The sequence below is a fragment of the Populus alba genome, chromosome 12 (genome assembly GCF_005239225.2).
Source record: "Populus alba chromosome 12, ASM523922v2, whole genome shotgun sequence".
Taxonomy (NCBI): Eukaryota; Viridiplantae; Streptophyta; class Magnoliopsida; order Malpighiales; family Salicaceae; genus Populus; species Populus alba.
Genome location: NC_133295.1, coordinates 12,670,636 through 12,741,202, shown reverse-complemented (window position 1 = coordinate 12,741,202; position 70,567 = coordinate 12,670,636). Strand labels below are relative to the sequence as shown.

General features: G+C 33.1%; 10 protein-coding genes, 1 long non-coding RNA gene and 2 other non-coding genes across 15 annotated transcripts; 5 read left to right on the top strand and 8 right to left on the bottom strand.

Moving 5' to 3' along the window:
- The first annotated feature begins 3,924 nt into the window (after positions 1-3,924).
- TRNAG-CCC (transfer RNA glycine (anticodon CCC)) lies at positions 3,925-3,995 on the top strand. Its single transcript has one exon. It is a non-coding gene; the product is annotated as a tRNA-Gly (tRNA).
- Positions 3,996-4,151: 156 nt separating this feature from the next.
- On the bottom strand, positions 4,152-5,048 carry LOC118044867 (uncharacterized). Its single transcript, XM_035053344.2, has 2 exons — positions 4,890-5,048; positions 4,152-4,791 (listed from the first exon to the last, which is right to left on the bottom strand). The coding sequence occupies exons 1-2, from the start codon at positions 4,905-4,907 to the stop codon at positions 4,306-4,308; spliced, it is 504 nt and encodes a 167-aa protein (XP_034909235.1). The 5' UTR covers positions 4,908-5,048; the 3' UTR covers positions 4,152-4,305.
- A 621-nt stretch (positions 5,049-5,669) lies between these two features.
- On the bottom strand, positions 5,670-9,299 carry LOC118044866 (pentatricopeptide repeat-containing protein At5g61800). The gene is given in 3 exon segments (XM_073403636.1): positions 5,670-6,732; positions 7,006-8,777; positions 8,780-9,299. Coding segments are annotated over 2 exon segments (1,617 nt in total). The 5' UTR covers positions 9,204-9,299; the 3' UTR covers positions 5,670-6,732; positions 7,006-7,584.
- Positions 9,300-9,346: 47 nt separating this feature from the next.
- On the bottom strand, positions 9,347-9,428 carry TRNAS-AGA (transfer RNA serine (anticodon AGA)). The gene has a single exon. It is a non-coding gene; the product is annotated as a tRNA-Ser (tRNA).
- A 262-nt stretch (positions 9,429-9,690) lies between these two features.
- On the top strand, positions 9,691-11,034 carry LOC118044868 (uncharacterized). The gene is made up of 2 exons (XR_004686863.2): positions 9,691-10,234; positions 10,567-11,034. It is a non-coding gene; the product is annotated as an uncharacterized lncRNA (long non-coding RNA).
- Positions 11,035-12,753: 1,719 nt separating this feature from the next.
- On the bottom strand, positions 12,754-16,533 carry LOC118044869 (calcium-dependent mitochondrial ATP-magnesium/phosphate carrier protein 2). Its single transcript, XM_035053345.2, has 4 exons — positions 15,815-16,533; positions 13,653-14,438; positions 13,467-13,557; positions 12,754-13,328 (listed from the first exon to the last, which is right to left on the bottom strand). The coding sequence occupies exons 1-4, from the start codon at positions 16,287-16,289 to the stop codon at positions 13,136-13,138; spliced, it is 1,545 nt and encodes a 514-aa protein (XP_034909236.1). The 5' UTR covers positions 16,290-16,533; the 3' UTR covers positions 12,754-13,135.
- A 22,787-nt stretch (positions 16,534-39,320) lies between these two features.
- On the bottom strand, positions 39,321-42,452 carry LOC118044870 (uncharacterized). Its single transcript, XM_035053346.2, has 5 exons — positions 42,187-42,452; positions 40,558-41,416; positions 40,110-40,268; positions 39,674-39,928; positions 39,321-39,600 (listed from the first exon to the last, which is right to left on the bottom strand). Exons 2-5 carry the CDS (start codon positions 41,410-41,412, stop codon positions 39,466-39,468), a joined length of 1,404 nt encoding a protein of 467 aa, XP_034909237.1. The 5' UTR covers positions 41,413-41,416; positions 42,187-42,452; the 3' UTR covers positions 39,321-39,465.
- Positions 42,453-47,400: 4,948 nt separating this feature from the next.
- On the top strand, positions 47,401-51,046 carry LOC118044871 (uncharacterized). Its single transcript, XM_035053348.2, has 4 exons — positions 47,401-47,751; positions 48,866-49,124; positions 49,256-49,450; positions 50,094-51,046. The coding sequence occupies exons 1-4, from the start codon at positions 47,660-47,662 to the stop codon at positions 50,487-50,489; spliced, it is 942 nt and encodes a 313-aa protein (XP_034909239.1). The 5' UTR covers positions 47,401-47,659; the 3' UTR covers positions 50,490-51,046.
- A 466-nt stretch (positions 51,047-51,512) lies between these two features.
- On the bottom strand, positions 51,513-53,299 carry LOC118044872 (floral homeotic protein FBP1). The gene is made up of 2 exons (XM_035053350.1): positions 52,962-53,299; positions 51,513-52,882 (listed from the first exon to the last, which is right to left on the bottom strand). Exon 2 carries the CDS (start codon positions 52,733-52,735, stop codon positions 51,737-51,739), a length of 999 nt encoding a protein of 332 aa, XP_034909241.1. The 5' UTR covers positions 52,736-52,882; positions 52,962-53,299; the 3' UTR covers positions 51,513-51,736.
- A 42-nt stretch (positions 53,300-53,341) lies between these two features.
- Positions 53,342-54,917, top strand: LOC118044873 (uncharacterized). The gene has a single exon (XM_035053351.2). The coding sequence runs from the start codon at positions 53,530-53,532 to the stop codon at positions 54,742-54,744; it is 1,215 nt and encodes a 404-aa protein (XP_034909242.1). The 5' UTR covers positions 53,342-53,529; the 3' UTR covers positions 54,745-54,917.
- Positions 54,918-56,275: 1,358 nt separating this feature from the next.
- LOC118044874 (chromophore lyase CRL, chloroplastic) lies at positions 56,276-59,975 on the top strand. The gene is made up of 9 exons (XM_035053352.2): positions 56,276-56,717; positions 56,804-56,853; positions 57,061-57,121; positions 57,201-57,236; positions 57,595-57,645; positions 58,566-58,658; positions 59,207-59,311; positions 59,476-59,568; positions 59,688-59,975. The coding sequence occupies exons 1-9, from the start codon at positions 56,526-56,528 to the stop codon at positions 59,826-59,828; spliced, it is 822 nt and encodes a 273-aa protein (XP_034909243.1). The 5' UTR covers positions 56,276-56,525; the 3' UTR covers positions 59,829-59,975.
- A 149-nt stretch (positions 59,976-60,124) lies between these two features.
- Positions 60,125-61,274, bottom strand: LOC118044875 (uncharacterized; the record flags this gene model as incomplete). Its single annotated transcript, XM_035053353.2, has 4 exons — positions 60,125-60,342; positions 60,452-60,569; positions 60,937-60,995; positions 61,114-61,274. Coding segments are annotated over 4 exons (477 nt in total), but the record flags the coding sequence as incomplete, so codon positions are not given.
- A 935-nt stretch (positions 61,275-62,209) lies between these two features.
- Positions 62,210-66,537, bottom strand: LOC118044876 (probable beta-1,4-xylosyltransferase IRX10L). 3 transcript variants are annotated; one of them, XM_035053355.2, is made up of 5 exons: positions 66,418-66,537; positions 66,047-66,270; positions 63,865-64,253; positions 63,369-63,610; positions 62,210-63,053 (listed from the first exon to the last, which is right to left on the bottom strand). In XM_035053355.2, exons 2-5 carry the CDS (start codon positions 66,153-66,155, stop codon positions 62,540-62,542), a joined length of 1,254 nt encoding a protein of 417 aa, XP_034909246.1. In that variant the 5' UTR covers positions 66,156-66,270; positions 66,418-66,537; the 3' UTR covers positions 62,210-62,539. The 3 variants fall into 3 exon arrangements, with proteins under 3 accessions (XP_034909246.1, XP_073259765.1, XP_034909245.1); XM_073403664.1 differs by having other exon boundaries at positions 66,369-66,500; XM_035053354.2 differs by having other exon boundaries at positions 66,047-66,494.
- Positions 66,538-70,567: the final 4,030 nt, after the last annotated feature.

Below are 70,567 nucleotides of genomic sequence, written 5' to 3'. Positions count from 1 at the left end.
ATCTTATCCATTGTAGAGCATAGGCAAATTGAGAGGTCTTCAGAAAATCTGCATGTAAATTCCCAATGAAGGTAGAATGGGGGAAGAAAAGAGTTTGTTTAGATAGACGGGTTTTTTTAGATCTCCTTCCCGTGATACGGAAGAGAAATATTAGTTCAGGTGCTGTACTCTTAATTTAGCGCGATCAAGAAAGGACAATCACGCAAATTTCAATGTGGTAACGGCACACGAACCTTGGCTTCTGACATGTTGGCCTCGTAACGTTTGTTTCAAAAATTCATTAATCAAGTGAGTTTTCGAGAAATAACCATCCAAGAAACGTATCACACAGCATCAGCGCGCTCAAGTGGTAAAGAACAGTTTGACCACCAATAAATGGCTTACAAGAACAGTATCCGGTAGGTACTAGATTAGGGAAAAACAATTGCTGGCTCAAGAAAACAAATATAGGCTGAAACTTCTTCGAGTTTGAAACGGCGAGAGCTAAAGTCTAAGCTACTGACGGATCCCATTCAAAGTTGATGCGATGATTAGCGTGAGTGATGAGAATTTCTGGTTTTGTTAATGGATCATAAGGAGGTTAGGGACAATCTCACGAATGTAATTGTGAAAAAAGTTAAAAGGGGTACCTGGCGCAGGGATTATTAATATCCACAGCAATGTCTGTGATTTTGTTCATACTAGATTTGCACTTTTCTAGATTGTGCTGACAAAAGTGATAGCTTAAACAAATTTCTTTAACATGGTTAAATTTCATGGGATTTCTGAATTATTAGCAGCACCGCGAGTGACCCTTTCGTTTTCGTTGGGACAAGTCATTTCTACTTGCATTTACCTAAAGATGGTTCATCGAATTCTTTATATCAGCGCCGGTGTTGACCGGCCAGAGCCTTGCAGTTGTAAAAAGCAATTCATAAGACACTAGTATGAATTGGTGAAATATAAATGTTCCCTTAAAAAATGTCAAAAAGGAATTATATATAATGGGATGAGGAATAGGTAAGAACATTCGATTAGCATAATGATTACCTAGGATTACTTGAGTAGTTGCATGGCAAAATGACCCTTTGGGAGAGCTGTAAGCATTGCGCACAATAACTAAACTGAGCACAAGATGAGATATCAGTCAGCCGCCGTGTGGTAGATGTAGGTGTCATGAGCTCTGTGGCGAAGACGCTATATAAGAAGAGACCGCGCACAGTATATACCCCATCTAATTAGTAGTATTGGAAATTAAGTTTGAGTTGATCTCTAACGCTTAAAAACGTTTGTTGTAGACCAATTTGTAGTGAGGTGACGGATAGTTAGACCAATCAATAAAAACTAAATTTACTTTATGGAATTTTCATAAATTCCTCCCGAGAGCTAAGAGATTCGGCTGTCCCGAGAGGAATTTTGCCCTAAGGAAGACTTTATGTTTTGAGAAGTGCAGGCTCTTTATATCTCTGCTCTTTCCCTTTATGGCTCTGAAGTCTGCAGAATTTCTTATGGAGACAAGTTGAAATAATTTCGAGTATAGCATACAGTTAAATTTATTTGAATGATGACATGCATTGGCTCACTGGGACTAAGCTTTCTTATCTCTCCTTGAAAGCTTCTCCAAACATTTGATTGAATTCCATTTGAAATTCATCCTTCTTCATTGGCTATACTAAAATTATGAACCTTCAAGGAGTCCTACTATAGACTGGTTTGCCTGCACTTGCTTGTGTAAAATTCTGTTTCGGATCTTGTATAAACCAATACATATACACGTCTCAAGTCATAATCAAATCTTAGTTAGTACCAGAAGCAAACAGAGATATGCATTTTACTGTCCCATGATTTTGTACGGCTTGGGTTTTTCTTTCGAAAACTGCTGCAATAGAACAATCATGTGATGCCAACTTTTTTGGAGATAATATATGGATATTGGATATTAAATATGGACTCAATCCATACTTTAAAGGTCAAGTGAAAGTGAAGGATTAATGGGGATTGATTCTACCTTGATGGATACTAAACTTCATTCTTTAATAAGACAGTATTTGCTGTGAAATCTGGAAACAACAAAGGGCCACTAGAAACCTAACCCTATGGATTTCTAGACTTGGAATCCACAGTTGAAAGATAAATGGAATCTAGCCCTGAAATGCGCATTATCATGATTTGGAGAACATCATGGAAATCCATTCTGGTTTTAAATTGACTTGCTCAAGCATCTGATCTTCCCATAGCCTAATGGAATCTGTCCAGCAGTCCCCGAACCAAACTATGAATGGAGCATAAACATTGATAGGAATGGGGCAAACAAATGTGATGATGCCTACAAATTCTTCCTTGCTTACATAATCTAGGTGCTGAAATATAAAGTAATATATATATCGCACCAGCCTAGCTGTGCTAAAAGATAATAAGAACACTCACATTTTGAAATCTTAAATCCCATCTCCTTTATCCTTCAAAAATGGAAGAGCTACTATGTGTGACTAGCAAAGCACTGAAACAAACCTTTTCTTTTAAAACTTAGAAGATTTATATTCCAGGCTAAAGGTAATAAAGAACTTGAGTCTTGAATCTCACGTCAATTTATATTCCAGGCTTTTGTTCTTCGTTCTCTCTTTCGTCGACCTGTGAAAATGGACGCCTGATACCAGTCTCATAGAGTCAATTGCCTTGTCCCGGGGATAAGCCGTTTCATGCCACCGATGGTATGCTCTCAAAACTGATGCTCAGATCATTAATCATCACTGCATAAAACGGGTTATTACAATATCCATTCAGTGAAATATCGATGTCTGCGAACTAGGCATATATATGATCTCTAATTGCATTTAATTAGATAAAAAAAGGGATTGTTTTTTTTATTTTAATTTTTATTATATTAACATAAGTATTCGAATTAACTTACATGTATCTTAACTATTTTACGAACCCTTTAAAATTAATAATCATATAAATTTTTAATAACCTTAAGATTTATGAAATTTAATAGAGTTAGAAAACAAATCTAAAATCTGATCAATTAATTTAAACCTGTTCATTTCTTCTTTTAAGGATTAATTTGAAATTAGACAATGTGCGCCTTTGCCTTAGCTATACTCACTAATCATTGGCTTATCCTCCAAGAACAATAGTATGTGGGTTATCAGCAATTGGATGCAAGAGGTTAAATTGTTATAAATATGCTTCACATTTATTTGATGGGTTACGAAAGACATCTTCCTTTTAATTTAATATCTCCATTTATAAATTGTTTGGAATAATTTGATTTTGAATATGTTGAACTTCCTAACTTCATATTAAAAAATATCCACAACTCAAGTTTTTATCATATTCATACTCAAAAAATGAAATAGCTTATTTTAGGTATTTCATGTGAGACTGTTATCAAATAATATTCAACATATATATATATATTATATATATAATATAGTGTATTATGTTAATATTTATATAAATTATATTGTATTTCAAAAATATAAATATTCTATATATAAATTTATCAGATTTAATATATTCATATCTTATTCATTGTTAATGAAATACATACCAAATGCCAAATCCTTAGAAGGGAGGACAAAGATTTTCATCAATTTTCATTTTAGTCCCTAAAATCTTAAATATTTTATTTAGTTTTATTTTGTAGAAGGATATGGGTAATAAATTGTTTTGAAATTAATGTTCCTGTATAAATCAAATCAGTTATGTGTTAAGCAAATCACTCAATTTTGTAAATCGCATTCAGGCAATTCACTCCAGGAAAATTAACATTGGACTAATTAATGAAAGAAAATTATTTGGCCAAGTATTATGTGGAAAAAAAAAATAGAAGAATGCTCAATTATAATCCCTCACCAGGTCTTCCGATAAAGAGAGAAGAAATAAAAACTTCCTGATATTTTAATTGTAGAAAAATAAAGTATCCTACAAACAGATCAAGAAGCGCATCTAGTGTAGTGGTATCATAGTACCCTCCCACGGTACTGACCGGGGTTCGATTCCCCGGATGCGCATTTTCCTTTACATTTCTCTCTTCTTTTTCGCACTCGTCTACATTCGTTATTTTGTGTAGCTACCCAACCCTATATAGCTTTCTTTATCCATAAGTCTATAGTCCCTTATCTCGTCATATACAGGCTTGGAACCCACTGGCAGTTGACACAGACTGATAAGACATGAGAATTGACATTACATTATTTCAATAACTTCTATTTACAATCACACTTGCTGATTAAGCAAGGAGGTCCTAGAGCCTCCCTCCTAAGCTAAAAAGGGGTTAATCCCAACTTTCCATAGAAGAAGAGATGCGTACTCCATAGCAGCTCAAAGCTGTAGTTTAGGATCGACCCCTACATCTTTAAGTGTCTCAGCACGAGGCTTGTGTGCGAAAACATCTTTACGAACAGGATCGGGCAAATACTCAAGTCCATTATGATCAAACTCTTGAACATGTGCTACTTTCCTGAAAAATGATTTCTTTATGAACTTATCAGCTTCCTCCACCACTTTATCTGGATCAACCACTTCAGGTATGGTCTCTCTAGTCTTCTTCCTTACGCGAACATTAGGTGCATACAGTACTTGTTGCTTGGCAGTGTAGAGACCAAGTGATATTGATACAGCTATCATCCCTATTGCCACATAAACTGGCACAAAGTCACCTCTCACCTTCTTGCCATGCTTGCTTTCTTGATGATAGTGATGTCCAAACTGATCAGCTGTTGGCAAGTATGATTTCAGTTTTGGCGGGGTTGAGGTTGCATATGTTGCTGTTCCACTTAAGCGACTAGCTATTGATTTCCAATAACCCTGCAAACCACAGGAACAAATTTAGTCAGGGACTAAGCACACATGTAAAGTACACGTAAACGAGATAAAGATTGCGATAAAAATGATAATTCACCCACCATTGATCTAAAAGCCATGTTATTGTTGGGTGGGATTCTTGAAGAGGGAAACACAAAGATCAGGTAAATATTTCAAGATTCTTGGCTTTGCTTTTGTTTGCTTGCTTGCTTGCTGAGGTAAAGGTTTCGGGTTCTTGAGGGTATAAAAAGGAGAGGGTGATTAGACGGAGAGAGTTCTAGAGCCACGTAGCAGAGTGTGGAACCTGCAGGGACAGTTGTTGAAGTGTTAGAGTAGACAGCATTAACTAGAAGGCTCAGGAAGTGGCACGTCATGTCCTGCTACAGTACCAGGTAAATTTAAAGGCAGGCTTGTGGTAATAACATGACATTTTCTTGTTCAAGGAAAGGAAAACTGGGCTGGCCTTTTTAGCGGGGACCAAAGCTCAACTCTACTATTGTTTCCTGATAAACATTAATCGTCATAACTCTTAAAAGAAGTTTTTGTGATCAGATTGCAAAGGATATGGATATGCTCTACAATATCCAGATCCAGCAATTTAATGAATAAATTTTCTCACTGGGACCAAATACATGCAAACCGTTCATAGGATGCTAATGCAAGCCATCCACTCCAACAAATGCATTTTCTTTTTTTCGAAAGAATTGGAATTGCAGGAGATTGGAGTTGGAAACCTCTAGAAACGAAACGACTCCTTCCTTCAGCTGACAAAAGTAACCTAATAGACTAACGCACCAAAATCAGACCAGAAACAAGGCAAGGAGCATAGCAACATTCTGAAACTAGCCCAATAGAATTAGAAACCTAAGAACAAACTAATATTTCACAATGAAATTAATATTAGCTATCTCATTAAGTAACCTCATCTACATACCATTGCATTCATCACTAACTAGGGTGAAATTTACAACGAGTACAAAACTTTCGCCTCGAGCTTTGGTAAGATAAAGAGGAAAAAAAAGTTTGTAAAAAAGATTGAAAACAAGTGCCTAAATCTACAGAAAGGTAAAGGAAAATGCATCTAAGCTGCTGAGGCGCTATTCCCACAGATTTTAGTGTCTCTGCTTTGCAAATGGGATTAGGCATGTACTGAATACCAATCTTAAACTCCTGAATGTGAGCTGCCTTACTTAGAAGGATTTCTCAATGAATTTCTTGCCCTCGTCAACCACTTTATCTGGAACCACTACTTCAGGAATTGTTTCCCTTAACTTCTTATTGAAACGAACATTTGGTGCATACAGCAGCTGCTGTATTGTGGAGGCTAACCCAGTGAGATTTGTAAAATTATTAACCCCGGTGCTCCATACACCAGCGTGAAATCAGCCTTCACCAACATCTTCCTCCCCTCTTCAACTAGATCAAGATAGCCAAAATCAACTGCTGGTCCTGCATACACCTGCCTTTCTGGCGAGGTTGATGTTGCATGTGCATTTCCTCTTAACCACTTGGCATCCATTTCCAGTAACCCTGCAGAATGTAGCAATCAAGTCAGGAAATAACTTTAAGAAATGAACAGATAACTAGCAATCACTTACAGTTGATCTAAAAGCCATGATTAGCTTGTAAGGAGAGCTAGATGTGTTGTGAAGAGTTCTACTTATTTCATAGAACCTAGACAGGGTTCTTGGCCATGCTTGGTAGTTGTTCTAAGATTCCTGTTGGCATATATAGACAGGAGGCTAGAAGAGTTTCTGGAACCATGTTACACTACGTAGAAGCTGAACCGATAGTTATCCTAATTGCATAGTGCCTTACAAAGTGGCAGCTCATGTTCCCGCTTGGAGCTGAGGTGTATGGTTTCAGCTTTCAATTTCAAGCCTTGGTGAGGTATGTCGATTCTTCAGGTTCCAGTACAAGTTTCCAAACAGTCAAGTTGTTTTCCTGAAGATACGCACAGTATTGGTTAGCTGCTCCTACTACTAGCACATTTATAGACCTTATCAGCACATCAAGTGAGGAGCATACAGCCAATGACCAAGGGTTTTTATAATTCATTTCAGAGTCATGTCAATCGGTTTATATCGCCACGAGGACAAAGTCCATTTCTCAATACCCAATCAGGAAAAAGCTTCAAAAATTTACATTAGAGCTTTTGAATCATTCTACTTTTGTATTCTAGGTACTAGCAGGGCGTAATCAGTCATAACAGGGTACCTGAAGATGAGCAACGCGCTATGGCAACTTGGCAAGTTTCCGGAGGGAATCTGAAGCTCTTTATTTTCTTTAGTAATTGAACATATCAAGTAAACACGAAATCATATTCATACTGCAGATTGCCTTCTGAACAATCAATGTACAGATCTCTGCTATGCCGCACAATATACACCCATTCTTGCCACAAGATTGGTTGCCTTTTATGATGTGTGGTCAGTTGGCATTGAGATAAGTGGTTGCTTGGACAGTAGCTAATGTCTTGAAAAAATTGGCTTTCCACTGTTGATGGAAGAAGTTTGAAAGTTCGCAACTTGCATTTTCACTACAGCTGTCTTTCTTTTACAAGGTGACTGTACCGAGTAACGCCGCCGATAATTGCATATGTATGTTTTGATTAGAAAAGTCATCCAATTGTAAGAGCACCCACATATTTGTTCCCATTCAAGAATTTCTAACTTAACAGCCAGCTGTCTCCGTGTATCACAAGCTGATGGTCATTTTTGCAGATATAAAATTCCCTTCCAATATAGCTAATGCAGATGTTGCAAATACGTGTTCGAATTCTGAAAGTTCAGGCATCTAGCTCAGTTCACTTTGATGTTCTCTTATTCCATTTAAAACCAAATATATCTTATCACTTTCAGAATGCAAGCTATCCCCTGCGATAAACTCATGTGCAACCCCATCCAATTGAATCAAGCTAAAACCAGCAATCTTCGTTACCACCCTATTACTGCTCAATGATCTCCTGATATTCATTACATCTTCCCATCGTTCTGCATTAGCATAAACATTAGCCAAAATTGAATAAACCCCACCATCATCGGGTTTCAACTCCATCAAGTGCTTTGCTGCTTTCTCTGCAATCTCAACATCCCCATGAATTCGACATCCTCCCAGCAAACCACTCCACACAGACATATCACCTCCTCTGGGCATATCCTTTATCATTTCCATCACTTTTTTAATCAACCCAGCCCGCCCAAGCAAATCAGCCATACACCCGTAATGCTTTGGCTCTCGAGGGACTCCATAAACAGATTCCATCTCATCAAAAAGCTTCCTTGCTTCATCTACTAGACCACTATGACTGCACCCTACCAAAACTCCTAAAATGCTAATCCCATCTGGTTTTACCCCAGCCTCTATCATTCGCGAGAAGTACTCCAACAATAACTCACCATACCCATGCATTGCAAGGCCAACAAGCATTGCATTCCAAGTGAACAGATTTTTGTCTGAACTCGATTCAAATATCTTTAGAGCAATGTCAACGCACCCGCATTTTGCATAGAAATCAACCAACCCAGTTGACAAAAAGGAATCCACTTTCATCGCATTCCTTTCAATATAATCATGAATTTTCTTACCCTTTTCAAGTTCTCCTAGCTGTGCACAAGCAGAAAGCGTTGAGACCAATGCAACATTATCAGGCCTCATCTCTAAATCCACCATAAAATCAAACAATTCAATAGCCTCCTCACAATAATCTCCTTTTGCACACCCAGCTATAATCGTATTCCAAGAAACAGAATCCCTCACAGGCATTAAATCAAACAACTCCCTAGCTTTCACAACATCACCAGCCTTAACTAACCCATCAATCAACACATTATAAGAAACCACATCTCGTTGAGGACTTTCATCGAAGACCTTGTAAGCATCATTACACATATCAGAAACCATATAACCATGAATAAGAGAATTCATAACATATAAATCCGACAAGAACCCAAATTTCAGAACTTGACAATGAAGACAACGCGCTAAAAAACCCCGCCAAGCTGCGCGCAGGCTTTGAGGGTAGAAGGGAAGGAATGAGAATCAAGAGGGACAGAAAGACGGCGCATTTGAGTAAAGAAATGGAGGGCAGGGATAGGGAAAGAGAGGAGAGTGTGGACTCTTATGATAGTATTGTAACAAAATGTAGATGGGTTTTGTATAGAATTGAATATAGATTTTGCGTAGTGTGGTAGAGAAGTGGAGGATTTGGCCTTGGCTTTGGCTTTGGTGGTGAGAGTGTAGAGGAATTTGGTTAAAAGGGAAGGAGAGGAGTGGAAAGAAAGCGGTGTGTTTGTGATGGTGTAAGCATGGAGTTGGTGGAGCTGTGAGATTGTTTTGCATTGTTTGATTAATTTGATGATTATTGAGTGATAATTTTGTGGTGTTATGTGATTGCTGCTGCTGCTGATTAACATCCAGTTTTTAGAGTGTGTTGAGAAGTGGTTTCTTCTTTCTCTTCAGTTTTTACACGCAAAAACTCGGCAAATTAGGCTACGCCCGATGGTTTGGCGATCCGCATGCATGATCGTGGTTTAAAAAGCTAGAAAAGCAAAAAGAACGTGAACGGCAGGATTCGAACCTGCGCGGGCAGAGCCCACATGATTTCTAGTCATGCCCGATAACCACTCCGGCACGTCCACCTTTTTGTACTAGCTTTGAAATTACAATATATAGTTTATATATATTTCTCAGAATCCAAAGTTAAAATGGGCTTTGGGAGGAATAAGGAAGGCCTAGGTGGACAGGATACTGTTAGAAAGCAAATACTTTCTGGGCTTGATTTCGCCAGTCCCTTGTAACACTTTCCATTTTGGGGGTGGTCCAGGAAAAAAAGCATAGAGCGACCATAGTCTATCACCATTTATGGTTTGTTGCTGCATATGCGAGCACGTAAAAGGTGAGTCGACAATTATAGTTTCTAGATGTCTACCTGTTAGGTCCTCTAAAGAGGAGAAATTTGTGTCCAGCTCGTGTCTATGTCGACAGGTCCCATCAAGATCTAATCGATACAGTAGGCTCACTGTTATTTACATATATGCAGCAGAAATCTTTCCATTTCAGTATTATCATAATATTTTCTCATTTGTCTGCACTGCAAGTCACAAGTTGAAAGGGGAAAATGAAGGTGTAAGTTGCAGAAAAGGCCATCTTACTTGTACATAAAAAGAAGAACTTATCCATGCTCTCCACTATCCAAGGCTGCTGTCGATTGTTTGGAAGGGGCAAAGAGAAGAAACATATGTCCTCACTCAGTACCACTTCTCATCAATAATAGCTTTTGTCTTTTTTGACTATTCTCCATGCACAGTCTTTCCACATTTAGCTTCAAAGCTTCTCCAACTGGACACGGATTAGTGCCGTTTGACGCACAGATTCTCACATCCAAATACAAAAGTGGGGTAATAAGTGGACGGTGCAAAGCCCTTCTTCCTTGTAAAAAGCAGAGGTATATTATCTATTTTGTTGCCATGAACAACTTTAACTACCTTTCAATTGTTTACAATTTTCTTTCTTCGTTGATGGGTTAGCCCTACACCTGTCTTCTAACTTTTTCTCTGGCACTCTTCAATTTATTATCCATCTCTCTGTCTTTTCTCCACTTGGAATCCCTCGCCCAATTGAAAGAGCAGTGTAATCTACATAAAAGAAGAATAATCACATGGTCCTTAGTGGGATAAGCATGTCTCATTTACATAATGATGCCTCGTGGGGCCAGTTTTTCAAGTTTTAATTTTCTTTGTTGATCTGTTCTCTTTGGTTTTGTGTTCGGAAATTTAGGTAAAGCATGGATTAAAGAAAGATTTAAGTGTGTTTACTTTCACTGTTGTTTCTCGGGTCCAAGAGGCTTATATACTGGGAATGTTAGCTACACTGAACCAAGGCAAAATCCAAAGTCCTCGGGTTTCTTTCTGTCTGAACTAATTGCTCTCGATCCAGCACCAGACCATGCCAAGAAAGAAGAGGAAGAAGATGGTGCCAAGAATCCCAGGTGTTGGATAATGTAACTACCCTCTTCTTCCTTCACTGGATGCAAGGGGACACAAGGCAAGTCATCGAGGCAAAGGGAAGGTCATGCCTTTCTTCTGGGTTTTCTTAGTTCTTCTGTGTTCATGCCATCCCTGGCATAAACTGCTTATCTTTTCAACCTAGATTCCTGTACTGGTAGGTTAAATCTGTGCCAAGCTCTACTTTTTATTGTAAAATGTGACTCCTTCCATGATGTTAGTATGAGTTTTCTTCGTACTTGATGCTATTATTAGTTTCTTTCCGCTTTAATCAGATGCACAGAATCTTTTGAGTTCTGTAGATTTACCACAGATTCCCGTCTTGTTCAATAACAAGAATCTCCAGCTCTGACCATAGCGAACATGGCGACAGAGTAAATCCCTGCGAATCCATCGAGACATGAAAATACTCCCCTCTTTTGATTTCCTGTAATTCAAACTTCGCTGGTTCACACACAGACAAGAAGCACAAAATGGGCATGGAATTAAAGGGCATGTTAAGAAACGAACAGCTCAGTCCTCGGGCATCAATAATCAGCCTGCAAACTCAATAACACAAGGTCGTCACCAGTACCGGATCACCTGTCCTAACAGGGACACATTGGTCAAGCCATGTAGTAGAAACTACATCATTGGCCATGGTGCACATTGAGTTAGATGAATCCTTTTTTTAATATAAAAAGAAAAATCCAAGAATTACTTTCATGTTTTCTAAAAAAAAACAATAACAATCATGAGCATTGAATATATTATTATATATTAGACAATTTTTTTTAAAAAAAAATATTAAAATGATGATATGTTGAATTTATTTTTAGTCATATTCTTATAAAAAAAAATCAGAATAAATTATGATGATTAATTTATAATTAACATATTATTAAAAATAAAATTAAAAAAAAAAAAAAAAAACTATCAAAATTAATTCAGACTAATCTATCAAACTCTTGGATCATTAGTATAATTTCATAAAAAACAAATCATAAAAAATTATGAAACTCAATTTTCAATCAACTCAATATTAAAGGATGAAATAAAAAAACAAATTAATTAAAAAAGATTAAAAAAAAAAAAATCAAGGTCAACTTAAGCTAACTTGTTAAACTTGCGATGTAACATCCCACATCAAGAGAAAAAACATCCAGAGTCCAGATGCGTTTTTGAGGCCTATAGGCTACCAAAATAAAATCATGAGGTGTGAAAGTCAAGTTGGGCTTGAACCATGACATATAATATTTTACAAGGGAAAATGGACCGAAGTTTTACAAAAAAAAAAAAAAAAAAACAATTAGAAAAAACAACCACTAAAAGGACCTGAATGAACCTCATTTAGCTTGCTTATACTTGTGATGTGGATTATAATATCAGGATAAATTAATTGAAAGTAATTCAAAAAAATTACAACTCCGGGCTTTTAATAAATTTAATATTAAAAAATAAAATAAAAAGGAAAAAAAATTAAATTCTTGAGATTACCATACAACCCAACATAAAACAAAATAAAAAAAAAATTATAAATCAGAATTCTCAAATCAACCTAAAAGTAAATTGAAAAAAAAAACACTAATGATGACCAAGACATACCGTGTTTTGTTAAAAAAAATAATTCTTCTATACAGATGGCTAGATAAGCCAAGTACTGCTTAAGGTTGCATAATGTTTAGCCAACCGTCCTGTAACACAAACGATTCATGATCATAGCTCACGAATACAACAGGACAGAGCGCAGCACTAGTGCAAACAATGTTGATTGTAATCTTGGAGACAGGACATGATTTGTGCATGAATCTGGAGTAAAAAATTACATTAACTTGCTGTTGTATGCCATGGCATACAGCATGGTCAGCTCAATATCATCCACTCCCATCTACTTTTGGCTGCGCAGTAGTATCATGTCATTTCCATTAATTCCTAAAGTTTTAAGAAATTATGTAAAAAACAATGTTTATGCAATGAAATATGATGTGCAAAGTTTTCTGGTGTTCGACAAAATAATAACAAGCGTATTGTAATCGTCAGCTAAATACAAATAACAAGGTAAAACCACAATAACGCTTGTCTATTGTGGTATTACCTTGCAGCCAGATACAAAGAAATCAAGTAAAAGTTGTTCGTCAACACTTGCCAAAAAATAATCATCTGGGAAAAACTCCCAGTGACAAAACTATGAGCCCCGAATCCTGAAGGGGATTACTGCCTATTGTATAATTCAGCAAATTGAATCACCTACTTGACTAGTAATCTTATTCTTAATTTTCGTTATCAAAAGCATTGATGAACCATATACGTTATTCCAGATCTGGCATCAGTTTAGTTGCCAGACTGTATGACAGTTGCAACCCCTAATCAAGATCTAGGCTCTTTTTCATAGCCTCGTAAACCATATACGTTATGCTTACTGCTGGCACAACCTTCAGAAGATTTGGAAAAATTCCTTTGTAAAAACCACTATAACCTTCATTCTGAAATGTCCTCCAAAACACATCGAACATCCCTTTGTAAGGAGCAGCATTGTTAGGAGGTTGAGCTTGCATTCTGATAAGAAAAAACAGGAAGCGCTATAAATATTACATGATTTGAAGACTGGTTGAGATGGAAAGGCAGAATAGATGGAAAACTCCAGAGTGAAAAAGAGCGAGGGTAGCCTAGGACTTGCAAGAAATAAAATGTTACCTGGTTCTAATAACCTGCAAGGGGTAAACACATGTTGCTCCCAGGGAACCTGAGATTGTTCCGCAACACAATTGAACAAGGGGACCAGGTTCTGTAGAAAACACAAAGTTTTTCAGAACACAACTCCCGAGAAGTCAAGAAAGAAAAGGAAATTATCAAATGACAAAATAGACGAGAAAAATGTACCACTGTCATCCAGCATATATGTCTTCGACATATCTTTCAAAGTCTCATAGGCAGCAAGGTCAATGCCAGCATATGGGATAATGCCAAGAAGAGACGGCACGAGACCTTTATAAAATGCTCGAGGTCCCTCCTGAATCCATATATCCTTTGTCAGTGCTCCCAAATGTGGCGCTTTTCCACCTTCACAGACATAAGTTTGTAAACGAGTTTTCACAAGATCCAAAGGATAGATAGCAGTCTGTGCAACTGCACCTGCCATACCACCAGCTAAAAGTCTCCCACCAGGACCTATATCAACCTTGTCTCCCCCCTTAACTTCTCCAATTGCATTCTTTAACATTTCATAAGCATAAAACTTGATGGCACTTTCAGGTGCTACCTTTAAAACATTTAACCCGTTACCACGGAAAAAACCCAAGAAACCTTCTTCCTTCCATATCTTGTTAATAGCGGGCACCATACAAGCACGGGTAGTCTGAACTTGCAGGACAACCTTCAAGCGATCAAGAGGAGCAGTTGCACTACGAGAAGCAGCTCCAGCTATACCCCCTGCAATAAAATATTTACTCCTATGAACATGCTTGCTGATTCCTTCTGGAATAACAGCTTGCTCTCCAATATCGACATGGCATACCCTTTCCCAGTGATGGTAGATGTTTTCAATAGTAGCTTCATGAGGATAGAGTAAAAGAAAATCTCTCCATTCTTCAAAAGTTATAATTCCATTATTATCCTTATCAACATGCTCTACAAAACGGGCAAGCTCCTCCTCATCAATTTCAATCCCTGTAAACAAGAAACTGCTGGGGCTGATAAGATGAAAAAAAAGGGATAAAATTCAAGGCAACTGGGCTAGTGAATTCTTTGCTTGCACTGAAAGCTTGGGGAAAAAGAGCAAGAAAGAAAAATCTCACAATGCATAAACATTAATTTTCATCATAATTATCTGAACTCAAGAATTAAGAAACAATTACAAACAGCACGGTGAAATTGTGCAGCTGTACTTACACGCATAGGATAGGGGCAGATATGACATACCAAGTTCTATAACATTCCAAGACTAAAATCCTACAATGTTAAAAAATTCAAGGCAACTACTGAGGAAAACAAGGGATACTTGAAATCAAGAAGAACTCCAATTTGTAAAGCACCATAGCAACTTCTGCTTGATTAAGGAAGGTTCACCAAAGATTGACTTGTTCACAATCGATAACACCATTTTAACAAAAAAAACCAGATAATTTTTTGTGCTTCCAGCAAATTTCAGGCAAACTCATACAGGAATTAAGTGAAGTACCACCAAAGACATCTTTCCACTCCAAAGAACCACAGGGGCTGTGCCTCCGCAAGTTTTAAGCAAACAAATACAACATTTCCTAACTTATATCCCAATTCTTAAGCACTTCATGCCATACAAACATACCCTATAGCAACTACAATCTTCAAAAAAATCCACACATAAAGCTTCTCGATTGCTTCCATATATTTCCCTCAAATAACTAAAGCAGACATCTAGAAGCCACCAAACTGCTTAGAAAACAGTTTAACTCAGTCTAACAAATGATTGCAACATGACTCCAATTAATTATAGAGGTCAGGTCTATCATCCAGGACATAGATAAGAATCTAAAAAATGCAGCCTTAGAACTTGGCTGAAATCACCAAAAAGAGAGACAGAGAGAAAAAGACCCATTTTTTTGTCATCCAACCCCTAGAAAAAAATAAATCAGGTTAAAATTAAACAAAATTAATTCAGTTGACATCATGCTTCCAAATCTGTAGTAAACAGCTGAACCCCTAGTCCTCTAGCATGACCTCGACCAACTGTTCAGCATGATAGAATCCAAACTAGCAGAAGAATCAAAAGACCATTAAGTATCAGAATCTTCTTAGTAGATTAAAATACATTGCCAAATTCACCGAGCTTTAAAGAAGGAAATCCTTTAACTAACTACTAAGATTACAAATTTAGACTACTTGAAACACTGCAAGATCAACCATTGTCATCACTACCAATCATTATCCCCAAAAGCTACAAAAAAAAATCCCAAAAAATCTCAAAATCTAACACAAAAATAAAAAATCAACAAAATAAAAAACCCAATTCGGAAAGAACTCGAAAAAAACAAAATAAAAAGAAGTGAGAAAATGAAAATAAATACCAGCCTTAACAAGAGCATCCCATAACTCCTCAGGCAAAATGCAGCCATTATGTTCAACATCAATAGCTTGAAAGATCCTATACAACTCCATTTCTTTATCATCCATATACCTCCTAAAATCCTGATAATCAACCCTTCCATCACGATTTGCATCACAAACTTCCAACAACTCTTTGGCATATTTATACCCGGCAGGTATTTGGAGCCCCGACAAGCCGGCTTCAATCTGCGCATAATCTAAATAACCCAAATTAGCTGCATCAAAATAAATGAATAAAGTTCTAATTCTAACATCCCTCTCTTCTTTCGTTTCTCTCAATGCCAGTAGCACATGATCTATGGATACTGGGCCTGGTTTTTTAACCGGGTTGCAACAATCGGTTTGATTTGGGTTCCGATTCGGGTTTCTTTCCATCTTTGGCAAGGTAACGTGGTGGCGATGGTGGTGCTCAACCGCGCTACCCGCCCCGGACATGGTTTGGCATGTGTAGGAGATTGGATCACGAAAAAAGGTTTCTGCTTTTCTTGGGTTTTTTCCAAGGTTTGATTTTTTCTTTATTTATTTATGCTATAATGCTATAATAAATTTAATTGAATCTGGTTTTTTGGGGTTTAAAAATGGAAGGGTCAAATTGAAATGAGATTACGTTGTAATGAACACGGGGGGTTTTTCAAGTAAGAAATTTGGATGGGAGGGAAAGGAAAAGATCTAAACATATATATACTCTCACAGTTGAGTCTATTATACGATTGATTTCGTTTATCAATGAGTTCACATGTCTATGCGTCTATGCTGCGAGGGGGTTAAAATTTGTTTGAATTGAAAAAATGTCTGGAGAATTTTTTAGTATTAAATCTAAAATCACATTCATTTTGAATTTTTTTATTAAGATAAATTTTCATTGCAAAATAAAAATTAATATGTATATTTAATAAAATAAATTAAGAATTATATATATTTATAAATAATAACAAGTTTATGATCTGAAATCAAATATTAAATTGTGTGATTGAATGTTAAAAAAATCATAAAAGTTATAAAATTATGTTTAAAATATATTTAAAAAATGATTTGAAACAAATTTTCATGAGAGAAAAATTGTTGTTGTTATTATTATTATCATATTAAATACAGAATAATTGAAAAACATTTACTGTAATAAAAATAAATTTAATAATATTATTTAAAAACATATCATCGAATTAAAAAAATGGTTTTTTCGATGCCAGAAAAACCAAGGAAAAAAAACATAAAAGGGTAGGACTAGTGGTGCCACTGTAACAAGACGGACTCATGCAGCCTACCTTGTTTTGTTTTTTTTTAATAAAAAAACAAATGACATACCCAGTTAAAAATTAAACATAAAATCAATTTTGTTTTTTTATCAATCATCCTATTTTTCAAGCAATTTACATGAAAACACATGAGAAACATTTAACAAATCTTAATAAACTCAATTGATTCCTTAAAATAATAAAAAATAAGTTAACACAGAGAAATTAAGTTGAGATTATAAATTTTTTCAAGTCTGGATCTATTTTTTCTAGTAAGATAAGGACTAAAAACAATCATCATTAAATCAGAAAGAATATTTTAAAACCAAACTTCATCATTTTAGTTATTAGAATCATGACAATCAAATACTCTCACTCTCAACTTTTTATTTTTAATGAGTTACTCTTTCTTATTGAGTAATTGAAAAAATAATAAAAATAAACTCTAGGAATAAAATAAAAATTGTAAAGTTTTGGATTAGATATATATTATCTTCATGACTTACATTTCAATTATTTTTCTTTTAATTGTATAGATGTATTATAATTTCAAGGCCAATTTCACTTAATTAAGCTAAGAAGGAACTAAATTTAACAAAAAATAAATTTTTAAAAAAAAAAGTAAGGAAAGAGAAAAATTAACAATTTCACTGTTCACATGAATATCACTGCTCATATAATCAGGGAAGCTCCATTTTAAAACTCGGATTTTTTAGATGTTCTAGGTGGCTAGTTCTTTCCATTTGTATATTTGTTCTTAATCAAATCATTCTATTAAATAATATGATATGTTGTCAAAGCTCGTGTTAATCATGTACTTTTTTAATCCATACTAATTCTTTTAAACATATGAGGTGGAAGTACTTCTTCTAGACTAATTAATTTAATTATGTTTTAAATTTAACATATGAGGTGGAACTACTTCTTCTAGATAATTAATTTAATTATGTTTTAAATTTTTGTACTTGTCTTCAATTGAAAGAAATGTTCAAATATCACATCCAAGAGCTGAGAAAATCAGGATTCGTTAGAAAAATGTAAATATTATTGTCTCTAATTATTTTAATAGAAGGATACTATCAAGAATATATATATATATATATATATATATATATAGCCTCTGTTTATTTTTACATTACAAAAATAATTTTAAAATAATTTAAAATAATTTTTATTTTTTTCTTTGTTTTAAATTAATATTTTTTTGTATTTTTAAATTATTTTTATGTGCTAATATTAAAAATAATTTTTTAAAAATAAAAAACATTATTTGATATATTTCTGAGTAAAAAATACTTTGAATAGTAACTACAAACACTAAACAAATCCATAAATGAGGGATTATTTTGATGTTATTGATAATTGAGGGATCTAATAAAAAAGATGTATATATTGAGGGACTATATATAAGATTTGCGCAATAAATATTTATGTAAGATTAAAAACTTGAAATAATTATTAATTTTAAGATTTATAGAATTAGTTAAAAATACAAAAGTTGACTCGAACATTTGTATTAATAATAATAATAATAAAAAAAAACTTGAAATGGGCACGTGGAAATAACGGGCAGGGATAGTTATGGAAATAATCTGGAATAGTTGAATAACTATTTTTGAGTATATATTCATCGTGAAATTCTACATTTAAAAACTTGGCAACAAACACGTGTCAAGAATCCTTCTGAAACGTGGGGGTGGGGTAGAGGTCACAGAATCGATACCAACAACGCATCAGAAACACCACTAATTTTCTAGCTATCAAGGGTAAAACAGGGATTGTATCGAGGTTAAATTAGTCACTTTATACAAGTCTTTGCACCAAGGCTCAAGGAAAACGTCTGTAAAAGGAAAAGAGCTATAAAATAATATTTAAAGCATATTATAGCATAAGAATATTTTAATATCATATGTTGCCTCACAATTTTATTTTTTATAACTATAGCATTCATATTTACCGTGGCCTGATATTTACCGTGGAAATAATAATAAATGATAGAACTTAAATTTTTATATAATGTCAAAATCATTGAAAGATGCACACAATTATCAATTTTGATGATTTTTAACTTGATAGCATTTCTCTTAAAACACTCTCTAAAATATTATTCTACATTCACCAAAACAAAAAATGCACCACGGTAAAATAATCCTTATATAATTAATTTATTAAATTCACTTTAAGAAAAATAAATGAAGAATTAAAAGTACATCTATTTTTAATTATTTTATAAATAATAACTCAAAATATTAACCAATTACCTGGTAGTTCTCTCAACTCATCAACTCATATGTGCTTATAATCTTAATTTCATATGAAACAATTATAAATATTAAGCATCATTCAAGAAAATTTAATAAAAATATATATATAAATATACACAAATCAGGTAGGATCTAAAAGTAGATCTTACTTTAAAACTATAATCCAATTATCTATGTATACTTTTTTTTTTTTATGTGGGGTGTCCGAATCAACTTGCGTGCACCTCAATTAATCGTCACGGATTTTGAAGTTAACGACCAAGTAAGTTTTTAGTGTTTATTAATATTAACAGCCATAAGGCTTGAATACAAAACCATAGAAAAAGCAAACCTCTTGAACCATATGTACTCTTAATTATTTTTTTTCTGGTGTGTATATGTATATATAATTGGTATATAAAAATCTTATATTATGCTATTCTATTACAGAAGCCTACGAAAACCATCCCATAAGCGAGGAAAAAACATTTCCAATTATATTTTTGAGAGAAATATGGTTCCTAGATAATAATTAGTAAGAAAAATAATTTTCATTTTATTTATTTATTTTGGAATATTATATAGTAATGGTGAATGTTTGGGCATGGTTGGAGCTACAAATCAACTCGGTCAACACGATCAAGATTTAGAAAAACGCAGTCAAAGACATCGTATTGGCCCCTGAACACAAGTCAAAATCCTACCGGGCTAGAATGTTTCAACCCCTGGAATGGACTTTCAAGTCAGGCATTCACAGGTTAGAATTTACTTTATTCCGAGTAAAGTCTAAAATGCTTATACTTCACGTATTGCTGATAAATATGACCATTAAATTTACATAAAATGACAGATCCTATGACTTTGATTTTGATGTTCGTTTCCTGTGAAGGACAAATCTTCCTTAGCGTAATTCTCAAGTGGGAAAATACCATTTCACTTACAATTGCTGCGATAATTTCATTTGTATTTAGGCATATTTAAAATACAAAAATAAACATGAACTTCATACAATAAAATTACATAAATATTAAATTCGATTCAAGTTGACCCAAGTAAAATATAAATCATGAATTAAATGTATTGACTTAGATAAATAATTTTTTTTAAGGAAATATAAGTAAAAAAATAAAATAAAAATTGATTATCATGTTAACTAAGTTAAATCAAGTCAATTTAAAGTTAATTATATTGTACGGTAATTGGTGCATTGGTCTTTGCAGCCTTAATACTTTTTGTTAGTTGGTTCCATTATCACAAAGCTACTCCAAAATTAGTTTGATTTCAAAAAGTAGAATTTATATTAAATCACTATTTAGCAAGGTTACTAAGGCTTGGGTCTCTTTCTTGAGTAGGACATCAAGTCTATTTATCTTTACCAATCAATATGGATTGATTTGAAATCTAATTTAAATTCAATAAAGTACTTATGGGTATATAAGAAATATATTGAATGAATTCTTTTTAATGAATAGATGCAATTACAACTTCAAATATGGAATTCAAAAATATCAAATAGAAAATGATACTCTAAATCATATAACTCTAATAAAATATATGATCAATCAACATTTATTAAATTTGAAATAGCGTCAGAAGAAATGGTTTGATTCTTTTATTGTTCTTTTTTGAACCGAGAGATCTATAAATTGAGATCCTAATTCATATAGATACAAATGATCTAATGAGATTGTTTTAACACCCGACCAGAGGTAGAGGGTGAGTCAACCTGCTGGCCAGATTTGGGTTTAATGCTAGTGCAAGATAGAACTTGTAAAAATGGTTTTCTGTAAACGAACTGAACCTGGACTATGATTGCATTCATCTGTTTCTTTTTTCTTTCTTTTCTCTTTACGATAGATTGCATTCCTCTGTGTAAATGCAAGGCCTCTTCATGTACAGTTTTCAGCTTTTAAAGTCTGTCTTCGTAAACACGTGCTTATTGTTATTTCTTAAATGGATCAGCTGGCTCAAAATTTCAATGCTGTTGATGAGTAGTTACGGGCCCAGACAAACCTAACTAATTAATCTACGCCGTATCGGATTACATGGGTTTATCTTGAAAATACTTGAGGTTGATTTTGTCACCAGTGCACCGGAATTAGAAGATCACATGAATTGCGAGAATTAAAACTAGTTATCGACAAATCTGGCAGCCTCTAGGTATGGACGGTAATAATTTCAAATCTTATAATTCTTATTTATTTAATAAAAAATAAAACACAAGATGGTATAAATCTGTGCAAGTTTTAAGTTTAAAAAGTTTTTATTTGAAAAAATAAGATATATTAAAAAAATAATATAAATTATATGTTAAAACATTACCTAATAATTTAAATTATTAAATTAAATTCACTTTACAATATCAAACACAAAACGCAATAATAATTTACCACTCACTCAGGAACATTACAAGTCCTCTTTCCAGGCTAAATAACATCACATCTTTTTGCTACTTTCAAATTCGAGGGCTGATTATAAATTACATGACTAAGAAACACAACGTGTTTAAAAATAATAATAAAAAAAGTAAGTGGTCTAAATTCTAAACCCTTTTTTGTGAAAATATTCCAATTTCTAATATGTTGATTTGTCAAACGGGATGAAATGGATATTATGGTAGTATTTAGTATTCATTTTCATTTTCATTTTCATTTTCATGAACGTACGCCAACAAATATAGACAAAACATTTCAAATATTAACTATATAATAAATTGTAATAATAAGAGCTTATAATCAAGAAATTTATTTTCCCATTAATTTTAAATTCAAGCCTTATATAAGACTTATATAATCATTAAATTTAAAGTCTGTGAAATTAGTCAAGATACCACAAGCTAATCACCCACATTATTAATAATAATAATAAAAAATAAAAAAAACATTCCAAATATTGGATGTGCTTGTTTGAATTTGATGAAAAAAAGAAGAAAAGGGACGACTTTGGCCTGTGTGACCATAACTAGCTAGCAAGGCTGTAAAAAAAACCTTTTTTTTTTAATATGAAAATTACAATGTAAACTTAAATAGTAAAATTATAAATATATTTTTTTATATGTGATTTCTACAAATAATAAGAAATTTTATTTGTTTCAAACAACTCAACAAGTCACTTGGGTTTGAGTTTAGTGGTAATCGTGGCATACTTGTAAGGATCTGTCAGCCACGGGCTGGAAGGCGACGTTCTCAGTGGTTGAGAGAAGTGCAACTGGGAGGGAGAAGGTTTGGTGCGTGAGGAGGAGAGAGGTTGTTTTTTGGGTTGGGGAAATGGCCTGCTATGGGAGATGGAGATGAGGGGGGAAGCGACTGGTTTGGCCAAGGAAATGGGAGGGTTTCTGTTTGTTTTGGCAGAGAAGACCGGAGGAAGAGGGTATTGTCTTGTGAGAGGGGGGGCCGATCGGCTGTCACTGGTTGAGGGAGAAGAGAAAAAAAATAAAAAAGGGGGGTGGTGGCCTCGCGGCTGCTGCCTCGTGAGGGAGAGGAAAACTTAAGCTTTTAGGGTTTCTGTTTTTGTGTTGCCTCTCCCCCAAATCTTAAAATTACCCCTCCTTGGTTTTGAGTTTTGGACCTATATTTATAGGTAAAATGTTGTTTTGATCTTAAAATTGGTCCCTCAACTTCTTCTTTTTTTGTAAAATTTTAATTTATTTTAATTTTTCTATATTTTTTGAAAATGAGCAATATCAATGTCGACTCAATGAGGCAAATAAATTATTTTAAAAATAACGCGTGAAAAATCGAACGCGTTTGAAAAACCTTTGAAAATTTAAATTCTTTTTTAGATGACGTTGAAAATGCTAAAAATGATGCAAAATATATTAAAAACATATTTTTTTAGATTTTCATTGTTTTTTGCTATTTTTGGATTTTCCAAAATTTTATAAAAAAGGTAGGTAAAAAATTGAGTAACATAAAATGAGAATTTTTTTTCCCCTTACAAATGATCTGTTATGACACCATAGAGGACATACATTCTTTTCTAACACGCACACTATCTAACCTTTATGATTTGTGTTTTTAGATAAGCATGAACCAAAAGCATAAAAACCTAACATTCAGCTACTCTTATAATTCACAGGACATGAAGGGAAAGCTGGCAGCCTGGCAGACATTCGTATTGAAATCATTGTTGACCTAACACTTACTCAGAGATCAACTCACGGTGAGTTGATGAATTTCACCTATAAAAATCTGTTAAGGACACACGTTTTGGATTTTGAGAGTAGAAAAATAGTATATCAGTGCTTTGAAAATACACTTGATGATTGGGTGCAATCTAAAAAAAAACATGGAATACATAATGTCATAAGTTTTCATCATTAAAGATATCTAAATGTATTCTACCTATATATCCCTTAAGATTATAGAAAAATAATTAAAGGAATGGTGTTATTTATCCATGATTTCAATAGATATAGTGGATGTTGCACAAAAGTATTCGATAAAAGTAACATTGTGTCTCTTAATGGTGATGTAAAGTTCTGGAAGATTGATTTTCAACCTGCGGCTACTAGGGAAGCAAAGGACATAGATTATCAGTTTTTGGGGAGACTTGTTTTTGAACTTTTGGATGGTTAAACTAAATCACTACTAAGTGATATCTTACACACATTTTTTAAACACTTACAAGCATAGAGGACATGTTTGTCAAACTCATGTTATCTTGGACTTTCTAAACAATTACAAGGAATGTAAATTTGTGTTTCAACAATTACATAGGAGAAGAAATAAACCAAACAAGAATTATATTTGTCGTTCCTGATATACAAACAAAGAGAAATGGTAGGATGATTAGACTTTGCTAAATGGAATGAGGTAATGAGAACAATTCTCAATAGGGTAACCAAAGAAAAATTTATTGTTGATATGTCATGTTTTCCTCTCGAGGATCATGGATTTTTCAAGAATTTCATTCGTGAGAGTTCTGAGAACAATGACCTAGCTACCACCCTTCACATTTTTTCAAACCCCTGTTTCTTTTCTCCGAGAACAAAAATAGTTAATCTTCACAACCCAACACAAGTTATTATCGCAATAAGAACTAGAAATCCAAACTCGAATCTAATTGTTGAGCTGTATGAAAAATAGGTTCATCTAGGTAGAATATTCAGAAATATTTCTCCTCAAACAGTAATGATCAATAAGATATCTTGCAATGTCATTCAATTTATGAATATTGTTTTCATTAATTTTTTTACACTAGTTTGCGATGAGTTTGAAACAAATATTACTGAAGTTGAAAGAATTATCTCTCAAGATAGAAGAATAGATCGTACAAAAATTAAACATACTGCTGAAATTTTGATCAAGAATTGTAAAGGGATCTATAATACTCAACATATCTAGTCGGTAATAGTGTCTTTGGGTGTCATAGCAAACTTTTTAAGAATTTCATAGAGACGAATAAGAGATTCAAGGAACTAATAGTGAAAAATGATAAGCAGCCTCACTTATTTGCAAGATACAACCATTGTTTTTATGGGATTCTTTTGTAAGTTGAATACAAGTAATATCCAAGATTCCCCAGCACTCTACATTTGTGAGAAATTGATGGTGGAAGGTGCAAGGGTTCAAATTTATGATTTTGAAGTAACTCATCAAGTGATTAGAAAATGTTTTCAACCAGGTTTGAGAACAAATATTTGAGTTATATAACAACATAATATAGACACTCTTTGGAATTGGACATGTTCAATTCTCTTTCTACAGAGATGGAAAGAGTTCAATCATAATGATTTTCATTACGTATATGAAGGTATGGTAAAGCTTGCATATATTTTTTATGCATGCAATTGCAATCTTAATTATGGTAAAATGAGAGAAATGGAGTTTAAAATTCATTTTAAAAGTGTTTGGTGCATGTTGTAATCTCTCATTTTCCCACTCAACTTCTCTTATATTATTTTTGTAGTTAAATTCATTTTAATAAAACATTACCTTCAATTCTAGATTATGTTAGATTTCAATTTTATTTTTATAATGCGGAACAATGATCATTTGTGTTACCTTGTTAGACAAATATCATTTCAAGCTACCCTTCAACTTTGCTCCTGTTATCTCATTTTTTTGCTCTACAACATCATTCAATTTCAGTTTTTGGATACTTTCCTAATCATTAGATAATTGCAGTAAGTATAGTTTCTCAATGTACTGCATGCAACAAAAAATGCTAGTGACAAGTTTATTATAGGTCATTACACAAAAGACATAGGTTTGAATTTCCTGTTGCATGCAGTACATTGAGAAACTGTACTTATTGCAATTATCTAATGATGAAGCAAGTATCCCAAAACTGAAATTGAATGATGTTGCAGAGAAAAATAATGAAATAGCAAGAACAGAGTAAAAGAGTAGCTTGAAATGATATTTATCTAACAAGATAACATCAAAGATCAATGTTCTGCATTGTAAAAATAAAATTAAAAACTAACATGATCTGGAATTGAAAGTAATGTTTTATTAAAATGAATTTGATTATAAAAGTAACACTAGAGAAGTTGAGTGGGAAAATAAGAGAGACCACAACATGCACCAAACACCCTTAGTTACTAATAGACTAATTAGCCCTTTTTATGTTTAATGGTTTATTTAACCTTACTATAAAATGAATTTTAAACCTCATATCTCTCATTTCACCATAATTAAGATCGCAATTGCATGCATAAAAAAATATACACAGACTTTACTATATCTTCATATACGTCATGAAAATCAATATGATTGTCCTCTTATCTTTATAGAAAGAGAATTGCACGCAACTAATTCTAAAGAGTGTTTCTATTAGGATGTTGTATAACTCAAATACTTGTTCTCAAACCTGATCAAAAATATTTTCTAATCACTTGATGATGCGCTTCAAGATCATAAATTCGAACCCTTGCATCTTCCACCACCAATTTCTCACAAATATAGAGTGTTGGGGAATCTCGGATATTACTTGTATTCTGTTTACAAGAGAATCTTATAACAACAGTAATTGTATCTTACATATAAGTGAGGATGCATATCATTTTTTTCACTACGAGTTCCTTGAATCTCTTATTCGTTTTTATGGTATTCTTAAAAAGTTTGCTAGGACACTTAAAGACACGAGTACCAGCTAGATATGCTGAGTATTGCACATCCCTTTATAGTTTTGGACAAGAAATTCCAGCACTAGGTTTAATTCTTTTACAAATCTATTCTTCTATCTCGAGAGATAATTCTTTGAACTTTAGTAATATCTACTTTGAATTCATGCAAAGTAGTGTAAAAAAAATTAATGGAAGTAATATTCATAACTTGAATAACATTGCAAACTATCTTACATATCGTTGTTATTTAAGGAGAAATATTTCTAAATATTCTATCTAGATAAATTTATTTTTCATACAGATCACCAATTAAATTCAAGTTTGGATTTCTAGTTCTTGTTGTGATAACAACTTATGTTGGGTTATGATCACCTATTGTCATGCCTTGAGAAAAGAAGCAGGGATTTGAAAAAATATGATGGGTGATAGCTAGAGTGCTAGACTGTTGTTCTGAGAACTCTCACGAATAAAATTCTTGAAAAATCTATGATCCTTGAGAGGAAAACAAGACATGTCAACAATAAATTTTGCAGTTATTTAGTTTTACCATCCAAAAGTTCAAAAATAGGTCTCCTCAAAAACCGGTAATCTATGTCATTTGCTTTCCTAGTAGCCGCAAGTTGAAAATAAATTTTCCAGAACTTTACATCACCATTAAGAAACACAATGTTACTTTTATCGAATACTTTTGTGCAATATCCACTATATCCATGTAAATCATGGATAAATGACACCATTTCTTTAATTATTTTTGTATAATCTTGAGGGATATATAGGTAGAATACATTTAGATATCTTTAATGATGAAAATTTATGACATTATGTATTCCATGTTTTTTTTTAGATTGCACCCAATCATCAAATGTCTTTTCAAAGCATTAACATATTGTTTTTGTACTCTTAAAATCCAAAACGGGCATCCTTAACAGATTTTTATAGGTGAAATTCATCAACTCACCGTGAGTTGATCTTTGAGGAAGTGTTGGGTCAACAATAATTTCGGTATGAGTTTCTGCCAACTTCCCCTTCATGTCCTGTGGATTATAAGAGTAGCCGAATGTTCAGTTTTTATGCTTTTAGTTCATGCTTATCTAAAAACACAAATCATAAAGGTTAGATAGTGTGTGTGTTGGAAAACACAATAAAAAACAATTATTATTTGATTAAGCTTCCAACAAATTTCAGGCAAACTCATACAAAAATTAAGTAAAGTACCACCAAAGACATCTTTCCACTCCAAAGAAGCATAGTGGTTGTGTCTTTGCAAGTTTAAAGCAAACACATACAACATTTCCTAACTTATATCCCAATTCTTAAGCACTTCATGCCCTACAAACATACTATATAGCAATTACAATATTCAAAAGAAAATCCACACGTAAAGCTTCTTGATTGCTGCCACATATTTCCCTCAAATAAATACAGCAGACATCTAGAAGCCACCAAACTACTTAGAAAACAGTTTAACTCAGGCTAACAAATGATTGTAACATGACTCCAATTAATTATAGAGGTCAAGTCTATCTTTCAGGACATGTAAGAATTTAAAAAATACAACCTTAGAACTTGACTGAAATAACCAAAAAAAAAAAACAGAGAGGGAGAAAAAGACCCATTTTTTGTCATCCAAACCCTAGAAAAAAAATTAGTCAAGATAAAATTAAACAAAATTAATTCAGTTAACATCATGCTTCTAAATTTGTAGTAAACAGTTGAACCCTCAATCCTCTAGCATAACCTTAACCAATTGTTAAACCCTAATGACAAAACTATGAGCCCCAAATCCTACAGGGGATTACTACCTATTGTATAATTTAGAAAATTGTATCACCTACTTGACTAGCAATCTTATTCTTAATTTTCGTTATAAAAAAAACCATTAATAAACCATAAACGTTATTTCAGATCTAGCATCAGTTTAGATGCTAGAGTGTATGACAGTTGCAACCCCTAATCAAGATCAGGCGGGGCTGTAGGACCCAAGCAACTTGGGTAAGGCGTTGCCCTTTCCGACCCTAATTTTCTTGGATCTGGAAGGGGATGTCTAATCCAAGTTAATAATAATAATAATAATAATAATAATAATAAATTATTTTACCCTTAAAATCAAATCTATATTTTTTTTCAATAGTAATAATATTTATTTTAATTTTAATAATAATAATAATAATATTTAACTTGTTTTCTGAAATTCTTATATTTTTTAATCTTTTAAAACAAAATTTATTGTTTTTCTTTGATGGTAATAATAACTTTTTTTTAAAAAAAATGTACTAATGATAATAACAATAACAATAATAGTAGTAATAATAATAATAATTCTTAATTTTACCTTTCAAATCAAATCTATTATTGTTTTTCAATATTAATAATATTTTTTACAAATTTATTAATTATTATATTAATAATATTAATTATAATAAAAATAATAATATTTAGAATACAAATAATAATATTTATCATATTAATAATAATACTAAATTTGTCTGGTCCAAGTTTTTATAGTAATAATTTTTTTTAAAAAAAATTACTAACAATAAGAATAATAATTCTTATTAATTGTTTTTTTCATTTTTAATCTCTACAAGGTTTGTAGACCCCAGGCACAGGTCAAAAAAGACTCAAGGTGCAGGTTTGCATTTTGCACGTGGTTCTGCAGACCTGAGCGAGCAAGCCTGCAGACCCACTCGTCTAGGTTTGCAACTAAGCACGCTAGCCCTAGAAACAGGTGTCTGCAACCTGGGGCCTATAGCCCATCATTCCCCACCAAAATTTATAATAAGTGTTTTTTTTCAAATCATCCTTTTAATGCCAAATATATTCCAATAAAAAAATAACCTCATCCTTCCCTTCAACAACTTTATTATTATATTGCTTTAATCCATATAAACATTGAGCTCTTTTAATATATTATACTAGCTGAATACACGCGCTTCGTTGTGGCATTTTTTATTTTATTCTATGTTGCTATGATTAATGTTTGTGCGAGATTACGTGGTGAAAGAACATAAAGCTTGACAGTTAGCTACGAAAAGAACAATTAATCTGAATCATAAGCATTGACATTGATAAAAAGGTTCTAGAATATAGAGTAGCTATCAGGTTTAAAAACATAGGGTTGCGGGAAAACATCATTTGGACGTAACAAAAAGAAAAAAACATGAAATATAGATTTAAATAGTGAAGATGAGCTGGGGAAAAAGCCATAAACTTGATCAAACAATGTCTAGCTTAACAAGGAGTACTAACTTAATCTTAGATTTAAAATCGGATTTCCAGGTCGCAAGGTGAATAGCAATATTATTTAGTTTTGTTCATGCATGTTGCATGAATAAAAAATGAGAAGCCTGATTTTCGTAAAGAAGTTACTATTAATATTTAAATTCCCAAAGGCATGATACTGCTTGAGAAGACCAGAAATTCTCATGTAAAAATAAACATCAGCTCAACGTATTATAAAATCATTTCCTGACTACTTAATAACCGATGCAAGATTGTTTTCTTTCTAGCTAATTGCCTGTCCTTGTGTTACTAAAGCTTAGGTGGTGACTCAGCATTTCTATTTTGTTTTCTGTTAGTTTGTTAATAACGATTCCTGAGAATCAGGGATTAAAACTACTTCTTCTCTATTCTGTTATTACTGTTGCTCTATGTATGGCTATATATAGTCACAATGATAATGAATAAACAGAGATCTTTGGCTCCTGAAATACTAGGGTTCAACACCTTCCACATGAAACGGGTTTGTCTAAGCTCTTGTTACTAAGTTATGGAATATTTACACTAATAACACATATTTTTATTTTGAGATTTTCTTTTCCTATGCAGTGAACTTTGATGAACAAGAGAATTGTCGGGAAATTATCCTCTTCCAAAAGGTGTGGGAACAACGGTCAAGGAGCATCCATATGGGTAGCACCCTTCAAGAACATTGTTTGTTCGGAATATCAATAGTAATGAGGACGGCATTGAACTGACATCTCTCTTCGAGGAATTTTTATAATTGTCAGGAAATTATCTAAACCACAATCATTATTTGTCATAAATGTCTTGTTCTATAGCACCACCAAAGTAGTAATGGAAGGCCTTGAGGTAATAGAATGTTTACGTCTTAGTTACTCGACTTGCCTGTTTTTGCATTTCTTTTTTTATCATCTTCGAGCAAACCATTATTCTGTTTTTAAAGCAACAAAAAATCTGTAGAAATTAGTTTCAAAGAACCATCTCAACTCAATAGTTTAAACTGTTAGGTGAGGTTTCATATATAATTTATGTTATTCTCTAACACACTCTCTCAAGTGAAAGCTATTTGGGCTTGAAATTTACACAAGTTCACATTGCTTTGTACTTAATTTTTTATCAAATAAATAAAGATGGTAAAATTCGAGCTCGTGACCGCTTGATTATCAAGACTCTGATACCATATCAAAGAACCATCTCAACCCAATAGCTTAAACTGTTAAGTGAAATCCTAGGATATGATTTATATTATTCTCTAATAATTAGCTCCACCTGCTTCTGTATTTAGCTAATGTGATGAACCCTTTTAATGATAATTGATTATGGTTTGATTGCATTCGTCTGATTATATTTAAACTGAATTATTGACTTCTTTATTGAATTTGATGATATTTTAATGTCCGGATACATGTAGTGTTGCTTTTGTTGAATTGTTAATTAGATAATGATTTTTTTTGTTTTACATTGTGCTGCCAATAAACTCAACTTAGCTCAATACCCTTCAATGAAGCAAGGGGTAATCAAAGCTTAATTAAATACTTAGCTTAATCAAGGCTTTGTGATAGCGATGTTCCATTCTCAGGTAGAAATTACAGACAACATTTGACTGTCATGCACGAATAGCTAGAGCCAAATAACATATATGTAAAGCTGTCAAAATAGCAGTAACCTAAACAAGCTAAAGAGAGCAAGGAAAATGAAGCATGAAAATGTTTAATGGTCCTAGAAAAGACGGGAGATTTTATCGCCAAAAAAACTGCTGCTGGCATAAAAAAACAGGGGAAGGGAGTGCAATGTGTGCCAGCCACACCTTCAACAATTGTAAGGGTAAAATGCAGCAAAGCAGGTGACAAAAAAGGAATTAAAAGAGCTACAAATAACTCAAACTGTCATGCCCTTTACTGTGTAAGATGGAACAACAACCTAATTTTCTATATAATGTTGAGAGACCAATACCAATGGTTCCTTAACAGGTACTGAAATGGAGGCAAAAGCAACGATTTTATCAATCGAAAAGAAAGGAAAGGAAACTAACGGCTGTAATAGGTCTGTACTATCTGTTGTGATTTCCTCAACAAAACTATAGTGAAAATCTATGATTTGTTTTTTGCAGAAAGGAGGCGATGACCCAGGAACAAGCTCCCCGACTCTATGCAACTTCTACATGGATCCAAGCTGGAGAAACAATTCGCAACATGTCACAAATTCTTAATTCCACATGCAGCACCTTAAATGACCATGTCAAACCAATAAACAATCTAATTCCCTTTTTTTAAGCGTAGAAGTAATAACCTTGATTGTCTGAATCATTTCATCAATCAGCCTAGCAACTAACACCTAAATGGAAAAATCTTCAACATACTGTTATTTCTTATTCTTAAGCATCTTTCATTTCCGAATATCTCTTAAAATAACCTCTAACATAAGTTCAAACAGCTTCTTTTTAAAAAATACATATCACCAAGCATATATTTTTCAGCAAAGCAAAACAACACTCCAATCTTAAACTATCATGCAAACAAAGAATGAGCATTGACTAATTCAACTTAAGCTCTTTCTACAACTACAACGATATTTAAACAAATTTAATAGAAAATAGCTTGAAAGAATGAACAAAGCAACTAAGAACCAGAACAATGCCAAATAAAAAAAGAAGACATGAAAATACCCTGTCAAACATACCTTGAAAGTGGGTAGCAAACCCAATAGCCTACACGATTAAAGATTCTAACAAGGCCTATAAAGGATAAAGCAACCTGTAAAAAAAACATTTTCAGATGCATAAATCAACTTATCAACCAAATTAGCACCTAAAATCCAGATGAAAAAACCACAGACTGTTTTTCCCGTATCTCAAGCATCAATCAACCTCAAATGTCTCACCTCAAACAACCTATTACACCAGTCCAAGCAGGACTTTTTAGCAGGGAACAGCACAACCTAAACTTTAACTACGATACTAACGAAAAAATGGGCAATGACAACGCTACAAATGATCGTTCAACAAAAGCAAAGACAACTCAACCCATTTGACTGAAAACAACATGTAAAATCCTTTGGATTTGAGTATCAAAACATAGCCTCTTAAAAGAAAATAGGAAAAGTTATTTTTCAAACTTACCTTGCAAGGGGAAAGCAAAGTCAATAGTCAAAAGGAATCAAAATGCAGAGAAGGACCACAAAGGAAAAAGCAACATGCATAGGAAAAAAATTAAAGATAACTAAAAGGAGCTAAATGTTAAAAGTGCAGTAGAATGACAATGAACAAATTTGGCTTTCACATGTGATTGACCATAATTTAAAAGGAAAAAGCTGGAAATAAGCATTGAGATGTGTAAACAACCCTCTCTGTACCAAGTTTAAAACTTGCAAACCCAAATTGATTGGAAACCAAAGCTGAGGAAGAGGATAGAATGATCTCAAAAAACTCACCTCTGTCCTAGCAGAACACCCGAGAAAAGTGATGAGCCAGTACACCCAAAAGCAGGGCTCAAAGCATTATGACCCTTTTTTTTTTCGAAAACGGTTTTAACAAATCAGCTCCCTCACTTTGTCTCTATATTTCCCGCCCAAGAAAAAACAGTACAGCACCTTGGCAGCAACATGCCAGCCTTAACGTGCATTGAATGCCTGCAGCTAAAACAGCTTAAAACCGTACTCCATCTCTCCTTTCATTAGCATGCTGAAACCAACCCACTCTCTTCAACTGAGACATCCCAATGCATGTCAGGACCTTAATTCCTGAAAAAGAAAGCGTGCCAACACAGAGAAATGCAAGCAGACCAGTCATTTAAAGAAGAACTATAAAGACCCTTTTAAGCCAAGCCAAGCCACCTAATAAACAAAGCTTCACAGTCAAGAGCCATTCCACAAAAAGCCATCCGAAAATCAAATCCAGAAAGCCTCAGCATACATGTTTCACAGTCAAGAGCCATTCCTCAAAAGATTACCTGCCCAGGGAGCGCTGTTGTAAGCCCAACCAAGCCACTTAAAAAAACCAAGTTTCACAGTCAAGAGCCATTCCTCAAAAGACATGTTTCTTTGGGAATGGATCTTAACTAATATATTCTCATGGCAAATGGGTACTCGCATCGCATGGTGGTCCAGCTTCAAAGAGCTGGAGTTGGAAATGATACTGCTTGCAAAGCTTGATTCCTTTGTCTACCTGTCGTAGTCTCTTTTTTTGTGCAGCTCAAAAGAGTTTTATTTGCCTGCTTTGCATACCCTAGATCTAAGACTAGGAATTTTATGTTGGTCCGATCCCCCGCACTTTCATGGGTTTAACCCTGTATTTTTATATTTTAAAATATTTTTATAAAAATTTAAAAATTTTTATTTTTTTTTAAATTAATATTTTTTTGATATTTTTAGATTATTTTAATGCATTGATATCAAAAATAATTTTTTAAAAATAAAAAATATATTATTTTAATATATTTTTAAATAAAAAATATTTTAAAAAAATAATTTTAATTATATTTTCAAATGGATTATACATCCCTACTCCACACTTGTAGGATTTTTCCCCTCCTTAAAAATTAACATGCCCTTATTTGCGCCTTTTGGGGTTTTAATTAGAGGAATGGATTTGCACGTAATTACACAGAGGGTGAATCCCTGCCCTCCAAAAAAAAAAAAAACATTTAGAAATTAAATAATATTTTGCATTGTGTACCTCTCTATAAATATATTAAAATGATATATTTTTTAATTTTAAAAAATATTTTTTAAAAAAACATAGTGTTAACAATCAGACTCTAGCTTGTAAAAATTACTGGTTACGCTAGGCTTCAATTGATCCTTAAGGTAGCTGTTAAGTTGTTGCACGCTTCCATTGTTGTATGAACAGTTGAATCACCAAATCTTTTAGGTTTTTTTGTTATGATGAAGCAAAAGAAAACACACTAGCGAGCACATAAAAATAATAGAAGAAATTCAACAAAATTTCTTGTGATATTGAACAAACTTATTGTGAGAAACACCATTTGAATTCGCAATAAAAAACACTTAGAATCCGCAGTGTTTTCTAAGTTCTTTTAGTTTTTTTTTATTATTATTTATATGACCCGTGTTTTGTTATTGGTTAAATATTTTTATATTTTATTAAAAATTATTTATATAAATTTTTTAATGTATTTTGGTAGTTTAAAAAATATAACAAATCAAAAATATATTTTCATTATAGTTATAGTTATTAAACCCGACCTAAAGATTGAGCTGGCTATAGGGCCAGGTTCTGGGTTATACGGGTTGAATCAGATCAAACCAGGAAAATAAAAAAAAAATATTTGAGGCTTTAATATTATATAAAAAAAAAATAAAGAAACAATCCATATGAATATAGGCTATACATGTTGTAAATAATTAAGTTTGAAAGATTCTTTCGAATGTTTTTTATCTCACATTGAAAAAACATAATTTTTTTCTTATGAACAAAGAGTATATATACTAAAGGGCTTCAAATCTCACATTAAAAAAATAAAATATTTTTCTAGTATTTATATAGTAAACGTTGAAATGAATTAGTAACCAATTGAAAAATATAAAACAGAAATGGTCTCTAATTAGACAAAAAAACACATTTGAAAAAAATAAGATCTCTACCGGGTCACCCGAGTTCTGGATGACCAGGTGGGTCGACCGGTTTCCTCAAAGACAATTGCAGGTCTAGATTTTGAATGAAACAAACCCAATCAACGCTATTGAGTCTTGCTGGGAGCATGGTCCACCGCTGCTGGGCTTGGTAGCAGCAGGGCCCGCTGCTACTGGCACTTGCTGTCAGCTGGGCTCAAACGATGCTGGGTCCTGCTACCCAGCAACTCCCAATAGTGTTGGGTGCTTTTGGTAAGCAAGACTCTCTATCATTAGGTCTCGCGCAGAGCCAAATCTAACTGGGGCAAACCTACTTAGGTAGTAGGGCCCAACATCATTGCATCATGCTTTGTAGAAGGACCCAACAACGTTGGGTCCTGCTAGGCAGCAAGACCCGACAGCTTTGGTCTTTCTACCAAGTATGACCCACTATTCTTATAATATTACCCAAAATAATATTATATTATGATATTTATGAACTGTTTTTTTAATGGATTTTATTGTTCAAAAATTCTCTTATATAATATAAATATATAAAGTATATGATGTGAATAAAAACTTTATTTAAAGCTCCATCAACTTTAATATAATATGATAATAATAGAATTATATTTTTTCTGAATGTTTTTTTTTAAGAGTTAATTTCGATTATATATGAGGCATGTATTAAGAATATGCACATATAAAAATTTTGTGACATTTTTAACTATTTTTTGAATATTCATAAAGTTTGTTAAAATATATAAATCATTTATTCTAATGTAAATAATCAAAGATAACACACTACAATTACCAATATTTGTTTTTTTTATATATAAATATTATTACGAAATGAATTCTCTTTTTATCTCTATTAAAGATAACATAATCCTTCAATAGGGGGGACAACTTTCTTCTCTTTTTTTTTTTCTTTCTTATTTCTTGAGTTTTTTTTTTTGAAATAGACTATTCATATACTACATTCACTATCATTGTTAATGTGCTAGTATTTTTGAAACATAAAAACAAATATATTTTAATAAGAAAATTCAACGCAACTTCAAATAAAAAAACTTTATAATCACCTAACTTTTGCACGACATAAAAAAAATCTCATCAATTTATTCTCTTTTTACCGTATGAAAAAAAAAATTACATAAGAGAAAAGGAAGAAAAATTCAAGAGGAAAAAAAAATCTTAATTTGAAGTAAAGAAAAAAAAAATTCAATTTTGTTTAAGAGCATATTTAAAAGGAAAAAACAAACATGCTTTAATAAGAAAATTTAACCTAATCTCAAATGAAAGAATATTATCACCACCCAATTTTTTACAATATAAAAAAATTCCCGTCAATTTATTTTTAATAATAATAATAATAATAATAATTGATTTTATCCTCCAAATCAAATCTATATATTTTTCGTTAGTAATAAATTTTTTTTCAAATTTAATAATATTAATGAATTTAATAATATTTATGATCTTAATAATAATAATATTAAAGTTGCTTGGCCTAAGTTTTAATAGTTTTTAATCACTTCAAATAAAAACTTATTGTTTTTCTTCGATAGTAATAATATTTCTCTTCAAATTTAATAATAATAATAATAATTTTACTCTTCAAATCAAATTTATGGTTGTTTTTCAAAATGAATGATATATTTTTAAATTTTTTTAATAATGATATTAACAATATTAATTATAATAAAAACAATAAGATTTTTTAATAATATCAATATTAATTATAATAAAAATAACAATATTTATAAGACAAATAATAATATTTTTAATATTAATAATACTAATAACAATAAAATTTAAAATATTTATAATACAAATAATAATATTCTTAAGTATGGCTACGCAACCAGACCTATGTATATTGGGTACAGCTGCTCAATCAGACCTAACTTTTTTTTGCAGTGTTTTGGGTCTGGATTAGCAAGACCAAATATTATGGGGTCCTATTAGGCAGCATAACCCAACGCTATTAGCACATTTTAAAAGTGTTTTGGGCTTGGCTTGAGAGCTGTTGGGTCCAGTTGCCAAATAAGACTCGTCAGCTTTTGGCAGAGAAGGCAACGCCCCCCACCACAATTCTTGACCAAAAACACAACAGAGGAACGCTACCAGGATGCTACAGTGTTGTTCATAGTGAAAAATAATCTATGCCTACAATATTATCCACAGTGCAATGTATCTGTGTTCACTCCCATGCATTTTAAAAGAGCTCAGCAGAGAGTAAATTAAAATAGTCAATCCATAATGAAATCACTCATACTCTACGATAGAACACTAAGCCCTTTCAGTTATAGTTAATAATAATATCTATGCGTCTATCTTGCGAGGGGATTAAAATTTGTTTGAATTAAAAAACTATTTGGAGAAGTTTTTAGTATTGTTATTAAATACAAAATCACATTCATTTTAATTTTTTTTATTAAGATAAATTTTCACTGCAAATAAAAACTAATATGTGTATTTAATAAAATAAATTACAAATTATATATGTTTATAAATAATAACAAATATGATGATCTAAATCAAATATTGAATTGGAAGATATAAAAATATGTCATGTAATTTTTTTTAAAATATAAAATCATGTTTAAAATTTATTTAAAAAATGATTTAAATTATATTTTCATGAGCCAAAAAATCATCATCATCATCATCATCATCATCATCATCATCATCATCATCATCAGCCATGTAAAGAGTAAGTGAAATAGAAAAGTAGTTTTTTTAGTGCCAGAAAAAACAAGGAAAAAAATACATTGAAGGGTCAGGAGTCAAGACTAGTATTGCTCCCGGTAGCAGTGAAGGCTCATGCACCCGACCTTCCTTTATTTTTCCTTTTAATAAAAAAGCGAATGACATGTCTAGTTTTCAGCAGTCAAAGTGGTTAAAAACTAAGCAGGAAATCAATCTTGATTTTTTTAACCAATCAACCTATTTTTCAACTAATTTACATGAAAACAGATGGCAAACATTTAACAAATCTTATAAACTCCTCTATTTTCTTAAAAGCAGCAAAAAATAGGTTAGAACAAAAATATCAAGCTGAGATTACAGATCTTTTCAAACCCAAATCTATATATATATATATATATATATATATATATTTGGCATGACAAGAACTAAAAACAACCACTATCATCTTGGTTGTAAAAATGGTGATAACCAAATACTTTTTTTCTTTACTTTTATTTTTTAACGAGTCACCCTCTCTTATCGAGAATCGAAAAAATTAAAAAAATAACTCTAGAAACAAAATAAAAATTGCAAAGTTTTAAATTAGACATATGTTACCTTCGTGTATTATATTTTAATTATTTATCTTATAATTGTATAGATCTATTATAATTTCAAGCTGGTTAATTTCATCAAATTAAACTAGAATGAACTAAATTGAACAAAAATAAGTTTAAAAGGGGGAAAGAGAAAACTTAGGAGTTTCACTGTTCACAACATGAACATCACTCCTCAGATGCTCACTGAAGCTCCATTTTAAAAGTCGGATCTTTTAGATGTTCTAGTTCTTTCCATTTGTATTTAGGCGCTCATTGAATTACAAAAACAAACGGGATTAAATACAATAAGATTGTATAGTTATTAAGAGTGTTTGAGAATGCGGTATAAACTATATTTTTAAAAAATTTTAATTTTTATTTGTTAAAATAATTAAAAAATATATTTTTAGATCGTTTTGATGTGTTAATGTTAAAAATAATTTTTTAAAAATAAAAATTTATTTTGATATATTTATAAGTAAAAAATACTTTAACCGTCACCGCTACCGCCACCATAATTTCAAACAGGTGACCCTAAATTCAATTCAAGTGGACTCAAATAAGTTTCGAGTAATGAATTCAATATATTGACTTACGATGAATAATTTTTTTCAGAAAATAAAAGTTAAAAAATAAGATTTTTTCAGAAAAAAAACCAAAATAAAAATCTAATTGGGGTTCATTATAATGTTAATTAGGTTAAATCAAGTCAATTTAAAATTGATTTTTTTAACACGAACAGAGGTAGGGCTGAGTCGACCTGCTGGCCAGGCAGGGTTTAATGTTAGTGCAAGATAGAACTTGAAAAATGGTTTTCTGTAAACGAATTGAACCTGGACTATGATTGCATTCATCTGTTTCTTTTTTCTTTCTTTTCTCTTTACGATAGATTGCATTCATGTTTCATGTATATATAGATGTATTACAAAGATCATGGAAATTAACAGGATTACAGCTCTATGCCATTATTGGTTGATAGCCTTCTTCTCTCCCCTTCCTCAGTCGATAACGCAGGCCAACAGCAACTACTGCCAGTCCTAACAGAGCTACTATTGCTAAAGCAGATGCGGATACTTTCATCTTCTCATGTATCTGCAAGAACCAAGAAACATTCAAATTTCATAAAATACTAACGGTAACCTTTAAAAATCGAACTAGAACTTACATGAATCGGAGAATGCAAGAAATTCGTGGGATTTGGTGTTCGCTCAGCAACCAAAATGTAGAAAATCCCCATAACTCCTGTGTGCTTTTGAGTACTGCTGTAGTAAGATTCAAGAACTAGATTCTCCCCAGCTGTTATCTGGATAGAGCCTGGTTCAGGATAACAGGTGGACATCCCTACTACGTAACCTGCCTCATCTCCTGCATCCTTTCCTTCTCCATAAATGGGTTCTGAAGTACATATAACACGTCCTTCCTGAAGTGAGCACACAAGCTTATGATTAGAATCAGATTTCATATTATTCACCCATCCCTCTTAAAAGGGATCGCATGAACATCCAAGAAAGCTCGAGTGAAGAAAATGGCTGTCATATATTTATGGTTCTATGCTTATTAAAGAATCTGATCTGAGACCGAGATTGAAGATTGAAGATTACCTCCCCAAACAGAGTTGAACCAATTCCCCCAGTATGCTGATGGGCAACACCGTAGATGACGTAACCACTGACCGGCATGGTCAGGCTTGTCCTTTGGACATCAATACATCCATCAGAAACTGCAGTGGCGCTGCCGCAAGGCTCAACATCGTACTCAACCTGCAGAAAATAGTGATTTGACTAAGTAACAAAAACATACGACACTGTTGGAGATTAGTTTGAAGATGTTAATAAATTTGTAATTACTAGCATCAATCACAAACTTCAGTGCAATTCACTTGGCAATTAAAGGTGGGTGAGGGCTCAAAAATGATTTTATATTAATTCTCTAAGAGTGAATACTGATTCAAGCACGCTATTGGAGGAGTTTATTAATCATCAGAAAACATGAATGCTTAGTTTAATTCCCATGTAATATCAGAATAGCATCCGAGCAAAGTGTTTTTACCTGGCAACCATTCTCTGGACTCAATCCATCCGAAACATTAAGCCTTTTTCCGGTATCAGTAACATCAAATATAAAGATTTTAACAGGGATAATGTCACAATCCCAATCGACCCATTCCACAGTGTACCGTAAGTATAGACTCCTCCTGGCACCTCCATAGCCTTGTTGGACCTTGCAACGTGTTTGATCATAGCAACATTTTAGACCCCCTATGTAGTCTGGGCTCAAAGGTTGACCATATTCATCCACCGTGACGTTGTACAGATCGCATCTACATTCTGTGCATCCCAACGTATCCACGGCACCCCGTGTATCAATTGCATGGACATTAAGCATCCATTTCTCTTCATATCCTTCAGGAATTTCAGCTGGATTGCCAATTTCTATTGCATAAGGATCTGGAATACGAGTATCCGTTTTTCGTGTTTCTGATCCAAGGCCAAAATACTGTCGCAGAACAGTCCCTTGGCATATTCCACTGTTTTTTCCAAATATAGAGTCTGCCTGCTGAAACTTCAGGTCACCATTGTTCTCTACCACGTCCTGACGCTGATAGTACTTTGCAACAACCCAGTGATGAAGATAAGTTTCATGAAGGGGTATTGGTTTCCCAGCTTCATCAATTACTTCAGCCCTGAGACTCTTAAGACCAACATGACCCCTTGGAAAGTCAATATTGTAATAAAACCTATTCTCTACTGATCCTGGTCCGAGTACAAACTCGGGAGAAAGAAAAGTGACAGATTTGATCTTATTTCCAATTCTTGAAGAAGCTAGTGTGTAAGATACATTAAATGCAAGTGTTAGCGCTAGCATTGCTGGAAAAAGCAAGCCTCCTTGAGGACGATGTGCCATGTTCCTGTCAGCTTCCAAATCTCAGGTCAAACTATACAATCTTTCAGAAACTCAAGCATAACACACACACATGGTAGAAAACAAACAAATAGATAGGCTAGCATATATAGTAGTGTTTTGATACATAAATCAGAATAAGTATTGTCTTCATCGATGATAATTATTTCATGGAATTTACTTGCAGACCAGAACTGACATATATATGTATGTATGTATGTATATAAACAAATAGGATGTATGTTATGCCAAATTTAAGTGAAGATATGAAAGATCACTTGATTTAAATATTAATAGAAAAATATGACAAAACATAATATAATCTTAATCCTTGAAGTTTGAAAAAAAAAATCTAAATTCTTATCAAATTAATTGCTCGGTTTGGTTCTTGATCATAATTGACAATACAATATAAATTAATCTATTCATAAAATCTTGTCAGCTCGAATTAAGAATCCTGAAAAAAAAAAAAAAAACTTGGATCATAGCATAAAAAGAATCTGACGCCAAGATTAGACATGGCAAACTAACTTAGAGAAGCTATAAAAATTCTGAGATATATTTCGAGAAGTTATAAAACCCTTCGATTAAAATAAATGAATTATGATCCATCCTCATATTGAAAAACAAAAATCATTTTAAATCTTAGCATTGATGAGTCAAATACACACACACACACACACACACACACACACATATATATATATGCACTTTTGGATTAATTTAAATCCAGTAAGAATCAAGAAATGTAAGGTAAAAATAAATGGTTTTACGTACCAAAATATGAAAAATAGTTCCAAAGGCCCAAAAGTGCTACTTGATCCTCCTTGCCTTCCTTGTATAGTTTGACACACAAGGTTATCTGCTTGTATGTATGCTCTATCTCTCTTGCTTTGATGTATGGGTTGAAAGATTGTGTCTTCGTCGAAAAGGAGAGGGACAGTATTTATAGTAACTAGAGCTAGTTAATTAATTAATTATACGTGTGTGGAAATTTCCTTGCAAGGCTCTTCAGATTTTAGTTTTCATTACGAATATTATTAGGGAGGTTAAGTTTAGGCTGCGTTGTTTCGAAAATTACAGAAAGTATGTTGAATTTTATAAGTTGATAATATTTTATATATATGATACTAAGAAAAAGTCAATAAAAAATATTGAATTATTTATATGTTTATTATTATATTCAATTTAATGACTAAATAATCTTTATTGCTTCAAAATAATGAAATTAATTACCACTAAAAAAAACTCTTCCTCTCCTTGCCAAGCATGAAAGCATAGCCGCCAACTTGAATTCAGCTGTATATCGTTTATACCTGGTAATTAAGCTCAACTGATTTTTCGAGCTGACAAGATGGGTTTCATCTTCTTCTTCTTCTTTTTTTTCTTTTATTTTTTATTATAAATATCCGAGTCAATTTATAACTATTTCAATTAATCTTTTGATATTCTCAAATTAACAATCAAATAAGTTTATGCGACTTTAAAGTTTATAATATTTAAATTAATGATTTTTAAAAGTTAAATCCACAACCTAACTAATTAATTTATGTCTCATGCATCGGGTTAGATGGATTTATCTTGAGAGTACATGAGGTTGATTTTGTCACCAGTGCACCAGAATTAGAAGATCACATGAATTGCGAGAATTAAAACTAGTTATCGACAAATCTAGCAGCCTCTAGCTATGGATCAGATGCGTCTGGACAATACGTACCTCCTTCATGGATCATCTCCTTCCTCACATGGTTCATCTCCTCATGCAATGAAAACGAAGCATTGAGATCATATAATTTTTTGCATTTAGTAGTTCTTGTTCAAATTAAAAGCCACTCATCAACCATTTCAGCGCTGCTACATGACATCCTTCCTGCAAATTACTGGATCTGGGGAGGCGGGCAAAGTCTCTACAAAATTACTTTGATGGTTTTAATCGCAACTTTTTTTTTGGATTCGAGAAAACCTCACTTCCCAGAAAACGTACTTTGTAGGTCCAGGTGAGTGAATAAAACCCTGGCTGTCCCAGGCTCTTACAAGAGGTGCACGTCCTGACTCGAACTCGAGATCTGCTGTGCAAATCTCAAACCCTTTGCCACCACGCTATGCCTCTTGGAGACCTAATTGCAACGTACGTGGAGCTCCTTAAACTAAAACTGCAAAGCAATAGCATACTGGATTCTTCAATTTTCCCATATGCCCAAAAAATAGGTTTTGAAATCAATTCGGAGTTTAGAGATTGTGTTCTAGACTTTTATTTTTTTTCCTGAATAGCAAATTTTATTTGTTTATGTTATATTATATATATTAGAGGATATATTTGTTCTTTCTTGATACATGATGTTTTGTATAAACAAAATGTAAAATATAGTAATGCTCAGGTAATTTTCCCTCTAGTTTATCACATAATCTATAAACTATACTAGAAAAACACAAAATACACAGACAAAATCATGTGTTTATTAGCCTAAAAAATCTACCTATGTGTAGTATTGTGTTTGTTGGTTTATTTACCTAATAATTTATTATTAAGCAGGGGGGGGGGGGATGTTGGTAGGTGGGCATATGCAACATGTTTACAGTCGGAGGTGTCTCTGATTTTGAATCGAAAATGTCAAAAGGATATGTAAATCTTGAGCACACTGGATTCTGAAAGGGATGATGTTGACAAAAAGATAAGATATATAGCCTAAGCCATGACGTTCACCATCCCATTCCTTTTTGCCCAACCCATTTCTCTTTGTCCTTTGCATGGGACTGGGTTCAATTTCCTATTTCTACTATTTGATGAGACTTTTAAGCAGAAGCTTCAAGGCAGGTTCAATTACCCACTCTAGGACGAATATTGATAGTGTTTTAATACTTTAATGTAATTCTAAACTAAAAATATTATTTATATTATAAAATAATATAAATTATATCTTCAAATCTTACTAACAACTTAAAATATTAGATTGAAATAGTTATTTGATATGATATCAAAATCTTGATAACTAAACAGTTATATTTTAAATCTCACTATTCTTATTTATTTGAATAAAAAATAAAACATAAGATAACATGAGTTTGTATATAATTTAAAATTAAAGAGTTTTTTATTTAAAAGTATAAATTATATCTTAAAACATTATTTAACCATTTAAATTATTAAATTAAATTCATTCTTTAATACTTCACTGCTTTTAATGCTTCACTGCATTGCAATACCAAACACAAGAGGCACTAATAATTAACCACTCACTCAAGAACATTACAAGTCCTCTTTCCAGGCTAAAAAACATCACATCTTTTTGCTACTTTCAAATTCGGGGGCTGATTATAAATTACATGACTAAGAAACACAACGTGTTTAAAAATAATAATAAAAAAGTAAGTGGTCTAAATTCTAAACCCCTTTTTTGTGAAAATATTCCAATTTCTGATATGTTGATTTGTCAAAAGGGATGAACTGGATAATATGGTAGTATTTATTATTCATTTTCATGAACGATAGGAAAGTTCCTATAGATTGAAATTGACTTTAGGTGTGGAGACTTTGAATGTGGGGTAGAAACCAGCAGTCATTTTCTGGACTTATTGCATTGATGACATAAGATACATTTGTCCATTGGAAAATTATTACCCTCTAGAAAACAACACGTACGACAACAAATATACACAAAACTTTCTAAATATTAATCATATAATACTTGATTTAGTAATAAAAATTTAAAATTAAAAAGTTTGCTTTTTGTGGTTTCAATTTCAAGCCTTGTAGTTGCTTAATATAATCATCATCGAAAGATTTATATAGTTGTTAACTTCAAGATTCATGAGATTAGTTGAGATATATATAAACTAACTCGAACATCAATATTAATATAATAATAATAATAAAAACATCTCCAAATATTGGATGTGCTTGTCTTAATTTGATGATAGAAAGGAGAAAAGGAAAGACTTGGATGCTCTAGGAGGCCGAGTTGTTTGGCCTGTGTGACCATAACTAGCCAGCAAGGCTGTAAAAAAATCCTTTTTTTTAATATGAAAATTACAATATAAACTTAAATAATAAAATTATAAATATATTTCTTTATATGTGATTTATACAAATAATAAGTAATTTTTATTGGTTTCAAACAACTCAACAAATCACTTGGGTTTGAGTTTAGCAGTAATCGTGGCATGCTTGTGAGGATTTAATCTTGATTAATACATAAACTACTTATTAAAATTGATTTATTAAATTTCTTTGAGTATTTTATATCATTTTAAAAGATATATCTATAAAATCAATTAAAAAAAATAATTTAATCTTGATTAATACATAAACTTGTTGAATGATACATTTTGCTACTAAATATAAAAAGATAAAAAAAAAGCAAGTCATTTATATTTTGTTTCCACTGGGATGATACATGACATTCAAAGTATAGTTTTGAAATTCGTCACAGCCTAGTGGATCGATCTGGGATTTAGTCAATTTAAAATTAAAACTAAGTCAAATTGAAGAAAAAATAAAAAAGAAAAAACCCTGTTGACCTGGCAATATCTGGTTGCAATCCGTTAATTTTTTTTAACTTAAAACGATGTCGTTTTGATTTTTTTAAAAAAAAATTAACCCGAATAACCTAGTTAAAACTTAAAATCTAAATCTTAAACCGGATCAGGTCTGAAAACTATGATTCAAAGCTTATTTCTTTTCAATTTTAGTGTATTTATTTTCTTAAAATAAATATTGGTTCAACAAGAGAAAAATATTATTGATGTTAAATTTAGAATGGACTGACAAACTTAACTGAAGATCCAGTGACGTAGCCGCCCGACTGGTCTTGATTGATGCTGAAGAAGGAATATGCAAGGGTTATGTTAGCTACCAAAACTGTCAAAATTTGACTGGGTAAAAATATATTAAATTAAGATTAAGGATGAAGACTAGAGAATAAATTCAACATTATTAAAATTTTGTTAACTTTATAATTTTTTAATATTTAATTAAATATACTTTGATTGGTCGTGGTTATTATCTTATGAATTGGTTTAGTTTTCGTGCAAGGAAACCAACTAAATTTATTAAATTTTTTTTTTTAAAAAAAAGTTTACAACACATTACTTGATGTGGAAGACAATATATCATTTCCTAACGTATAATCCAATAACCACTATGATCTATAATAGCTAGAAAATAAGGTTTTTTAATTTTTTTTTACCCATAAACACTCTACAAACACTTTTAGAACATCAACAAATCAATATAATAAACTAAAAAAACAGTTAAAATAAAAAAAATCAACCAGAAATAAAATTTCTCACTCTCAACTTAGATTCAATTTTCTTAGGCAATATTAAAAGGCTCAAAATAACTACTATAAAATTCCTCTTATTAAATGAATTAACATCAATTTCAATTATTTTGGTAGTGGTAATAAATATCATATCATATTATATTAATGATGATTTTTTTTCTCTATCATGAATTTTAATGAATATCTCTTTCTCATTTCAAAAAAAAAAAAGATTGAAAAAGAGAAAAATAAAATTTGATATCAAAATGAAATTTCTATCAACTAAAAGGACCAATCTTTACTAACTGAAAAAGATGGGGTCCAAACTATTTTTTGGATGAAATTCAAAGTTGCCATCTATTTTTTTTTATTTTTTTTCACTTTGATCCTCCATGTTTTGATTTCACCCTCTCTTAGAAAAAGATGTGATTGACTATTAATTTGAGCTCAGGCTTAATTGTGCCAAAATAATAATAATCAAGAATCAAATTAAAAGTTTAGAAAAAATTAGCTATTCTAGTTAACAGCGATATGTAAAAGAATGAACAGCTTCATCAGAGAAATCACCACCCAACTTAGGTTTTTTAATAAATAATTTGATTTCGGGGACAACATTCTAACGTCTATTGAGTTCAAGAACTGAATTGAAAACTCGAGGACGGGAGGACGTAATCGATGGACCATAACAAGTTAAAGGACTAAGAAGAAAGTCTCTAAACCCTCAGCAGGAGGCTTCTCTAGTGAAGAAGGGCTTCTCTCTTTTGGGCAATCAGGCAGCAATAATCTCCATTTTTATTCATTGCCAAGGTAAGGAATTGGAACCCAAAAAACCCGAAGACTTGACCCAACAAATTAGCAAAGCGGGAACCCGCCACCGAATTCGCTGCTTGCGATTTGTTTTTTAATCAAACTTTGCATCAAAAGGTCTCTCTATTTTCTCTATGTGCTCTTAACTGAAAGAAGAAGAAGAAGAAGAAGAAGAAGAAGAAATGGGAAGAAAAGAGCGAGCAAAGGAAAGAAGAGAAAAAAGACTCCAAGAAATATCTCTTCTCCGTACCATTCCTTACTCTAATCATCAAAGGTATATATTTTTTATTATTCTTTTAATTCATTTTCTGAAAATCACAATTTACGTCCGATTTTTCTGGTAAATTTTGTTATAAGTCAAGAAATTAATGTTTAGGAGGTGATGCTGATATTGATTTTTATCAATTTGTTTTTAGAAAAACCGCATTGGGATTCATTTTCTGGTCTTCTGCTGTTGTTTGTCCGTGATCGATGAATGATAATATATAGATTAGGTGGTCATGGCAGCCGTTTTTCGTCATTGATTCGAAGAGCTAGAGGTTACTGTATTAATCTAACTAGCTGCTGTGATAAATTGAATTCCGGGTCCTGGATGATAGTTGATTTTGGATATCTGCTTGCATTGATTAGCTAGAGGTTACTGTATTAATCTAACTAGCTGCTGTGATCAATTGGATTCCGAGTCTTGGATGATAGTTGATTTTGGATATCTGCTTGCTTGGAAATTCGAAGTGGGCTGCTGCGTTGAATTGCGTTAGGTTACACCAGCACTGGGCAATGAAAACCCGCCTTTATTTTTAGCGAAAGATTGTATATTTGTTTTTGTATGTATATGTATGTTTTGTAGAAAAAATACTGCTGTTTCAAGAATGAAATTCAAACTAAACGAAAGATGCGGTTGCCTTACATTAAATGTTTGCTGTTTCTTTTATCTGCGTTAACATAAAGCAGTGCGTGTATTAGCTTAAAGATGTTGATAACTGACCTTCGTTAAACATGTTTGCACTGCTATTTTAAAAGTGTAGTCAAATATGCAAGATAAGTATATGTGTTTCAGAAATGTGGTTCACTTTAGTATTATATGAACTTGCTTTAGAAATGGTTTGAAAATGCTAGTGCATTTTTTTTGTCTATTTGTTTTGTTGCAAAACAATTCGGTTTGGTTTAATTCAACGGTCAAATGCCTGCACCTCTGATTTCATTGGTTAGGTGGTGTTGTGTTGTTCATGATCAAAGTTCTCTGCTGTACATGTGGATTGTGAGCTGCAAACTAGAGTTTTGGGGGATATGGTTTGTTAGGGACTTAAGGTATTCAACTTTAGGATGTGGGATGCTTCATGCTGATCCAAGTCAACTATAGAGTAATAAATTTGGTGGAATGTTTGCAGGTGGTGGTCATCAGAAACTGTCGCTGTGGTGACTGGTGGGAACAGAGGAATAGGATTTGAGACAGTGAGACAACTTGCAGACCATGGATTAACAGTTATCCTGACATCACGAGAAAGTAGCACTGGTCTTGAAGCTGCCAATGTCCTGAAAGAGTTGGGTTTGAGTGTGGATTTCCATCAACTTGATGTCCTAGATTCTTTATCCATCAAGAAATTTGCGGAGTGGATAGAACAAACTTATGGTGGAATAGATGTTCTGGTAAGTTGACTGTACTTTACTGTTCAGTTCTAGCAATAGTTATACCATAATTCCATGTTTTATGTATGTTTTTACCTACATATTGTCCTGAATTTCTTTGACATGTCTTATGCATATTATTCCTTTTGCAGGTGAATAATGCTGGTGTTAATTACAATCTTGGGGCCGACAATTCAGTTGAACATGCCCAGAATGTTGTTGCTACAAACTATTATGGTACCAAAAATGTCACTCAATCTCTGATTCCTTTGATGAGACCTTCTGCTGTAGGTGCTCGTATTGTTAATGTAAGTTCACGGCTTGGAAGACTAAATGGCAGACGAAATGTAAGAAATACTTTCCATCTCCCTTAGCCCTCTTTCTAAGACATATGATGTGATTCTGCTTGAGCTATTTAGGGTTGGATTTTTTTTTTCAATACATGTTAGACCAATGCTATGCATGTGCAAGTAAATGTATTCTTTTAATTGGGAGAAGTCTGGAGCATATTTAAAACACAATTCATACCAGTCTTACTGTTGACCTGTCACCTTGGAATGGGTGATGCTATTGAATCCTTGGACTGGCTCTGGCTTTTATCTGCCAGCTGCATTTTTACTAAATGAATGGTCCTTCTTTTGCTGCAACTTGAGCACAGAGAGTTATTGTGCTGCATTTCTTATTTTCATAGAATAGGATCAGAATGTAAACAGAAAAAGGAAGGTCATGCACTACACCCTGAAGCACATATTCAATCCCCACCAAGAACCACAGGCATAGAAAAGGAGAAAGAAATAAAGAAGAAAGGAAAATAAGATACTCCATTGTCATTGCATTGTATCTATAGCTTGTTCATTGTGTCTGTGCCTGAGATTCAGCTATTTCATAAAGAGGGTTGAGAGTGATGCAAGAAGTTAATTCCTTTTAATGTTGCGGTGCATGGTTCTTTTAACGTTATTGAGCTAATCATAGTTTGGGTGACCTTAACAGAGACTTGAAGACAAAGATTTGAGAGAAAAACTGGCTAACCTGGAAACGCTTTCAGAGGAACTCATTGATAGGACGGTATCTACTTTCCTTCAACAAGTAGAAGAGGGCACTTATACTTCAGGTGGGTGGCCTCAGATGTTCACTGATTATTCGGTGTCAAAACTTGCAGTTAATGCTTTTACTAGGCTAATGGCGAAGATGCTGTCTGATCGGCCTGATGGTCAGAAGATATATATAAACTGCTACTGCCCAGGGTGGGTGAAGACAGCCATGACAGGTTGGGCTGGTAATGTATCTGCCGAGGATGGGGCTGACACTGGAGTATGGCTTGCCCTACTTCCAGACCAAGCAATAACAGGAAAATTTTTTGCCGAGAGACGCGAGGTAAACTTCTAAGGCAATTTGCGTGAAAGATGCTCTCAGGTTTGATGACTGCTTACGCTCTTTTGATCTACTGCTCATGCATTACATCTGAAGGTTAGAGGTTAAATCCAGCATAGACTAGAGAGGGTGTCATCAGCCTGCATTTTCCAACAGAGGGGTTGCCTCGTCGATTCTACTTGAGAATGAAAGCAAGCTTCTGTGCCAATGGCATGGAGATATACATGTACTTGGATTGCCAACGTGCTTAATCTCTTGAAAGAGCATTTGAAGCACATCAAATATCCAATTTCCCTTGAAAGACATTCATATGTTTGATGACATCATCCAGGCAAGTGATTGGTCCCAAGAGATAACCAAGGTTACTGTGATTTTCAGCTGGTTAAAACTTGAGCCTTCTCATTCTGCTATTACCTCGACTGATTTAGTTCAAGCTTTGTGTTGAATGTGCCTGGAAAATCTTGAATTGTTCTGGTATTTATTAACTAAATACTTTCCAGTTGATAACAATCCAAGGTTTGCGTTGTGGTGTTTGATATCTGCAATTTTTTGGCCTTGTCTGCTCAACAGAAGGGTTTCCAGAGACACAGACTGCACTGAAGAGGCCATTCTAAGATTATATCAGAATATAATTTCAGAAAACTACTAGAACTGATGTCATAACAGAACAAATCTTTTCATGAACACGCTCAAATTCAATCAGTTACTAATATTGACAATACTAACCATATATTCAAATAACTATTTTTCTCACTATCCTCCCCTTCTCTTTTTTACATCTTTAAATTAATAATTTCTATATCTGCAACTAAGAAAAAATATTGCAATTGCATAATTTTTTTTCTTTTCAATCTTTTGTCTAAGGGTGAGCATTAGTTCAAACGGTTCTGTTTGCATAAAAAAATTCAATCGAATCGATCCGACTCCATCGAACAAGGTTGGTTATAGCTGGGTTATTTTTAACTGTTTTTGATTTAATATATTTTTAGTTTATAATGAATATTTTTATTTCTAAAATTATAAATCAAAATCAAACATAAAAAAAAATCTAACCGAAATTATTCAACAAATTAAAATGATATTGACTGTGCTAAGAGAATATCTCATTCAGCTGGACAGTATCCGTTCTCAATTTGCTAATGGTCAAATCAAATAATTGAATTTAGTGGAGCAACGTGGAGAATCCAAGAAATCAATTTCCCTTCTCATTCGACATTAATATGGGCCTTCAAAACTTTTATTAATAGTTATCAGTAGCTGAATCATGTTGCTTGGCGTTGCAGTCCCCCATCGATGGCATAATGTTGGTCAATATCTCCAGAGACAGGATCTGGTGTAGTATTGCAAGTTCCACAGTCAACGAGCTCCATGTCCTTGAACAATTCTGAATCCAAATTGATAGTGGTAAATACACTATCCTCTTTCTCTTGTGAGCCTGAAGCTGATTCAGAGGCAGTCCCTGAAGTAGTGCAGTCACTACTGTTGTTAATGGAGATAACTTCGTCAGAGCCCAAACTGAAAACAGAAAGCTCAAGGAGATTCCATATAAGATCCACATCGACTTCGACTGGAAAATCAATTCCACTATCAGTAGTTGAACCATCAGCATCCCAATATGAATCGGAATAATGAACACCATTATCTCCTACAATGGCAGAATTCTGACCGATTTGATCACCACCCAAGCTAGATGAAGAATCATGTCGGGGTTTAGCCTCTAAAGCCAAAAAATAATCAGATCTTGGCTCAACAGCAATGCTTATACCAAGATTTCCAGTTGCGTTGTTCATCAGCTTGTTCTTGGCTTGACCCAACAAACTTTCCAGAATATCTACAACATCCTGTAACTCCTCAACTGAAGTACGAGACCGCTCAATCTCCTCTAAAGAATCCCATAAAACCCCTCCAACGTTTCTCTTCTTGTTTTGCATTAGAGTATTAACATCACCCTCCAATGCCTTGATTTCTTCATAGAGGGAATTACTGGTTGACTTGATTCCTGCTTCGTTTGCTACCGCTTCCGGTGCTGCAGTAAAATTGTAGAGGAACCTGTCGAAGACAGCATCAACGGAAGAGTGGCCAAAGGTATGAACTTTTTCTTTGGACCCGGTTGAGGAGACCATAATGGCAATTTGAGCATCACAAATCCTGCACAAATCTGCTGCTTTGCTGAAAAGACCTTGACGTCTTTTAGTAAAAGTAACAGACCTTTGCTCTGCTGTTTCTCGCTTCACCATTGGAATTTTTCTTGTTCTCCCCATGGTAAACTACTGCTGATGGCCTTGATGGGTTCTTCTCTTGCAGCAGAGTTCTTATCTTGTAAGAACGTGTCTACCTACATATAGTAGGTAACTGGAAACTATGCGGACTGGAGCCCCTATCCTTGCGAGTACAGGACTTCTTCCTTCCTTGAAAAAAGGGGACAAAATAACAACCCAGCAGCGTTGACAGCGTTGGCCCAAAATAATAATATATTATAGAATTTACCTATTGTGGCTATCCATTAAGCTGTGCTTTGTCGGCCAGAGTAAAATCCCTTCCATGAGCCATGCAAGCAAAAGCAATCAATCTATCCACCAGATACTAGGAAATATTTCTCAAACCCATTATGGCTATAGCTTTGTTTCCTAAATAAGAAACAGGAAAAATTATTGCAGCAACTAATTTTTGCCTTGATTCGGAAAGAAAATCAGTGTTGGTGGTCACGGAAATCTTTTATATTTCCTATATAATAAAGGACCATAAGGTTGTAGAAATATTATTGTTACATTGAGTGCTGTTTAGGTGTTTGGAGTTCTTAGCAGCCTGCCATTAAAGGTACTTTCTTCTGCTTTCTATTTTTTTGATTTTTTCTTTCTTTCCTTGTCTTTGTATCTTTTATAGTAATAATAACTGTTATATTTCATGAGAAAATTAGCTTCTTTTTTTTGTTTGGAAGGATAAAATCTAGCTTCTATTTCAGGGTTGCATGAGAGCTTAAAGCTTTTTACCCTTTAAGCTTAAATCTAGATTCTTTGTGTTTCTGATAATTGTTGCCAGTGTGCTAGATCAAACAATGGGTCAAAAAAGAATCAAAATGGAATTGATAAGGAAGGAGAAATCTCGTATGCTTACATTCAGGAAGAGGAAGGCAGGTTTGCTTAAAAAGGCTTCTGAGTTCTCTATTCTTTGCGGTGTTGATGCATGCGTAATAATCTTTGGACCAAGGCAGAAGGATGCTCATCAGCCTGTAGCACCTAAGACTTGGCCTCCAAAGTCTGAAGAGGTTAGGTGTATTATCAATAGGTACAAGGGCAGTGATCAACCAAGAAGATGTTATCAGGTCTCTGACTACTTTGCTGATAAAAAGAAACAGATTGATTCTGAGCTTGCAAGATTGCACAAGCAAATTGTCAAAGCTAAGTACCCTGCATGGGATGATCGTCTCAACAGCCTTTATGCAGATCAATTACGGGTTCTTGTTGGTCATTTGGATGCTAAAATCGATCTTGCTGACAAGAAACTTGGAAGTTTCAACTCAAATCAGTATGTCATGGGTGCACCAGGGGTGCAAGCTGCCTCGCTTAGTCCAAGCGTTTCTCACGACATGGAAAGCTACATGAAGAGTAGAGATGACCCTTTCCTGCAGCTTATTCACAATTCGAATCCCTTTGATGCTCAACCACCTATGGTATTCTACCCTGAGCAGAGTTCTCAGGTGACCAACTTACTGGAGAGGAAGTATAGCAATGGCTACTCAACAGACTTGCAGGTTTACTATGAACCAAGGCCTTTAGATGATGAGTTACCAGTCGGTTTCCAATCTATACAGACTTCTCATGGGAATGCAAGCTCTTGGGAGAGCAACAATGGCAACTGCTATTCAACAGACCTGCAACATTACTTAGAACCAAATCCATTGAATGTTCAGCCACCAATGCATTTCCAACCTAAGCAGAATGCTCATAGGACTTCGTCATATCTACATGCAATGGAAGATGCGATTATGAAGATGGCTTGCGATCAGAATACCAGCGATCAATTTGGTTGGAAGCTGTCTAGTAGTAGTAATCTGCCTTGTGTTAACCGCACACCATGGATGTGGGATAATGTATGGTTCAACAATGCTGATTCCTCAGTGAGCTATGTTGCTCCAACCAAGCAGCCAATTATGCCATCTATACAATTTCCCATGTCTAGCTTTCCTCATCAGATGCAGTCTTCTGAAGCAAGTGATTTCACTGGTAACCTAATTGAGTTTAGAGGGAAGGCCGGTCAAGGCTACAACTAGATGCATGCAGGATTTTAAATTTTTTCTTACAAATTATGCTTTAATAACTGTAAGCTACCACTTTAGGTTTCTTGAACAGCTTTGAACAACAGCCCAGATCTAATTACAGTGATTTTTAGCTCTACATTTTGATGTATATTTGTGAAGACCAAGACGTTTAAAGAAGTTCAAAAACCAAAAAAAAAAAAAAATATATATATATATATATATATAGAGAGAGAGAGAGAGAGACCATCGAAGCTCTCTCCCACGTCCCTTGCAAAAACGTAGCTTTCTCCTTTGAAACCCACCAGTAGCTGTCTATTATCAGTCAGGTTTTTGTTCTTGTTTTCGTTTTCTATTTTCCTTATTTTCATCATTGCTGGTATATGTTATTTGCGTTTCCTGGGTCACCTTTTTAATATAACTCTGTGCATCCAATCATTCTTATCTTTCTTTTTTTTTTTTCCTGGATGTAGCAGTGTCCAACACTATTGGGTGCTGCTACAACAACCCTAACAATTCTTTCTGACTTATAAATAAAAAAAGACAATGTTTTTTTTATAAGGTCTATATCCACAATAAATGCAATAATAATAATAATAATAATAATAATAATAATAATAATAAATATCTTAACAAAAAAAGCAGAGTAAAAGTCGTGGAAAGCAACTATATAAGGCCACATAATTAATAATTAGTAATAATGTTAATAATTAATATTAACATTCATGTACAATGCGTTTTAGAATAATTAATTGAATTAATAATAATAATAATAATAATAATAATAATAATAATGTTATTATCTCTTGGTTCACAATGCATGCATGTACAAAGTGTTTTAGAATTCTGTTAATAATTAATAATAATAATAATAATAATAATAATAATAATAATAATAATAATAATGTTAATAATAATTTAGAGTTTTTGTTATTAATATTAATAATAATAATAATGATAATATAATGAAATATATTTCAGGGATTACTAATAATTATTTTTAAAACTGGAATTATAAGAGAGGATAATTGAAATTTTTCTATTTAAATATAATATTTTTAGTTTTAAAAATTTATACTGGTTTAAGAAACATATTTTAGATGTTTTCTATAATTTTTTTTCTATAAATTTTATATAAAAAAGACATGAATAATAAAATTTTTTATATACAAGAATTTTTAATTAGTGTTATAAAAATTATTTTTTTATTATAAATTTAACATGAGTATTTGTTTTAGCTAACAATATAACCTTTTTATGATAATTTCTAATTTGAAGAAAATAAAATTAATATTTTTAAAAAATAAAGAAATAAAACCAAGTAATTTGATTAGATTCAAATTCTTTAAAACTTAAAATTTAGTTTTATTGATTTTTTTTGTATTCCAAACCAAACTTTCAAGCTATATCTTATTTAATTTACAGTAAATAAAATATAAAAACAATCTATTAACATGTATTACTGTTAAAGCAATTGCCTGACATGAAACGAAAGGCTGAGAACGGCCCAGCTAATAACACTGCAAAATAAAATTATTTAGCCCACAACACAGAACCAGAACCTTTGAACTGACACTTAAAAGCCAGCTTCCTTTTTGGCTTCGCGACGACAGGGACTTCAATCAACAACTTGGTGCTTGCTAACTATCTAGCTCTGTAATTCAGACATTCGATTCCCTTCTTCCTTATCTTTAACTCACTGAGTCCCAAGATGGTATTGGTGGTGGCTGTTTGGTTTTTGTTTACAGTGGAAAAACAGTGAAATTGCGTTGTGTGTGTTCTTTTTGTTTTCTTAAATGGTAACGGGTTTGGGTTCGGGCTCAGGGTCCGATCCAAATTCAGACTCAAACGGGTGGGGACGAGCTCGAGGGTTAGCGCTGAAGTCTCTGGTTTTGATTGGTGGGGTGTTACTAGTGAAGAGACTGACGAAGTCTACTACTCGTTGGGACCATGCGAAAATTGTAACTCAATCACTTACTGGTGAAAAGGTAACATTTTTATGCTTCTTCTTTGTTTTTTAGTGATTTGGAATTCTGGGTTCTAGTTGAATATTGATTTTGATCTTTTCTGGTAGTTTTCGAAGGAGCAAGCATCTAGAGACCCTGATAATTACTTCAATATCAGGTACTTTTTTTGTTGTTTTGTTTATTTTTTTAATCATTTAGTGAATGTTGTGTTAATGATGAATTGGTGTTTTAATTGTTTTGGTGAAATGAAGGGAAGTGGTGTAAGTTGTGGATTGGATTGGAAGTTTTAATTAAAGTTTTGATTTTTGTGAAGTGAATGAATTGCTTTCGGCAACTTTAGTTGAGGTTTTTGTATTTGGTGCAGAATGCTTACTTGCCCGGCAGCAGAGATGGTGGATGGTTCAAAGGTTTTATATTTTGAACAGGTTAGTTTTGTTTACTGCACTGCTTTTATGTTCAGGTGACTGATTTCCGATTTAGTGAAAATTATTAAATTTTTTTTAGGCATTCTGGAGAACTCCTCAAAAGCCCTTTCGGCAGGTATGCTGTTTTTGCTGCAATCTGTATCATTATCAATACGTTAGTGTTAAGGTCTAAACAATGGTATTTGTGGCAATTGTGTCCCCATTCAACTTGTTTTTTTGCTTAAGTTTGATATTTGCATCAATATAACTTGAGGGTTTTTTTTATTAGATTATTGTTCCTTGAAAATGATTTCCCATGAAAGGCTTTTGCTATCTGTATTTGAAATTTAAAAGGTTAAGTGGTTGACTTGTCCAAAAAGAAGATATTGTTGCGAAAATGATTTAAAATTTAGCTGTCACGTTATCCGCTTTAATTCTCTGTTCAATTTTAACAATGCTTATGTTGGAGATAACTGACAAGTTTATTTTTGCAGAGGTTTTATATGGTTAAGCCTTGTCCAAAGGAGTTGAAATGCGATGTTGAGGTGAATTTCTTCTTTGATTCACTGTTCTATCAGTGCATAATATCTAACTGTGCTTCCTTTTAATGTGAACTCATGTTTAAATATGTGAATATATGTCTCTGTAACTTTTTAGGGCGTACTTAGAAAATCTCCAGCATCAATATTGTTTATACTATTAGTATAATACTGCTATACATATTTAGTGTTTGTGTCAAAAGAAGTGCCTTTTTTTTTTACTGATTATATTATCTTCTCCATAACTATTTTTATTACCTTTTGATCTTTTACAATAATGGTTTCTGAAATTTTATCAGTCTCTTTAATTTCATCAGTGTTGTGATTCAATTATTATTTACTCGGAAACATGTTCAGACTTACCATCAAAACTTGCATGGACCTCTTCTCATAGATGCTGTCATATGATTTCTTACTGTCATGAAACCATGAAACTATGTATCATCCATGGTTATGGTGCAAAACCATTTCCCTTTTGGCTTACCACTAGTGTTGTGATTGAATGGTTATTTATTTGGAAACATATTCTCAGACTTACGATCAAACCTTCTATTTTCCCTCTCATTAAGTTTAATCGGTGTTGTGATTCAATTATTGTTTATATGGAAACATGAATTTCATTCTTGCCATCAAACATTGCATTGGCTTCTTGTTGATGCTGTCATAGTTTTCTTACAGTAATAAAACCACGAAACTATGCATAATCTGCGGATATAGCATGAAACAATTTTCCTTAAGCGCTTTTATTAGTGCAACTATAATACTTCTTTGTGGATTCTCAATTGTAAAATTCTTATGAATGATTTACTCCTTCTATCCCTTATCCTGTGATTAAATTATTGCCTCTCCCTTTGCTTTCTGAGATAATTTTAGAACACCTTAAATGGTATGCAAAACTTTTTTTATATCTTCTATTCAATTGACAGGTAGGTTCGTATGCCATTAGAGATGCAGAGGAGTACAAGAATTTTTGCGATCGATCAAAGGACCAGCGCCCACTGCCAGAAGAAGTAATTGGTGTAAGATTTCGAGACACATTCAGATTCTGATTCTGATTCCATGAGATATTGATTTTATTGGTTTTTGGATTGGACTTTGAGGAAAACTTCAACTATGAATCTCTCTGCGTCTCTGATTAGGTGGGTTTTGAATCTAGGTGTGATCATAGTTGAGTCAGTAAAGAATGGCCCAAGACCTGCAACCTAATAACCTTGAAGTCTCCTTGACAAATTTGTTCAGAATACTCAAAATACTAAAAGTAAAGACCACATTTCTTTGTTTTACTAATGTAAACCAGATGGCTAGACAGTGCAACTGTTCCCCTGTCCCATGCTGCATCTTTTCTCCCTTTCTTCTCCATCCTTGTAACATATCTACATCATTTGGAAAACTGTTGATTTCTATAAAATGCTACATTTGCTTTAGAATAAGTAGGGCAAAGCCTAGGAATGTTTAATAGTGACTTATGTTTTGTTCTGATCTTATGAGAAATGATGAACTTTAATTTTGTGAATAAATATTACCTCTGAGACTTCTTAATGTTTTTGCATTGTTATGCATGGTGCAGGACATTGCAGAACATCTGACAACAATACATCTCAAACGCTGTGACCGTGGAAAACGCTGCTTATATGAAGGCTCTACTCCACCCGGTGGATTCCCAAATTCCTGGGTACTTGTTTTTCACCCACATTGTCATTTATTAAGTTCTCTATTTTCTCAGTCCTTGCAGGCATATTTTCTGACACACCTGATAGCTTTAGATTAATGCCACTTGTTTTTCTAGAAGAAGAAACAAGTTACGTAGTATTAATATGGTCCTCTTTCCTTTGACAGAATGGAGCAACCTACTGCACTTCGGAACTTGCAATCTTGAAGAATAATGAAATACATACCTGGGATAGGGGATACGATGATGGTGGAAATCAGGTTGTTCTTATGGTTACGCATTTGATTTGAGCATAATTTAATTTGGTAGTGGAGTTGGATCTTATCTTTGTTATTTTCTTATTCCCTTCATTTTATGTTAACATTATTTTTGGTTACAGGTTTGGGGAGTGAAAGAAGGACCTTACGAGTTCAAGCCTGCACCAGCTTCTAGTGTCAGTGAATTATTTTCTCCTTTAAACCTCCCCCCTCTCCAGTCGATGGAGAAAAGAATAGAAGGTTCATTTGTTTTGCAAGTGTGATCACTTGCTACATGTATAATCAACCACGGCATGTAATTTACAAATTATTTCACTAGTTTATCTTGCCCCGCCATCTGTGAGACCTTTCAGCAATTTTGTCTGGTTGTATAGTTATCCTGTTATATTGCTATTACAATTTACAATCAATGAACGTACCTGGATATGATGGATGAGGGATTAAACCATGATTACTAACATCATGTTAGGTTTTGAGAGGGCATATAGATGGTGGCGAAACAGCTCAGAGGATTGGGCATATGGTGGGAGTGCACAAGTTGTAGCTCCAAGGAATCTAATCTAATTTAGTTCAATATAATCATCTTCAGGAAATGGAATGTTTGTCTCTTCCCTTTTATTATTAGGCGATGCTATTTGTCAACGGAGATGGTGCACAAATTTCCGACTTTGTTGATGCTGCAAGCCCATCAAGCTTTTGTCTTGTCGCAAAATTACCACCTTGAGGATCTTTAAACAAGCTACAACTCCAACCACAACTGCGATTGGCAATGCTCGCCTGACAAGTTCAAATACAAATCATTAGGACGAACTACAGCAAATAAGCTATAAACAAAGTACTAAAGGAAGATTGCATTATTTCACCAGTTGCAAGGAATCATGCGTACCCAATTGCTTCATCTCTCTGAATCTGTGTTTTACGTGCTTTTCGAACATCTGTGTCATTATCATTTTTTGCCACAGCAGGCATGTATTCCCTAAATCTCCTTTTAGGAGCACCACAAACTGCAAAGCATAGTTTAACTAGGTATTTACCATAACCCTCTTTGTAATTGTCATCTAAAAAGGCCTTTAAAGGTTTGAAATTTGTCACCATCATTTTTTATTATTATTATTTTAATGTCGACTGCTTTTCCAGCATTTCCTTTATGATTTAATAAACCAATGAAATCAGCGCTCTGTGGACAAGGCTATCTAGAATCCAGGGCATCCAGGACCAGTTTGCACTTGAAGTGAGGCAATTGTAAATGCAAAACATAACCACTAATAGCAGAAACTAGACATGATCAATTGACTTCTTGAGGGATGGCCACAACTTGTTTCTTAACAGTGGAGAATGAAGATTCAATTTCCAGAGATGGAAGTTACTGACCAGGGCAGAAGTAATTATCAGGTAGCTTTTCAAATGGTTTTCTGTCATTGTAAATATACCTGCACCACCATGATTAATTAATTATATCAAATTCCAGTCATTCAACTTTAAAATGCTAAAACCAGAGCAAGAAACAATCAAGAAATAAAAGAAAAGGAGGGAGGGGGGGGGTGATACCCGCAATCTCTACAAATGCAGGCTTGCTTGGCTGCAGCACGCATGGAGAATCTTGGAGCAGCAGGTGCAAGGGGCTGCTGCTGATGCTTATAAGAAGTAATCAAGAGGTGAAGTGAAGGAGAAAAGAAAGATGATTTTAGAGCAAAACGCTTTTTATGCCTTTAAGCTTTCATGCTCCCCACGCAAGCAAGCTCCTTCTACCTGCTTCTTTTGGGCTTTTCCTCATCCTTGTTGTAACACAATGTTGTGGGACAGTCTGATGCCTTTAAGCTTTCTATTTTCTTTTCAAGTTTTGAATTCAGACGAAGATTACAGTTCTGCTCAAATTCACCATCCTCTTTCTTCTTCGAATGATGATAAAAAAAAAAACCCGAAGGGAAATGTCCATTCTAACAACATTATTTTAATTCGAGAAACATGAATTAAAAATTTCCAATCAACACATATTACAAGGTTTGATGCTATTAATTGTATGTTTGATACTGTGCTTTAAAAATATTTTTAATTGAAAATATATTAAAATAATATTTTTTTATTTTTAATATTAATATATCAAAATTATCCAAAAATACTTTAAAAAATATCAATTTAATATTTTTTAGATGAAATTTTTTTATTAAAATCATTTAAAAAACAAGTTGTAATGCAGAAACAAAACTCACTGAGAGGCTTTGTAGTGTTGATTCCAATTTCAAAACAAATTAAAATTGATTAAAAATAATAATAAAAATCTCTTCTTTATTTATGGATACTATTTTTTTTAATTAACAATGGAAATAACTAAAATTTTACTTTTTTAATCTCTTATTTATTTATGGACACTATTAATTTGACTACATTTCTTGAGGGATATGCTTGTTTATTTCTTCCTTTCTTAGTTTTTTCTTTCTTTAACATAATGACTTTTCTTTCTTGATTTCTTTCCTTTCTCTTACTTTCTTTAGTTTTAAAGCTTTTATTGTTGGCATAAATCAGAAACCCTAATGACAATTTGTTTCGTTATTAGGAAATAAAAGGAGGGGAAAAAAGGGCTGGTGTTCCCATTCAGAGTTGATGCCAAAATAGGACCTTCTAGCAAGTTTGTGTAACCCACAACTGAGAAACGAATGCTTCTGATCCACTGGCTTTCGATGCATTTAAGCTTTGTTTCAGAGTATGGGTGATATGCTACAACGAGGTTGTCAATCAACGGGATCAGAACATATTGCAGACCCCATTTACAGTTTCTTCACCCAAGGCAGGATACGACTAACAGTAACATCCTTGACCCTACATAATGGATGCTTAATCTTACATATTAAAGTGAAAAACCATGAATTACACTTTAGGTAAACAGCCGCCTTGATTAAACCAGCTTCGTTGGAAGGACTACCGGACACCGGACAGGCTGCTAAGAATCTCTTCAAGGAGCATCATGTTATAGCTGCTACCAAGGTTTCAGGTCACCAACTGGACCTGCAGTCCAGTTTAAGATCTTCTCACCTGGCCTCAGGTAAACACTTTTATCATGAGGCAATTTTCGTGCAAGTCCATTCAATACTTGATGGAAAGCATCTCCTGGTTGAGCAGGTTGTGGGAATAGCATAGCCTGCTTCATTGAAGGGTTAGCGAGCAGTCTCTGCTTCCTCAATATTACTTCAGGTGGAATGGAAGTGAGTATGGTGTCCAAATTTGGAACATCTTCCTCATCTACATATACCCCAATTTCTTCCCATGGGATTGCATCAGCAAAGGGTAAAACAATGTCGTCTGCTATAATAACAGGGATACAGCCAAATATCACTGCTTCAACCAATCTTGGACTCCATGGGGCCCAGCCAAGGGGACACAAACAGAAAACAGCTCGCTGCATATCTTCGTAATATGTTGCTGGGTGCTCTGTGGAAATGTCAAAAAGCGGATTGTCCTTGAAGTTCTCCCAGACCGCTGCTCTAGCACCTCTGTAAACTCAGAAACAAATTGATCAGCGATCTCCATTTAAGCCTCTATCACATAAAGGATCATTGCTAAAACATGACATGTATTCTTTCTCTTCTACTCAGCTTAGAATTGAAATGAGGAAGTCCATGTATATGACTTCTTTCAGTCTAATTGAAATACATGAAAGGATCATGATTCTAGTTTCACAACCCATTCATACCCTACCAGATTCCATTTCTGTTGGCATTGTTCAAAAATAGATGTAAGCCTTCACATTCTATGGAAAAGAGTAGAAATAATCGAACATCTAATTGCTTTATTGAACATAGAATTACCTTGCATAATAGCCACCTTCTGGGTCATTTCCTACATCATAAAACAATCCTCTGAAGTACACAAAAATTGACCTAGGAGTTTTCTCAGGAATCAGGTGGGTTTGCATTTTCTGTGGAGGAGCATATGGAGGAACAGTAATGGAACCATCTTTTAAGCAAACATGATTTCTTTGTCCAAAAGTTTGCACCAAGGTGGCACGTTGGAGCAAGGGAAGAATTCCTCTTTCAATAGCCTTTTCTTCCTGAAAAAATCATGAAGAACAGGGGAACATAAAATAAGAGTTGATGGCAATAAAAAGAATTTCCAGAGTACAACACTTTATTACTAATATACATATGCAATTAGATATAACAGAAAGATTGAAACCCCATTAGCTCTTCAGAAAACCACAATTCAGGTCAATTGATTCAAAAATCCAAATGCATTGAAAAAGATTGTCAAAAGAATCTGAGGGAAACAAGGGAAGGTAATGAATAAAGAAAACGGTTTACTCACTTGATAATGGAAGCATGCTCCAAAGTCGTGTGGCACTACAAAAAAGTGGTCAGCACCTTCCGTCCGATTCCAATAAGGCCAGTTTGAAGAAATAAGCTGTATTGCACTTCTCATCATTCGTGGTGATTTGAAAGGCAAAGGAAGGCCATTTGTTGTCAAATCACAGGTTGTATATACAGGAGTATAAAACCAATCAGCTTCATCGGGATTGAGGGTTCTAACAGGGCTAGATAATAGAAACCGATGCATAAAGATCTCAGCTGCGAACATGTGGGTGAGGCATCTTGGGTCCTTTTGAAGAATCTTTTTATTGTATTTTCTTGGAAGTTCATAGACAAAAACTTTCAGCCTTCCAACAGGATCATCTTCCAAAACATCACCAGCACTTCCTACATGTTGTATAGATCAATCATGCTTGAAGATTTCTCATATATTGAACTCCAAAACAACTTCTATAGTTTCAAAAATCTACAGATTACCAAATCTTGATGCAATAAATCTCCTGTATGTAAAAGAAAAAACTTGACTTTCATTTTAGATAGCAAGAATAAACCTTCACTTTACCCTTTCCTCACCTCCACATTCACAAAATTACGTCTTGTATTGCCAAAAAATTTTATTGTCACATTGTTTTCCAAGAGTCTCTATTCAAGATGCCATGTGGGTCTAACATATAATATTTGGACAGTTACATATGGCTAAAGCGTTATTATTTTCAACTTTTCAATCTCTAACTGCATACAAAATGAACCTTCAATGTGATCTAGCCTTCCAGACTAGGGCGGTTCCTTTTCATAGTGCATGTAATATAAGGACAAAGCACAAACAGAAACTAAGAACTAGGATAGCTCTTTCCTCATACACTATGGCCACCTATGTCATCATTAATAGAAATGTGCCAGGTGTTAGGCACATTAGCAGCCATTTACACATCAAGTTGTTTCCCCAACATGGAAACTCAAGATGTTAGAAACCTAAAGAGAAATTTACTTCCAAAGCACACCCCCCCAGCTAAAACTGTATTTCAGAAGGGTGTTCTATCAGTCAAAAATTACTGGGAAGCTAAGCTATTCTGACTGCAAACCACTTTCAGGAAAAAATCACCGCTACAATTCTTCACTGGGCATCTAAAACTTTATCTTTGATGGAAGATTGCAGTTCATTTCATCAGTTATGTATAGCATCACAAATTATTGGTGCAATATAATTATCTTGCCAGCTAAGGTTATTAAAGAAATGAAAAGATAGTGCAATGCTTTCCTTTGGAAAGGTGATGACTCTGCTGCCACAGGTGCAAAAGTAGGCTGGGATTTTGTTACCTTGCCTAAACAGGAGGGATGCTTGGGTATAAAGAAGCCTAAGGAACAGAATGTGGCTCGTATTGCCAGAAATATATGGAGTTTGCTGTTGAAGTCTGGTTCAATGTGGGTTGCTTGGTGCCATAGCTATTTACTAAGAGAAAGAAGTATATGGAGTGTGAGCATCCCACATGACCAACTGGAATTGGAGGAAATTTTTGAAATTAAGAAGCATGGTTTGGGATTATTTGGTGCATGGTAATGGTAGCGGAAAGTGCTTTTTTCTCTGGTGGGATAACTGGCATTCTTAACTCTTTTCATGATTTGATAAATCAACAAAGAAAGATTACTTCAGTACATTGCAGTTAGTTTCAACACTGAATGTTAAGCCTCGATGCTTCAATAAATCAAAGAGATGCCATCACAATTATACCAATTTAAGACAATAGGATCAATATTCCTCCCGCAGGAACTGCTCAAAACATATGGAGAAGTGCCTAAATATTATAGAGAAAATGGTAAAAAATACACGATGTCAACTCATTTCTAAAGGTCCCCAAATTTCAACTACACATACTAACTTTTACTACACTGGTGAACATTCGGCAATCAAACTAAAGTTAGCAAATCATCCATTTCACCTAGATTTAAGCAGATCCCAAAAATCCACAGACCCAAAATATGCCATACAACTAAAACAAATCCCAAAACTAACTTAACCGAAACCCTACCTTCAAATTATTAAAACCTACATTACAGTTTAAAGACCACAAATCTATCCACTAATCAACTGCAAAACTATATTAGACCCAACAAAATAAAAAATGATAAACCCAACAAAAATTAATGAACTTCAAAAAATGGTTAATTCAAAGAAAACCAACCTGAAATCCTCTCAGTGTGTTGACTCCTGCCCAGCTCCACAGCACCAGTACTCAATACAGAACCAGCATACCAAAGAACCCCAACAAAAACCCATTTCCAAATCTCCATTTTCTTGCTTCTAATCCAATGAAATCACACAGAGAACCAAGTTTAAGGAATCAGAGAGAAGGAAAGGTGGGTTTTTGAGAGGATATACCCACAAAGAAGAAGGCTTTATTAGTTTCTGAGAAGAAAGAAGAGATTTTTAAGCTTTAAAATATTATCATTACAGTTGAAATGTCGCAGAAGTAGTTAAGAGAGAGTTTTCTTTAAAAGAATTACAAGAAATAGAAGAAGAGCCAGAGATCTTGATAGGGAAGGGCAAGCAAACCTGCAACAAGAAACACACAGAGAAGATTCTTGAAGGCTGTTTTTTTATGTTTTTTTATTATTGTTATTTTTGGTGTGCTGCCTGTGTGGTTTGATGGAAAGTCCATCTCATTACCAGACCACAGCCCATGTTGTTCAATAATTCAACCTGCCCTTTTTTTTTCTTTCTTTCTTTTAATTAATTTCAGTTTTTTTAAAATAAATTAACGTGTATTACGTACATAACATTACGTAATACTCAGTGCCCCTGTTACTTTGCGTAGAAATAAAGTACTATGAATTTTCATAAAGCAGTGTAATAACATCTCAGTGCTTAATACAAAGAGTTCTAATAACAGCAGAAGTGAGGTGAGGTTCTCTTTTCCATAGAATGCATTTGGTATTAAAAAAATAATTAAAAAAAATTATTAGTATAAATTTTAATGCGGCTACAAATCATTGGGAGCGGGCTACTTGGTACTTGGATCTTGGCAGAAGACTTGATTAGCTATGGCAGACTCAGTGCCACGTGACAGTTTATAAAACCTGAGCGCTAGCTAATGCTTAGACGGCTCTATTGTGTGAGGCAGACCCAATCACCACCTGGCACATGAGTCATAACAAAAAGCCTGATTGGTTATGACAGACTAACCATCACGTGGCTCAAAGGCATACCAAGTACTACATGGCGCTTCCTATTATATTATAATATTATTATTTATATATAATATTATTTATATCACAACTATAATAGTTTTAGTATATTTATACTATTAATTATAAATAAAACATTAATATTTATAGCATAAATAATACTATTTTTTATATGAATATTTTAAATTTTTCATAACAATAATAATATTTTTTAGCGCCAATACTATTCATTATACAAATAAAACTATTTTTGATAGTGATACTTTTAATTATAATAAAAATTAAAATATTTAAAATCTTTCATCAAAATCCAATAGAATTGGGTCCCGCCAAACCCCAAATTCGGTACTTAAAATTATTATTCAAAATGTTGATATCAAAAATATTATTATTTGTGTTATAAATATTAATACTTTTATTATAACTCGAAGTATTGATATAAAAAAAATATTATTATTTGTGTTATAAATATTATTATTTTTATTATAATTGATATTATTAATAAAATAATTAATAAATTTGAAAAAAAAATATTATTAATATTAAAAAATTATTTGTGTTATAATTGTTTTTATTTTTATTACGATTAAAAGTATTAATATTAAAAATAGTATGATTTATGTTAAATTAATTTTTATTTTTATTATAATTAAAATTCTAGCGCATCCACGCCCAGTCCTGAAATTGGGTCTGGACGTGTCCACATGCAACCCCAAGCATCCACGCCCAACTTGTGACACTCAACCACGCCAAACCCAAGTTGGGCTTGACACATCCATGCCCACCCCAAGATGGGCTGGACGCGTGCTCGCCAAACCCAAGGTAGGGGTGGACGCGCCAAGGCGTGGACGTGTCCACAACCATCCCCAAGTTGGGTCTAGATATGTTCGTGTCCACCTAGATATGTTAATATAATAATGTGTGTTATAAATATTATTTTTTCTCTTATAGTTCAAAGTGTCCAGATCAAAAATAGTATTATTTGTGTTATAAATATTATTATTTTTACTATAACTTAAAGTACTGATATAAAAAATATTATTACGTGTTGTAATCATCTTTAAAATTCTTAATATAATTATTTATGTTATAATATAATTATTTTTATTATAATTAATATTATTAATAAAATAATTGATAAATTTGAAAAAAAACAGTTATTATTAATATTTTAAAAAATATTATTTTTTATATTATAAATTTTTATAAAAATAAAAAGTCCGCCTGGTAGCGGTGCCATCCATCTGTTATATTACTAAATTTGAGGTTTTTATGGCAGAAACTTTGCTGTTGACGGCAACCATCGTTGCCATTAATGAATTGCTTAAGATTGCTAATCACTGATGAAGAAAATGGGTGAATAAAGTCAAGTATTGTACAATGTTGGTAAAAAAGAGACTCCTTCCAAATCAATGGGCAGTGCCATTTGTAAATTGCAAGGTGTGACAGATGTGGTAATTGGCGTCCTTTGAGCCATGAAAGACTTCGATGATTTTAGAAATAAAATTTTAGAATAAAAAAATATTATTTTATTATATTTTTAAATTCAAAACATTTGAAAAAGTGTTAAGTTAACTTCCTAATCCAGTACTCTACCTATAAAATCAAATAATTAAAGAATTAATTGAAGTCATTTGTGTTGGTCAAACCCAACAATCATTAGATACACAGTCCAGACCCAACAACATTTGGGTCTGGATATGACCAGACCCAATAGAATCTAGGTCATTCTAACACTAAACCCACCTTCATTTTTATAAAAACGTATTTAGTGAGAACATCGTGTCAAATTATTGTGCTTGAGAATATAAAAAAATTATAATCATAAATTTTTTTTGATCAGTTATTTTGATAAAAATATATAAAAATATACAAAAAAAAAAAATCTTAGCTTATCATATATTAAATGATTTAAAATATACAGTGTCAACTATCAAACATTCAAGTTGAAAATGTGATATTCCCCTGTATGCGGAGCTGAAATGATATGACAGGAAGGGTCAAAACTCAAAATATAATTTATTATTAGAAATTTTATTTATTTAAATTAAAAATATATTATATTATACTATATTTAAACATTAAAAATACAAAACTTCAAAATATTTTGCAGGAGCCCGGCCCGCCTCCCCCTAGTTCCGCCCTTATATATCTTAAAGGCAAAATGGAAGATGGAGAACAAATCTTGTAATTTTATAATAAAGATATATATACTGTTTTAATATTAATGAAATAATTATCATCTTGGAGGAGTATACTGCATAATACATTGGAAAACATGTTCTCCATGAGGGTAATGCTTCATTGTTTATATTGAATTTTTCTTGCCGGAAAAGGATTTTTAGCCAACTTTTTTATGGTGATTCTGTTTTATTTTTAGCCGATACTTGAGATGTTGGAAGGAGATTGCATTTTAATATTTTTAGCTTTTATCATTTCTTGTCAAATTCTCTCTTCCAAGTTCCAACCATGACTTGTAAGCCCATCTCCCTTACTAATAAGTTTGTCGATCGTTGAATGAATATCTGGAAAAGAAACATAGGGCAGGGCATAAGTTAGCATGAATACAGTTGTTTATTTTAAGTTTGGTAATTGTTAGTTAATAAAAATTTATGGATATAAGTAATTGTATTGTATTTTTAAATTATTTAAACTATGTATTTATTTTTATTTGAACCATGCATTTTTAGGTTCTTGAACTATGTATGAATTTTTATTGGAATCATGTATTTTAAGGTGCTTGAATTATATATGAAAAAAAATTTCTTTTGATTTTACAATCCGAGTTTATATTGTATTTTTCGCGTTGTGTCAAAAATATGTTTTTGACAACCTTGGATTTGTTTTTTACAAAATCAAACATGGAAGATTGTTGATTTGTCTCCAAGTGCAAAACCTATTGGTTGTAAATGGATTTTTAAAAGAAAATGTTTTCTTGATTGGTTCTATTAATAAATATAAAGTAAGATTAGTTGTAAAGGGTTTTACTCAAAAATAAAATGTGAATTATTTTGATATTTTTTCACTTGTAATTATAATTTCTTCAATTCAAGTTTTAATTATTCTAGCTTCTATTTATAACCTCTTTATACATCAAATGGATGTTAAAACTGTTATTTTAAATTGTCAGATCTAAAGTAATTTCCTAAATTAAAGTAGTGGAAGCATGGTAAAACATTATCTCTCCTTATATTTAATTTTCTAAAAGTTATAAAATCTTTAATAACTCTTTTATTTTAAAAGTTTTTTAAATGATTACAACCTTTTAATTCTCCAACAGTTTTTTATTTTTTAATTATTGTAATAATTTTTTAAATTTTAAATATATTTTTGCCTAGTAAAAAAAAATTGTTAGATGATGAAGGATAATCTTATATTTAAAAAATATTCTTCAAAGCATGTCTATACACACCCGACATTATAATTTGATTTTGTTAAATGCATCGACTTTTTACAACATAGCAAGGTGTGACCATCAGTGGCGCCTAACACTGGACACTGGGTGTATTTTGTCCTTA

Bases quoted from the DNA above. Each gene is read 5' to 3' on its own strand.
- LOC118044869 (XM_035053345.2), bottom strand. From the start codon at position 16,289: ATGTCCGGGGCGGGTAGCGCGGTTGAGCACCACCATCGCCACCACGTT. The intron at 14,439-15,814 runs GTATTTATTTTC...TCTTGTTTACAG, and splicing joins GGATGCTCTTGTTAAGGCTG to GGATTGAAATTGATGAGGAG. The intron at 13,558-13,652 runs GTACATTTTTCT...TGTTTTCTACAG, and splicing joins ATATATGCTGGATGACAGTG to AACCTGGTCCCCTTGTTCAA.
- LOC118044870 (XM_035053346.2), bottom strand. From the start codon at position 41,412: ATGGCACATCGTCCTCAAGGAGGCTTGCTTTTTCCAGCAATGCTAGCG. The intron at 39,929-40,109 runs GTAATCTTCAAT...TGCTCACTTCAG, and splicing joins GTTCAACTCTGTTTGGGGAG to GAAGGACGTGTTATATGTAC. The intron at 39,601-39,673 runs GTAAGTTCTAGT...TGGTTCTTGCAG, and splicing joins TCTTGCATTCTCCGATTCAT to ATACATGAGAAGATGAAAGT.
- LOC118044871 (XM_035053348.2), top strand. From the start codon at position 47,660: ATGGGAAGAAAAGAGCGAGCAAAGGAAAGAAGAGAAAAAAGACTCCAA. The intron at 47,752-48,865 runs GTATATATTTTT...GAATGTTTGCAG, and splicing joins CCTTACTCTAATCATCAAAG to GTGGTGGTCATCAGAAACTG. The intron at 49,125-49,255 runs GTAAGTTGACTG...TTCCTTTTGCAG, and splicing joins ATGGTGGAATAGATGTTCTG to GTGAATAATGCTGGTGTTAA.
- LOC118044872 (XM_035053350.1), bottom strand. From the start codon at position 52,735: ATGGGGAGAACAAGAAAAATTCCAATGGTGAAGCGAGAAACAGCAGAG.
- LOC118044873 (XM_035053351.2), top strand. From the start codon at position 53,530: ATGGGTCAAAAAAGAATCAAAATGGAATTGATAAGGAAGGAGAAATCT.
- LOC118044874 (XM_035053352.2), top strand. From the start codon at position 56,526: ATGGTAACGGGTTTGGGTTCGGGCTCAGGGTCCGATCCAAATTCAGAC. The intron at 58,659-59,206 runs GTAAGATTTCGA...TGCATGGTGCAG, and splicing joins TGCCAGAAGAAGTAATTGGT to GACATTGCAGAACATCTGAC. The intron at 59,312-59,475 runs GTACTTGTTTTT...TTCCTTTGACAG, and splicing joins GTGGATTCCCAAATTCCTGG to AATGGAGCAACCTACTGCAC.
- LOC118044876 (XM_035053355.2), bottom strand. From the start codon at position 66,155: ATGGAGATTTGGAAATGGGTTTTTGTTGGGGTTCTTTGGTATGCTGGT. The intron at 64,254-66,046 runs GTTGGTTTTCTT...TACAACATGTAG, and splicing joins ACACACTGAGAGGATTTCAG to GAAGTGCTGGTGATGTTTTG. The intron at 63,611-63,864 runs GTGAGTAAACCG...TGATTTTTTCAG, and splicing joins GAGCATGCTTCCATTATCAA to GAAGAAAAGGCTATTGAAAG.